The sequence below is a fragment of the Ammospiza caudacuta genome, chromosome 3 (genome assembly GCF_027887145.1).
Source record: "Ammospiza caudacuta isolate bAmmCau1 chromosome 3, bAmmCau1.pri, whole genome shotgun sequence".
Classification (NCBI taxonomy): domain Eukaryota; kingdom Metazoa; phylum Chordata; class Aves; order Passeriformes; family Passerellidae; genus Ammospiza; species Ammospiza caudacuta.
Genome location: NC_080595.1, coordinates 63,318,582 through 63,390,670, shown reverse-complemented (window position 1 = coordinate 63,390,670; position 72,089 = coordinate 63,318,582). Strand labels below are relative to the sequence as shown.

At 38.9% G+C, this 72,089-nt stretch overlaps 1 protein-coding gene across 1 annotated transcript; it reads left to right on the top strand.

The window, feature by feature from the left end:
• The first annotated feature begins 18,476 nt into the window (after positions 1-18,476).
• TMEM200A (transmembrane protein 200A) lies at positions 18,477-70,571 on the top strand. The gene is made up of 2 exons (XM_058802315.1): positions 18,477-18,693; positions 67,290-70,571. The coding sequence occupies exon 2, from the start codon at positions 67,306-67,308 to the stop codon at positions 68,779-68,781; it is 1,476 nt and encodes a 491-aa protein (XP_058658298.1). The 5' UTR covers positions 18,477-18,693; positions 67,290-67,305; the 3' UTR covers positions 68,782-70,571.
• Positions 70,572-72,089: the final 1,518 nt, after the last annotated feature.

Here is a 72,089-nt window from a genome sequence, read left to right as displayed (position 1 = left end):
GATAAGGCACTGAACATCTCTTACTCATATAAGTTTTGTTAACCACAGAGCCTCCTACCCACAATTTTCACTTAGATAATGCCACATTCTGAGCTGCTGCACCAACACTGATTTCTGCCATTTCTCAAGTGTAATCAGGAGAAGACTTGCAATAACACCTTCCTGAGCAGTATGGCATAAAGACCTTCTCCATCTTTTCCCCTCAGAATAGGAGCATTGGGCATTACCAGTAGCATTACCAGGCAGTCCTGGCAAAGGCAGCTTTGAGGGACCCTGGCAGAACTAGTAGTAATAGTAATATTGCTTAGATTCACTTGCAAAGCAGTAGCCTTCTTTCTACCTCAGTTTACCTGACCTTCAGTGTCCTCTGGGCATTTTCAGCGTAGAACTGACTCTGTGAGGTCTGACTGGTTCTGTGTTCTCACACGACTGGCCATTCTATCTCTCCATTTCTTTAGAGGAATCTGCAGAAATATCACCCAAATTCAACCATTTGGTAATTATAGGACTGGAAACTTCAGGGTAACAAGCACATCACTGTACTGCACAAGAATCTACACCCAATCCTTACTGAAAATTTACCACTGCCAATCCAAACATCTCACCCAGGAAAGACTCAGATATCCCACAGACACAAGAATCACCTGCTCCTGCCAAATGTTGCCCAAATGTTGTTGTTGATTCTGAAAGTGCTCTTGATCCTCTTTTTGGAAGGTTAGAAATGACACCAGCTGTATGCAGCAGTGTGGCTGGATACTGTTAGAAGGAAATCAATATATATAACACTGTATTTCAGGGAAACAGTAGTAATGTGGCCAAGTGCACACTATCCTTAGGAGATAAGCACCTTCAGAACTGCCACTCAGAGATAATATCCGTGTAAGACATTACTGTTAATAATATTATTGTGGATACATTATGAAGCAAAGAATAGTCAGCTGAGATATTGGTGAATGTTGGGTATCTTGCTTGGCTACTGCTGCTAATTAGTAACTTTTCAAAAGAAAAAACAAGTAGTTATAAAGTCTCTCTCTCTAAAGTGAATGTCATACTGTATGAAATTATTATAAACCATGTCTTTGGTTCACAGGATGTCACATAATCTTGCATTTAGCATTACATCCTGCATTCTGTACTGACTTACCAGAAATAAAAGCAGATAACTGCCTATTGGAAAGTGGCAGATCTAGAATAGCTAAAACTAGAAGAGCATTATGTATTGAACGTTCCCAAGTGTTTGACAAACTACAAAAGAATTCTTCACTCTCCTATTTCTATTTTTAGCTATCTTGAATAGAAAAGAGCAACCTTTGCTCACAAGAGCAAGTGTGTGCGGCAGGCTGTGGGGGTGTTTGTTTAAGGGGATCCCAGGTGCCACCAGCTGGGGAGACTGAGTATCCAAGGCTGTGTACCTGGTGGAATGTGTTTAAGTCCAGCAACCTGAGGGATTCCCACTGCATATATAGATACACATTTCCCACGAGGAGAACTACTTAGAGCTGAGCCAGAGAGGGGAACAGGGTTCTGTGCTGCTCTGTGTGGCTGGCAGTGTGTCTGTCCATCTGTGTTGAGTATGTGTGTGCTCACTGCTGGGCCACATGTACTCCTGCCCCTACTGCAGACATGCTGCTGGTCAGCCCTGGGGACAGGGAGCTGCAGCAGCCTTGCTGCTGTCAGGCTGCTGGGTTTGAACACGTGCTTTTGCAGCTTAGGACACTTTTCACTGACCTGCACAACTGCAAAGGTCAACCCAAAGCAAGGCTGACCATTTAGGTTGATTCCTGCTATGACTGCTACAAACCAAATATTCCAGAAACTTCAGCACTCAAAATAGTCTGCTTCACTCAAATCTGTCCCTAGAGAAAGTGTTAAGCACTCAGAGTTGGATCCATTAGGATCCATATACTGCAGCCCTAAGACTTAACAAACTTCTCTGCTTGTCTGCACGTACATTAGTATGAAGATAACTTAGGAAATGAAACACAAGGGTTGAAAAGCATGGGTTCTGCTCCTCTCAATCTAAATTTCACATGAACTCCAATCTTACTCAAGATTCAGACTGTTAAATCTCATGCTGGCTTACACTCCCTGGTTCCTAAATGCTAACTTACTGTAGACATGTTTAAAATCAGCCTTAAAATCATTATAGATGATAAATTTATCTCAAATAAGAAGTGGTTTTATTGTGAGCCACAGATATGTCTGTACTGATGCACACTTTAATGAAACTTAAATCTCTGGGGAGCTACAGAAGTATTATATATACTTAAATCCTCCATACAGTAAAGGATTATGAAACGAATTGATGATATCCAAATTTGGATTGACCTCCTAGCATTCTAAAATGTTAAAACTCCCAGCATTCTAAATCTGCTCAGCCTATTCCTTAATTATTCTGATTGTCCTTTACTGAATGAAAACCACAGACTGATAGTGCACAGTGACTCAGTTAGGAAAGAGATTACTTGGATTTAAAGCATCTTTAACCTCAGGGTGGTGGGACTACCCTCACATCAGGCAGAACAGCCTGATGTGAGACTCAGGACACATCAACTCCAGCTTCAGCAGCCAGAGCAGACTCCCCTTTGAGAAAGCAGAACAAAATGTTATGGAGACAAAGAACAAACAAGAGGCAACCCTAATTGCAGGCTGCAAACAAGAAAATTTACCCTGAGAGAAATATACATTATACAGTGCTATGATCAACTGTCTTTATTTTTCTAGGCTTATTTTTATATATTATAGGGATAATAAGTGTATAGGATAAGGATTTTCAGGACATATTTCGAGGATTTGAACAGAGCATTAAGATTGCACAAACATTATATAATCATCCACTTACATGAAAAGATTCTAAATGTTAGATGACAAAGTTTATGTTATTGTTGTTCTCATAGAATGCTAACTACTGTTTGTAAGAATTGATTTAATTGTGGATCATCTATTGTTGGTTTCCAGAAATAATCAGTTACTCAACATTTTCCTGCACTAAGATGCACAACAGACAAAAAAAACAAAAAAGGAAGCCCACTGAGTTTGTGATTTTCTTAGATGAAATCTAAGCAGTCTTTCTTCCTTAAAAGTATTTGCAAACAGGGAGTGATATGCTTTTTGGGCATACTTGGTGATTTTTAGATAAACAGTTTAGCAAACATATGGATTCAGTCTTGCAGCTACAGAAGCACGCATGTTGATTAAGGAAAATGGCAAGTGCCTTGATTTCATTAGAGAAGGAACAAACCCAGGATGGCTGGTAAAATGGTGATGTTTTAACCATTAGAGAGAACACAAAGATTAGAAACAGATACTTACACATACAGTGGCCTTATGGTTATGACTTTTTTTTCAATTCTGTAGGACAATCCTACAGGAAAAAGATATTTAATGATTAACCATAGTCAAACAAAATTTTAAACAAAACTGTAATGCATTTTATACATTTCTAGCCTGTTATTTTATTGAAAACGTTCTTTTGTTAAAAAAAAAAAGATTTTTCTGTCTTCAAGAAAAAGGAGCTAAATCTCTTAATGAACAAAAGTATTGTCAGAGATGATACAGATTCACTAGGTGGCAGCATAGCTAGCAATCTTCTGAAAAATCTCTCTCATACTCTGTGTATGTTTTAGATGGTTTTTGGCCAAGCGGGATATAAAAACCAGACAGAAAAACAGCCTACTAGGAAGCCAATATTAATAAAATGAACTTATTATAATAGGTCATTATTTCAGAACATGTATTAATTTAAGGCTATGTTGTGTATCTGATAAATGACGTGCATATAGTATGGTGTGGTAAAAATCTAGAATAAAACGGGAAAAAAAGAAATCCCTAAAAAAGAGTTCAACCATAGCTTATAGTCAAGTCTACAGCAGATTAACTATGAATTCTAGCTTCAAAACGCAAACAAGAAAAAGAAATGTAATATGCAGCTGTTAAAAAGTATTAGAAGTAATTTAAGTTGGTCCTAAGCAAGGGAGAAATTTAGTAAAAAATTGCAGAGGTATAACCATGATATAAGCACTGCCTGTACTCTCCAGAACCAATTGGTATAGGGCAAACAGTGTGGTGCCAAATGGGAGAACAAATTAAGCAGAGAAAGAAGATTGCCCGTGTCTGACTGCTTTCCAAGCTATAATGATGCTATGGATTCAAAACCAAAGTCTTCTGGTTTCATATGAGACTGAAAATGGATCTTACCAGTTTGCAGGATTCTCTCTGATTTTATGGCTAGATTGTAAACGACAGCTTTCCCCCTTCTTTTTAGAGGAAAAAAATGGTTTAAAACATTCTCAGCAGGGAAAATGAACATCAAAATACATTTTTAATCGGACTGAAATAACTCAGTCTTCTCAGCTTCAAGGATTCAGATGAACCAATTGATCCTTCTCACCTCTGTGCACACCTTACAGTCAACATTCATAAAATCAGAATGGGTAATGATGATTTACTGAAATATTCTGTAAGGAAGCTCTTTCCTGATACAGATCACCATAATTATCCAATAATCTCAGTTCTGCAATGTGCCCTCAGCCACTTATGCTTAACGCATGGCTATGGTGCTGCTGCTGCTTTGAGCTCATGGTCAAGCCAGCCATGCAGTACTTAGTCAGGAAACCTTTTCTTTGTCTAATTTCCCCTCATTAATGACTGTGAGACTGGTTACATTATATCCCAACCTTCAGGACTCATCCTTGTCCTGCTAAGTCGAGAATCTTTTCTTACCAGCTTCTCCAAAGTACCTTTGCAGTGCAGTTTGAGGCTGTTTCTTGTGCCTTTGACAATTTACTTTCTCCTAGGGAAGGGACAAAACTGGTGGATGACAGATAGTGACACAGTCCTGAGCTAAATCCCAGTTCTGGTATTTAATCAAAAGGATTGGTTGCCATTCACAAACTGCTTGAGCTGTGCACTTGTAGTTTAGAATCCCAGCATCATGCCTGATGGAATTTCAGTTGTGGTCAATCTGGACTGCAGCATGCTTTTAGACTGGCAAGCAGAAGACCTACATCTCTGAAATTGCATATAATATGTTGGAGATATGCTGGAGATGTTGCTGTTCATGATTAAATGGAACAGATTTTGCATTTTTATAGTGCTTGCATATATTTCAGGGAAAAGGAATAATAAAAAAAATGTATTTGGCAAAACTCTGTAATTTAAGGTCAAATTAACCACAACACAGCCAACTAACTAAAATCATTATTTCTGAGGACCAGTAGAACAAAGATAAAATAAAACACTTAAATATATTTATCTATTTTTAGAAACTGTACCTATTGGTGTGTAAAATATCAACCTCTGTTTATTTGTTCAAATCAATTTTCTTGAGGAAAATTGATACTATTTTCAACCTTTCTTTTTCTGAGTATGAGCTAAAGGACCAGCTGTAAAAATTTCAAGCCTTGATGATAATCTCACTGAAGAGCATTAAAATCTTGCTGCTGTTGCTGCTGCTGCATGAAGCATGAAGTTTCTCCAGTTTCTTTGAGTTTCTTCAAAGTCACCAGGACGTAGACACAGCCTTGCCTTCTGCATCTCACAAGCCACTGGCTGGATCTTTGGCTTTGAAGAAGGGAGAGGAAAGGAAGCTTGATTCCTCTATCAGCTGTTGGGAAAGCAGATAAACCCCACCTTGCAAAAGGCTTGCAAAAGGAACAGCTCTAAAGCTGTATAAACAATTTGGATTAAGCAACATTAAACACATTCACACCTGCTCTCAGGTTCTGAATCTGTAGCTCTGAAAAATGTCATCCATCTGAAGAAAAGCAGATTTTTTTCTTTCAGTAAACATCTGCTAGGAAATTAAAAACTTATTTTTGTGCTCTTAATTTTCCTGTTGCCTTTACCCATTTATTGCCCTGTTGTTTGAAATATACATCATTGATTACCACTGCAAAACAGCCACAAATAATATTAAGTTATTCCCTTCTTTGCCTTCTCTTTTTGGCCTATAAGCTTAAGGTTTTTAAAATAATTCTACATGCAATCACTGAGCTTTAAAATACAAACAAACTGGAAATCAGGAACAATCTGCTTCCAAGTACTGAAAGCTGGAAAATGTATTATTCTGTTTTATTGTTAAATGCATGAAACTTTGAATTTCATTGGAAAGCAGTCAAACTCAAAATGTGAATGACAGAAAAATCCTTGTTTGAATTATTTACATTATTTAGACACAAATGAAGAGCAATCACTGAACAAGAATATTTGAAGTGAGATTTGATTTTACAAGATATTTAATTGCAGGTAAAGTATTACAGGCTTGATTTGAATCAATCTGTAATTTAAAAGTCCTGAAGATTGGGAAAAACAGAGTAATGAATTCAGACATTTAGATGAGGAAACTATCAGGTGTATCTCTGGAAAACAATGAACAGGGTAGGAAATCAATGAGCCATTTAACCGTATAAACACATGTTAATATTTGATGTGTACTTCACACACAGCATTGGGATCCTGGCAACATGACCCAATTCCAGTAATACTTCTGAAGTCAAGGGAATTGCCTGCATAAATAAAGGTCCTTGAAAATGGGTAAGGTTCCCTGTTGTTATATGCAAAGTTGTTGAGATTGTGTGCTGTATTTAAATATTTGAAAGGTATATTTAGAGGAATGTAGAATTTTCCTGAAGAAGTTTCTGCAAAATTATCAGTGGTGTGGAAGGCATTAAGCAGTATTTCAATAAGCCTGGCTACCACACAGTGGTACCACTGTAGTGAAACTGGTGTTTGGGTTTTGAAAGAACCTGAGAAAAAAATAAGGGCAGAGATAATAGGAGTATGACATTTAAGTTTACAACCCAATGGAACGGCAAATGGGTGTATTAATAAGGTGGCTGAAGCTGTATTGTTGCAATTGCATGATATATTGATAAATTTCACTTAGGGAACATGGTGGATCCATGCTAAGCAAATGCAATTACCTTCAACTGGTATAAAAATGTGTGTTCGAGAACAGATCAAGATTAAATTCAATTTACCATTACTTTTTTTTGGAGTTATTGCAAAGGATAAACCCTGGCTTGCTAACTTGAGATGAAAGGTGTTAATATCTAAGACCAGAAAAGCATCAGACTTATTATGTAATGTGGACAAAATTCAATTATATCCTTCCTCATATGATAAATCTTCTTGGAATGAGTAAACCTAAATTTTCTATAAGTCATAGCTGTAGACTCACAGAATAGTTGAGGTTTGAAGTGACCTCCAGAATCATTTGCTCCTTGCTGAAGCAGGGCTACCTGGTGCCATTTGCCCAAGGCTATGGCTTTTGCGCTTCTCCAAGGATGGAGACTCCACAGCCTCCCTGGGCATCCTGTGGCAGTACTCACAGTAAAACAGTGTTTCCTGATGTCCAGAGGGACTCTGCTGGGTTGCACTTTGTGCCCATTGCCTCCTGTCCTGTCACTGAACACCACTGAGATCAATATATGGCACATTGTCAAGAGGTGATAGAATCAATAAGGGACACTGCAATCAATAGATATTTTGCAGTGGCTCTGCATGTTGACACACTCCGGTGAAGTCAGAATATCCTTCCTTTAGAAGAGGACTAAGCAGAATGCTGTAGAGGACCTAAATTCAAATGAATTATCTATGTGGAGACTATGCAAAACAGCAATGAAGTTTAAATTTATGTCCAACCTTGCCTCACACCAGCCTCTTTATGCACATGTGACGTGAGACTGGATTCTTGCAACTTACTTTCATGTTATGGAAATAAGATTCCAGATTTCTGCATGGGTCAACAAACTAGAGCCATTTGAATGGAGTCCAGTGCTTTAAAAGTATTTCTGAATGTTTTTCACTGCAAGGCTTTCCCATTTCCAGAATTCACATTATCTGTAGACTTCATAGGCATCATCATAAGACTAAAGGTAGGTACTTTGCTAGTATTTCTAACATCCCATTTTGACTCATCATGACCTGAAAAATCCACCCGTAAAGAATAGTTATGACATTTTCTCTACGATTTTTTTGGTCAGAAAGGTGCTATAAAAGCAGGGTTAAATCAGAATGGCACAGGTGTTAGAGAATAAGGCTGAGGGTCATGGCACATCAAACTTCTGTTGCCTGGGAAATTCATTATTTTTATTCCAGAAAGATAATTTTCAACCCAAACCCCTCTAATTACTAGTATGTGTGAAGAACTTACACTTGGACTAACATCTCCCACACTTTAATAATGAAAGTTCATTACTCCACATGGTCCTGAGCCAGCACTCTTGAACCTTTCCTCTGTCATGAGTCTGCATGTGCTAGAGTAGGGAAACAAAGGCTCTGGCAATAAACATGAAAGCATGCTCATGAAATCATACTCTGTCATGTTCTTCCATCCATGACAATCTCTGACTCCAGAGAGAAAAACACTGTAGTAGGAAAAAATATGAGATCTGCCTGGTCAGCATGCCTGGCATTAATCTCAGCTTGTCAAGTGCTTCTAAAGGCATCAACATCACAGATAAATCACAGGATTTTAGCTGAATTAAACTGGTTAGCAGTAAAGTTCAAATAAAACAAACGAACTTTTAAATGTATTACAAATCAGAAGTGTTTTTTCCCCCTAAAGATATGGATTTATGGATTTATGGATTTAAGATGCTTCAGGTCCCATGGTAAATAACTGGTAGAGTTGAAACAGAGCTGATGACTGAAGGAAAAATGGAAGCTCCTATGTTTCAGTCAGTCAGTGTAGACCTGCTGTCTAATAGCTCTGGTGAGAACAGGAGTGCTGTGACAATTGGAAACTGTAGAGGAAAATTTACTTAAAATACAAAAAAAGGTAAATATTCACATTAGAATACAACTGTGAGGCCAAGGTTAACATCATTACCCTGTCATCTACATGATGCCTTTCATTAAAGGATAAAATGGTAGTAAGAATTAGGCAGTACCTTCCTCTGCCATATCCAGGTCACTAATTTCACATTAAAGTCAATGACATTTTGAGAGCAGATGGGTACATAACAAACTGTCTGCTTATGTATAAATAACTGTACTAGAACTGCTCTCCTGAGGAAGACATTATCCAGCTTTGGTCAAGCTGTGAAGTAAAAGATATTTTCAGAAGAGACATTAAAATAAACAAAGTAGACTGACAAAATTCCATGTGCTTCATTTCAACACAAAGAAAGAATTGATATTTTGGAAAACTTCATTAACAGAGGCTCCAGCCAGCCTGCTATGTGCTCATCAGCAGATGTGCTGAAATAATTAGCAGTATGCTCAGGTAGTCAAGTAGAGCTTTTTGTTCCAGAGTATCTCCTTTAATTTAAATACAGCTGGAAAATTGCTTAAAAATATCTTTAAAACATTTTAAAAATGAAGTTCTTCTGTCATAAGGTTAATATGTTTTGACATGATCCCTTTCCATCTTTTGTACTTCAGTGAAGATGTCACTATTTCTCTGAAGAAAATAGTGTTGTACTTAGGATTTTGATATAATAAATCTTGGGAGATGTATGGAAATAATGAATTACAGACTTCCCTTCCTCAAGCTCCTATGTTAATTACCATTTAAACAGACCTAATTTTTGCAAATAACCATTCAGTTATAACCCATTCATAAATGAGATTTGAGACAGCATTGTGATAAAACAGGCTGAATGGTAGATTGATATGATTGTCATAGAATTATTAATAATGGATATTTAACACAATAATGAATGACTCCACTGTTCATTTTCTTGTTCTCTTAAGCATTTTATGTCAATAATTTACTGGAAATAGGCAGCAGATTACATGTTCATATCTAAATCATCCCTTACAGTCATTTAGAATCCTTTAAGGCAGTACAGAGAACATTAAAAACATAAATAAAAGCCTTCAATGGTGTCTTTGCACAGAGGTTTTCCCTATCCCCTAATTTTTGCTTTTACATTTTAACATAGTAGGTCCCTCCACAGTCTCTTCTAAGACAATTTCCTGACATAAACTATGCTGAGAATCTGCTGTATTCTGGGTTACTGGTTCATGAATAAAAATGTTGTTTACAGGTTTCTAACTCATGTCTACATAAATGACAGACAGCAGAATGCCCTTTTAAACTGGGCTAAAAATGTCAAGGATTTCTTTCTGGGTTTTTTTTCACTTATTGTAGCTGGGACATGTCTTTCAGTTTCATTGCTTACAATCGTCTAAAAGTAATGTACCTTCCTGTATATCTTGCTTGATTCTTGTGGGAACGCTTAAATCCCTATGCAGTGCAATATTTCTGAGGAAGGAGGGAAATATGTATTTTTTCAAACAGTAATTATAATAGTTTTTGTATGTACGTATTAATAATCCACTATTTATAAGCACAAATTCCTTGCCAGAAAAAAAACACCCAAAATATTTTCTAAGGTGATAGGAAAAAATGTAAGTTATTGCAACAGATTATCATGCACATGGGGATGGGGCATATGACTACAGAAATAGCTCTCATGCAGACCCAAATCAAAAAGGCATGAGGTCACTCTGTCTTCTTTCCTTCAGGGCTCAGAACAATTCTCCACTGTTTCAGAACACCTCCTGAGGAGGAGGAGCAGAGTATCTGAAGACCTTACTGCTGGGCTAAACTACACTCTGAAAACTACAAAACAGTAAGTTTTATCAAATACTCATATTTTAGAAAAACTCTAATAAGAATTAAGACTCTAATCTTATTATTTTTATAGCGCAAAACCCCCAAATCATCACTGAGTCAGTTTAGCAGAAAAGTCAGAACACTGTCCAAACCCACGGGATTTTCAGTTGTTTAAACATGTTTATTCATGTTTAAAGTTAAGTACATCTTGAAATATTTATTTTATGGTGTCTGCATCTTGAGGAGGCTCAAGCTACACTTCATTAAGGGAAATATTTTGGGTACTGAATTTAAAGGAATTCATGTCAGCAAAAACTGGATATTCCCTTAATTCTACTGCATTTACTTTTAGTTTTACTCTCTTCCCTCAGTTTAAGTCAGACAACACTGCTCCCTGAGTCCATAGTCTAGCTTCTAACACCACTGAAATGTAAAAAGCAAAACCAGAGCAATCCTTCTTCTCCAAAAATCTGCCTGAGCATTTAAACAGTAAACTGTCTGTCCCTGCTGAAATCTTCTCCAGATTAAAAAAAACAAGTGGAAGTGGTGGACTAGCGAGAAAAAAAAAAAAAAAAAAAAAACAGGGACTGATATTTTACACAGGGTAAAGTCCTTGAAATAACAAGTAACATAGACTATAGATTTGTGTTTTGTTGGAACCAAAATGTTAGATAGGACATAAATACCATTTTCATAATTATCCTCATAGGAAATGTTAATTTCCTGGTGTTATTAAGCAGTCTGCTTTAATTGCCATATTTGGTTGTCTTTGTTACAGAGTTATTCAGCATTTGTCTCTTAGAAATAAGCATGAAAAGTATCAGGACAACAACCTACCATTTCTTTTTCATAAAGCTTGGAAATGATGACTGATATTTTATACTACATTTCCAAGAAGATCTGATGGCTTTGTGCACCTTCTCAGACTTTCAAAATAAAAGCCAACTTCTGTCTAGATTCTCAATGGAACTCATTTTTTTGGGAGACTTGCATAATCATGTCACACAGGAAGACCCTCACAACAGAAAGGACCCTCATGCTTTCTTAACAAAGCTGTTGTTCAGTTCCAGTTTCTATTTTGTCTAGAAGCAATAATATTTAGGAACTGCACTGGCAGCAATTGTAGGTAATTATTTACACATTTTACATAATAAGACTGAATTTATTTACATAGATATGGCTTTTTCTTTATGGATGTATGAGACAGGAATAATTGATCCTTTAATGATGCATTTTGGAAGGGATATATGTTTTCAAATGAGTCATCCATTCATTTCTCCTAGTGCTTCGTAGTTTTCTCCACCCCAACAATAGTGAGAAAAATTTGGGATGGCATGGAATGGCATGAAAACTGAACTCACTATCACCACAACTGAAATGATCACAAATAATTACTATTTGACGTATAAAATACTTCAGTGACACCATTCAAAACTGTGAAGCAATTATACTTTCTCCATTACTTATATTTTCATTCAGAAGAGCAACAATACTTTTCTCAAAGATGGTCCTGCTTCACCTGTTTCTAACTTCCTCTAAGTCCCCAGTGGATTTTTATCTGGAGATAGTATGACTGATGCTCATTACAGCACTTGCATGGGAAGTTTCTTATGAAATTAGCAAGTTAAGTCACACAGTATGTTGCTTTTTGTTAACTTCCCAGAAAGAAATGATGAAAAGATGGCAATCCTGTAAGTCATCTTCTATTTTGCTAGCACTATTTCTGGCATTTCAAATGCAGAGAAAATCCTTATGCCAACAAAGGAATACTCTACCGGCTGTCCCAGCATCCCACCTTCTTGCCTTGACTGGAATGCTCAAACAGAAGAACTGTGTTTTTTTCGATTCAGTACAAAGAAACCTTACATGCAGGGAAGAAACAGTGTCTGCTTCAAACAATTCAGTAATCTGAGAAAATACTATATATTCTGTATATTTTTTCTTCAAAAATCTATTCCACTAGTACTTTATTTACCAAGTGCTTCTGATATGATGGACATAAAAGCTGTATGTTACTTTCCAACTTTCTTTCAAGATAGTGCTGCTATTTAAGGATGCGAACTAGAGAAAGTCTTGCAGACCCAGGTCAATCTTAAGCTACATGGACTTTAATAAAAAAGAAAGAACATCTTTTGTGAAAGAAAAACCAAAACAACAAACTCACTATCCTTTGCATTAGAGTTCCACTTCACAGGTATTTTACTTCCTTTATTCTGTGTATAGTTCAGAGCCTATTCACTTACATGTGCATAATAAATAATGGTTCTATTTCTGTGATTTCTATTAGACGCCAACACTGCGCATTCTAACATATCCAGGTATTCATAAAATATAATAATGCATTATTCAGATGAACATTTAAAATAAAGCCAAAATAAAATTTTGTTATATAGAACATGTTTAAGAAAATCTGATTTCTTAAATCACTTCAAGACATATTATAACCTACTCAATTCAAGCACTTGTTTAATACTTCAGCTGTTAATAAGAGAATAGATATTCCAGAAATTTTCTTTTGTATACAAAAAGGCATATACTCTCAATGGTAGAGAAGCTTGAAAAGCATTTCTCATGGAGAAAATCTTGAGTTTCTACTTAAAGAAATTACCAACATGATTTCCAAAGCTTTGTTTTATATATATAGGCTTTCATCATACTTGGAGTGCTAAGTTTCTATCCTTTTTTAAAAAGTTAGACTGTTGTAAAGTATGAAAGGATTAAGTTAAATCAGCATTTTAAGTGCTGTTGACAGCTCACAAATAATTTCAAAGCAGACATTTCTGTCTGTATTCTCACTAGTTTCAGAAACTGGTTGAGGTGAAGCGCAAGCCAATAAATGGCAAATTACATAGTATTGCATGCTGTGTAGCTATTGTTAAGATAAATGGTGACACGTGCCAAGATTCTCTGTATGATTCTGACATTTTCTTGGCCCTGTGTCTCTTGGCTTTCCTTGCTGTTAACAAATATCCGCACCATACTTCTGCTAAACAGGATCTCACTGATTTCCCTCGGCGGCATACAGCTGCAAAGGGAGGAGATGCTCTCTGCCCCGAAAAGCTTCCAGCTGAGTAAAGACAGTGCATAACAGACAAGTACCAGGAACTGAACTGGTCAGCTTCAGAATCAGTGGCATCAGCATTGCAGCAGCTGAGTTGTTTTCAAGATTTTTCTAGGTAATAGAAAATGAGTTTCACACTGGTGTTACACAGACACCAGTGAAGGAGCTCCGCTAGTATTGATGATGAGCTCCTGGTAGGCCTAGTAGCACCAGAAGAAAAAAAAATAATTAATTACCTGTTAACCATCTTGTTGTTTGGTAATAGACACTGGCCTAAGGGGCAAGGAGCTAGCCTGTCAGTATAGCATGTACAAGCCAGTATATAGCATGTACATAATGTACATGTACACGATAAGTAAAAGCAGTAAGGACACCTCTTCTAGACTTCTCATGGTGAGGAAAAGTGGGTTTTGTTTGAAGAGAGACAGTGGGATCATTCAGATCATTTATGACTGAATTTTGGTTACTAGCTTCTATGTCCTGAGTACATGGAGCAGGCTTGATATTTAATACTTAAGAAACTGTTTCAGGCTTTGATTGCTTAAGCATTTTCTCATATACAGATTAAAGAATTTAGATTTTGTACTTTTAGAGGCAGAAATCAGTCATTAAGGCAGAGTTCTCTTTGCAGTTGTTTATTATTTATTGACTAACAAATAATTTATTACCACAAATAAATTCTTGACACTCATTCACTGCTTATAAAGACCATATTCTTGTCAATTACACTAAAAAAACTGAGTATGAACAAATCTATTAGAAAAATGATGATTTGAAGATTTCTTCTATGTCTTAATAAGAATTAAAGAGATAACAGATGTAGACTTTCTTTTTACATATATATGGAAGAAAAGGTATGTAAGATAACAGTATCACAGTACAATCCACAGTAAGTCTTAGCAAAAATAAAATCTTATGGTGTCATTTATTCTCACTATATTGGTCTGGACATGACCACAGCTCTTTACCTCTAGTGGGGATCCTTTCAATCTTCAGTTTCTTTCATGTTCCCAATTCAGGATTCAGGATATTTCACACAGGGCAGTTAAGTGTCACAATTTCTTGCAAAATTCAAAAGAGAAATGGATCTGGATCTTAGAAAAATATTCTCTCCCAAGCTAAAAAATGCCAGCTTTCTCTTTAATTGGATTAAGTTTATGGAAGACACACAGTTTAATCCACCCACTGCCTTGCTTATTACAGTACATTAATGGATTTTCATGGCATGAACCAAAAGGTGTAGGTTGGAAGGGAAATTAGTATAATACTGTTGACATCCCAAATTTAAAATAAAAATATTCCATGCCTTTCAAAGGGAGAATCTCACTCATAAAATTACTGATTCTTGCTATAATCCCAGAAGTTACCACTTTCATAATTAATGTACTAAAATGTTTGTTTTACTGACTGCTAGCAATATCAGTGTTGACATTTAATGCCTGAAATATTGGTCTTAACATTGTTTGACTCTCCAGAGATGTGCAGATGACTGAGATGTGGAGAGCCTCGGAGCCTTATTCTCTCCTTTCCTTTCTACTGCAGAACAGGTGCAAATTCCTTAAATCAATAGCTTTAAGGTCAGTATAAAACTGTTGTATTTAGGAGAAGGAGCAGATACTACCCATCTTTAAGAATGCACTGGTAGAATTTTAGAAGGCTCCAGGCAACACAGGCAAGTAGCAAATCTGAACTTCATCCGCTTGCAAAACACATCTTCCAAATGTCTGTCACTAGGGTGGGCAGCTCCTGTACTATAATCCACAGAATCTCCCACAAAATGTGTTGCTCACACTAATATAAATTAATACATTTTTCTACATGTAACTTATGGATCATGTAAAAACCCAACAATTATGTGGTTCACTGTCAGTGAGTTTTACAAATACAGCAAAGGCAAGGGGACATCTACCCTAGAGATGCTTCTCACCTAGTAACAGTACTGAAGTTAGTCCTCCAACCGATTCCTTCTGTCCCCAAAAACCACATTCTGTCACTTGCACTGTTTGAGACAGTGCCCATCCATAAATTATCTGAGGATTTATGAGGATGGTTTCTTCATTGCAACTAGTATGAGGCTAGCTGTTGGGAACTGTGCTGTTGATAAAATGGGGATGCATTAATAAGCCAAGCAGTGCTTATCTAAGAGCCAAGGCCTTTTCTGCTTCTCACTCCAATCCACCAGTGGGGAGCTTGGGGGTGCACAAGAAGTTGGGAGGGGACTGGATAGCTGGAGTAGATGACCCCAACTGATCACATGGATATCCCATAGTGTATGAAATCATGCTCAGCATATAGAGCTGGAGGAAAGAGAAAGAGGGGCATGTTTGGAGTGATGCCATTTGTCTTTCCAAGTCACTGCTATGTGTGATGGAGCCCTGCTCTCCTGGAGATGGCTGAACACCTGCCTGTCCATGGGAAGTGGAGAACGAATTCCTTGTTTTGCTTTGCTTGCATAGGTGGCTTTCGCTTTACCTATTAAATGTCTTTATTTCAGCCCATGAGTTTCCTCACTTTTGCTCTTCTGATTCTCTCTGCCATCCCACCAGGGGAGAACAAGTGAGTGGCTGTGTTGCGTTTAGTTGCCAGCTGGGGTTAAACCACATCAAGGAGAAAGGTACAGTGATACTCGACCAAGTTCACTATTGCAGGGAAAAGAAAGGTCAGTAGCAAGAACTGAACAATATTTTTGCCTTTTAGATTTAAAAGCTCTGGCCCTTCCAGAGACAGTACAAGAGCAGTGGCGAAACCAGCAGTGGTTCATGTCACATTCCTGGTCAACGTTTCATCATCTACTGACAGCACAGGAGTGTAAAGTTTCCCTATGTATTCCATATTGACATTTTCCATAAATTCCAAAGAAAACTTCTGGTTTTTCTACTAGTAGAAATATTACATCTACTTGGGATTTGGTGGACATCCTTTCATCCATTGCCTCTGTGACACACAGCTGGGTCTTTCAAAATTTGACATCTCTGAAATACACAACTGCCTGCAGACCTGTCCTCTCAGTAGTTGATGTGAAATACACTACATCACAGACAAACCAAATTACAGATCCAGCAATAGTTGAATGAACAGAGAGAAATCTGACACTTGAAAGTGATTCTTCACTTGTTGAAACAAAACATGCCAAACAGCTGAAATGCAATGTTTCAAACTTCGGAGGAATAGTACCCGTCTCTTTGCTAGTCTGGAATAGCTGGTGTGTGTGCGTTTCCTTGCTACAATAAGGCGATGATGGAGGATGTACTTAATGCAGAAACCACTGCAGCCATCAAGATTATAATCTGTATAAAGCATACACTGAGAATAGACAACACACTGTACAACCACAAAGCAACTGTAGTCACTTATAATTGGAAGTATTATTTCAGGATGGATGGCAGTTCCTAAGTGTTTTCCTTGAGGAAAACACTTCCTGATAAAAAATTAGATATGATTACACCAAGTTCAGTATTTTTCTTTTTTGGGGAGATGCATTAGGTAGAATTCTGGTAAATTGAATAAAAGGAAACAGCAACACTTAAGTCCAATCAACTTTACAAAATGAAATAAAACCTGCTATCAATGCAAACCAAGTGCAGAGTTGTTTTTACTTTCCCCCCCAAAAGACATGTTTGACTTATAAATGTGGAGCTCCCATGCAGTCTGGAGTCCTTTCTGCTCCCAAGCGCTTCTGCTGGATTACCTCACCCGACTGGAAGGTGCGAGCACCAGGTAGATCACCTTTGCAGTCCCTGGCTGTACACGAGGGGTGGGCGGTCGGCACCAAAAGAAACTCCCCAAAATAAGCATAAAAATGAAAAGCTGAATCACAAAATGTAATTGCACCCGAGGTAAAGAGCCCCCACATTGCGGTGAATCACTCTGCGCTCCCACGGTTTCCGTCCGGCTCTCACACGGGGTCAGGGAAGGCGAGCACCCGGCCCCACACTCGGAGGGTCCCCGCTGCGCTCTGCACCCTCAGGACAGACGGACCCCGCCGGGAAAGGCCGATTCCCGCCCCAGACGACGCCGTGACCGGCACCCTCGCGCTCTCCTCCCGCGCCGCCGCCCCCGGTGACTCCTCCCTCCTCCCTCACGGCCGCGGCCCCGGAGCCCGGCGGGGCGGAACCGGGCGCGATACAAATTCGCCGCTCCGGCGGGGCTGCGGGCAGAGCAGCGCGGGAGGTCCCGCAGAGGAGGCGCTCCGGCCGGCTGGTCCCGGCAGGAGCGGGGCGCGGCTGCCTGCGCTCTCCCTCGGGGAGCCGGCAAACTTCCCCGGGGACGGGCGGGAGAGAAGGAGCCGCGTACCGGTCCAGCGGCTCAGTCCGCCCCTTTCCGCGGCTGCCGTCCTGTCCCGGCGCTGCTTGCGGTCAGACTTGCCTAGCGCCCGCGGGGCTGGTCCCGGCTGCCTCCCATCGCCGCGACCGGCGAGCGGGCTGCCCGCCTCCGCCTCGTCCCGTGGGGAGCGGAGAGAAACCAGGGGGCCGTTTCCATAGAGATGGGGCCAGAGTGAAACTTTGCTGCGGGCGGCAGGAGAGGGCCGAGCCCGGGCGGCGCTGAGCGGGGCGGCTGAGAGCGGGGTCCGTCCCCTTCCACCTCCCCCGCAGCGCCGCCGGGGGCGAGCACCGCCCGGGCACCCTGCAGAGGAGCCGGGAAAGTTTTGCTCCGCGGAGCCGCCACCCGCCCACGCCCCCCTGGGCGGCTGCTTGGCGGCCGTTCCCCCGCGGCGGCTCCCGCGGAGCGCTGCTATGGCACCCGCCCGTCGCCGCGGGGCGAGCAGGGGGAGGCCGCCTCCGGCTGGCCCTGCGCTGGCGGCGGGGGGGTGCCCAGCCCCCGGGCGGCGGGCGTCCTCCTCCGGCCGGCAGTGACCGCCCCGGCCCCGCTCCTGCCTGCTCGCCATGCCTGCCCCCGCCCGCCTCTCGCCGAGCACGGTGCCGGGGAAGGGCGAGGGGAGCCGCCGCCCTGTCACTCCCTGAGCCAGCCGCCGCCTCACCGGAGAAGCCCCGTGTCTGACGGGCTCGGCGCAGCTCCGCTGCTCGCTGCGCCGGGAGGGCTGCGGGCACCTCGCACCTCCCCACAGGTAAGCGGCGAGGCGAGGGGGGTGTGAGTCTGGTCGGGGTCTGTCTCCGAACTTCAGCCCGCCCGCAGCCGCCACCTCTCCTCGGGAGTGCAGGGGCTGCGCTCTGCGCCTTCCTGCCGGCGGTGCGGGGGGACGCGCCCCTGCCCTCGGCGGTGAGGGGCAGAGGGAGCGGTGCCGGTGGGTGGTTCGGTGGGTTTTTCCCTGCCAGAAATGGACTTTCTGCCTCCCGAACGGAGCGGGCTGGCGTGCCGGCGGCCGCCGCGCTCCGCGCAGCTGCTACACACCCTCTTTTGTCTGAGCTGGGTCCGAAATACTTTAGTGCTGCCGTCGCCTGCCCCGCCGGTCGGGATCCCGGCTCGGCGCTGCCCCGCCGGGGGCTGCCCCCGGGCTGAGCCCCCCGTGCCCCTCCCCACCCGGCGAGTTGCCCCACTGCCTTTATTTTCACGGGAGCTGGGCTTTCCTTAACCTTTGTTTGTGGGGAAAATGGTGGTGTGCTGGTTATCTGAATGGATGAGACAGATGGGGATGACAAGGGGGTTGCCTTATTCCCTTGCGTGCGAATGTAACTCAGTGCTAAATAAATCGCGCACCGGGTAGACATAATCTTACTGGTGAGGTAGACTTTGAAACAAAAGTGCTGCGAACAGCTCGGGTACATGGCAGATACTCCTGATATCCTACTAATATAAACATTAGTTAGTGTTTGCGCTTGAATTCAATACATGAGCAGCTGTTGCGCCGATCTGGAATTGCAGTAGCTGTATCTACTTGACGCTTAATAGTCTTTTGTACGCAGTAGTTGTGAAAAATAATACGGGTTTTATTGTTCAAAGGCGAAAGTACCCAGACAAAAGTATTCCTTTAGTGTTGCATTCTGTGTAACGTGAACTATAAAATAACCTGTAGGGATGTAGTGGACTCGCACTTCATAATGCTCTTAGGACATGAGGACTATATTGCTCAATAAAATTCTGTCAGCAAAGGTTTCTCTGGCTTTTCTTGATGCTAGATGAATACACTAGCAACTATTCTGTTATTTTTCTCTAAGTAGGTGGTGCATACAATCCGTGTGATGGAGACCCAGTGTCCAGATAGGAAGAAGCAATGATTTTTTCTTCCCCTCCCTTTCTTTTAGTAGTTTTGGTGCTGCCTTGTAGAAAGTGTGAAAAAACCCTCCAACATTTAAACTGGAAAAATGTTATTTCTATTGTATGTAACTGAAGTTCCGTAATGATGAAGCTAAAGGGTCATTCAGGTTTGGAATGGTTTAGTGTACTTTTGTTGCCAGGAAATGTACTTCTAGATAAATACTTGTTAGAAGACAATTGTAAGATAATTTTTGGTTATTCAAAACATGAGTTGCAATTAGGTGTTTTGTCCTGAAAACAGAAAAACTCATGGATAAAGATATGAGGTACTTAACTAGTAATTTGGGAAGTAAAATCATATATAATTTATATTTTGTTGGCATAGAAACATTTTATTTGTTGCTCCTTGGTTGGATAGCAACAATGATCCAGATGAAAATTTGACTACTGATGGAGTCGTTCAGCACAGTAGAATTGTTTGATGTACAAAAAGGTTTTGCTCAATATAACCTCACTGGAATTCATTTTTATTGAAGCTTTGTAATCAGATTATAAAAAGTGGGCTGTTGGAATCTAATCCTGTGAAGTATGGACTAAGCAAGCCCTGGTCTGACAAAGCACTGAAAAGTTTGCTCACTCTCAAGCGGGTATGCAGTTCCAGCTTCATCCCTAATGATCACCCCAAGGTCTGAATTTGTTGCATGTGGCAGCAGGTCCTGGTAACTTCAGTGAAACTCTTCATTGTCCTAACTGCACTGCTGGACCTTCCCTGGACCAAGCCCTCTCTGTGTGTTCTGCCTCTACTTCCCTGAATGCTGGATCTACAACACAAAATACCTGTGCTGTGTGCAGGTGCTCACCTCAGCCACATCTCATGGGTTGTTTATTCTCTGTTGGCTATCATCTCTCAGGGGCGAAAGGGGAAAATACAAAGTGAAAATTGGTTAAGGAGTGAAGTACATCAATGCAACAGCAGGAGGAGACTGCTACTTCTTGTGTTTTGTTCAGTAGATTTTAGGAACCAGAAGTCTGAAATGCTGAAAAATCAGTGAAAACTCCCACTAAAATTACTGAAACCAGACAAAGTTATGATATAAAATGTATTAAGCTTGTTGTCATGAATAGTTACCCATTTTTAAAAAATTAACGATAGAATCCTCAGTCTTGTCTGTAATAGTGATAGAGATTGTAGTAGAAGGGGAACTTTGTGTCCTAGCTAGTGATGATGCCTCAGTTTGATTTGGTGCCACTGCTCTTTAGAACAGATCACTTACTTGTAATCTCCATGTTTGATCTCATGATACTGGAACAAAGAGGCAGCTGCAAATAATTTTCTAGTTGCAAATTAGAGTTGGAGAGTTATGTAGGAAGATGTGAAGCATAAAGACATAGGTGTCTTATGCCAGTTTAGACATCTTAAGGTGTTTCAGACCTCTGTATGAGGCTGGTAAACAGAGTCTAAAAAGAGCACCTCTTGAAAGGCAGCTGACAACCCTGTAGAATGCTATTATTTGTATTGCAGGTCCATGGTAAAAGCCTTTAAGAAGAACAATCTATTCTCAGAAATCTTGTGGAAAAATTCTGATGCTGCCTTATGATGGATACGGGAAGAAATCCCTTGCTGTCAGGATTTAGGGAGGTCCATTCTCAGGTGTCCATTTATCAGTAGAATCTTTTTATTGCTTCCTGTGCTTCTCTCTGTCTGAGTAACTCAAAGGTGCTAATAAATAGTTGAGGAGTAAAAAATCTTTTTAGAGGAGTTGCATATACTCTCCAAACCTACTAGAAGCAAATGGAAATTGCAGGTAGTGCTTGAGTTTGTGCTGTAGTTTTAGTTAGCACATTAGTTGTACAACAAAAACACTGTAAGGAAAAGTTTCTGGTTTTCTTCTTTAGTGCGTGAAGCATAAGAACCTACTTACCCAGGGATTGTGTGGGTTAAGTGGACTGTTGACTGCATGGAAGGGTGAAATGCTGACAACATAATTGAATTAAACTACTGAGCAGATGTTTTAAACTGCTGTTGCTCTGCCCACTAGTTTTATTAGCTCCTCAGTGTCCACTGTTTGTGGGGTGTGAGAATAAGCACTGTTCTAAATTTTCATGCCGAGGCTTCAGTCTAGCTCTAAAGCAAGATGTTACTCTATTCCATCATTACCTATTTCCACATCAGACAATTCAGTACGAGGTGCATATATATATATGTAACTGCTCTTCAAATAGGTGAATCTTGCCAGAGGAAGCCCAAGTGACCTGATGACAGAACTTAGTACTGAAATACTGATATTATATTGATCTCTTAGTGTAAATGAAATGACATTTTCTTTACTGAACTTTCCTACATGATCAGGGATTTTAAACTACATGATTCATAGATGCCTTTTAAAAATCAAGTTTTTCCTTTTTTTGCACAGCTAGCCAAATGGGATGGATAACCTGTAGTACAGAGCTACTTGAAGCCTTTTATCTGCAGCAGGAGCAGAACATTCTTGTGGTGGTTTTAAAATTATTCTATGTCCTGAAGACCTGAGAAGGAAGGATGTTTATCCTCAGTCATTTCCTATATCCATCAGTGTTTCTAGTTGGGGAAAGTTATTATTCCTTTTTCTGCATGTTTTAGTACCTAAAAAAGTGTGACAGCGAGGTGCAAAGCCACCTAACCAAAACTAGGCATCTGAGGAGCATTGCAAAGAGATGTAATGATACAGCAGAGATTTTCAGGAAAAACAGACTTGTGGAAAATAAAGCAATAAACTACCTTTTTGTGTATAAAGATTCTGAAAGGTCTTATGGGAAATGTAAATGGTTTTCAGTTTACTATCTTGTCTTACTATATCAACATCTTATCATTTATATACTACTGGAATTGCTCCTTCTGTTGGAAGTCTGGCCATTTTCCTCCAATTGAAATAAGTAGAAATGAAGGAGATATTTCTCTAAATTGTCTTCTGATTTTTCCTCATTGAGCTGAATGATGAAGCTCTTACTGAATCAGGAAAAACAAGATTTTGTCACTTTAATGGAGAATGCTTTAGATGCACTCAATAATAATCTAAAGAGATGTAAAATACAGCATAGGTGACTTTTCATAGGAACTAAAGACAAAGAAGCAAAGAGGGCGACTCCCTTTTTATATGAATTTGTTTTTTCTAGTTGGTGTTTCACAGATACAGTTGGGCTGAGCATCCCAGTGTTGTGGTTTTAAAACGCATTGATGAAAAGTGATGAAATTTGAGTCACTTGAAACTACATTCATGCTGACTGTGAAATGGGAAGGACATTTTTGACAAAGCATTGGTACAGTTGGATGCTAATAGCCTACCATTTCTGACAATTGGTTAGTTTCACTAAATTCTTTAAGTAGTAGAGGTTTGGGCTTTGATACGTATAAATCTGTAGCATTAGCTCAGAGAGTGAATGTGATATCAAACCAAGTTTTTTAGAGCTTTTCAATAGTAGTCATACTTCTTTTTTCTAATAAAGGGAAAATTCCAAAAGTAATTTTCTGTCGATTTAAACTACCATAAAAGCACATTAATTAGAAAGCTGTTATAAATGTCACTTAGATTGTTGAATTTGGTGTCATAGTGGTCACAGTAATAGAGTTTTTTCACATTCTCCATCTGAATGTGTCTGAATAAATCGCTCTGCTTATCTGTAATCAGTTGCACATTGTTGAAGAATGTGTTTCTATCTAGTCAATCTTATCACTTCCATTTTGTTATGTATTAAATGAGGAAAAAGTGCTATTGTATGTCCATCCATCTGGTGTAAAATTGTTGCTCAAAATCCTGACGTTTTCTTTCCTTTGGGTAATTCAAAGTAACAAAGGCATATCACATTTTATGTGACGTACGTGTGAGATGTGCAACTTTATTCCTTCATAAGGAGGGATGGAAGCAGCCTTGTGTGTTGGGACAGCATTTCACTGCAGCAAACAAGCCTTCCCAAGGGCTGTTCCTTGGATCACACAGGGTGTACATAACAGCTGCTCTAGTTGCTGTCTTTTGCATGATCTTGTGCCAGACAGACTTGGTGCCTAAGGTGTGAGGCAGCCCTTTGATTGGAAAAAGGGACACACTCTGCAAGTGTGCTTTCTTGACATGGATGTCGTGGTGGGATCAACAGAATAAACCTGATACAGCTTGAGATTTGGCAGAGGTCTGCGTGTATTTAACAGTTGGCCTGTTTCACCTGAGGTGCGACTTCTTTTTGTAGGAAGAAGTTACATGACAGAAAACAGACTAAAAAAACCCAAAGCTAACCCAAGGAAGAAAGCAGGAGCAGGAGAATGGAAGCGGGAGCAAAGAGCAAAACACAAAATGGAAATATTGAAGATAGGAAAAATATGAAGGAAGACAAAAGATGAGATACAGTAAATTTCTAAAGAGAAATTATGCCACATCCAGTGTTATAAATGGAAAGAAACTCAAATAATGGAGATTAGAATAAAAGTAAGAATAAAAAATGTGGTGGTATTTCTCTTTTGAAGCATCTCATGGAAAATCAGACTGGAAAATGGAGAAATTAATTCTTGTCTCACTGAGATGCATTTTAAATGAACTGTCTTTGTTGGGTAGTAGGTAAACTGTTCTGCAGAAATGATGTTAGACACTTCTTCCAGAAGATACACTGTAAGTACATCAGTTCAGACATAGGAAGGGAAAGGGAGCTAAGAAGGATAGTTTGCTTACAAAGATAGAAACTGCATTTTAAAGTGCTTGGAAGTTAGGTGAACTGTTGTTTTCATTTCCAAGCAGACTGATACTCTAAACTCCAAAGTTATCACCATGTTGATCTAGGTAATTTGTCATTATCTCTCAGAAGACCAGTGACCACAATAAGCACAATGAGAACATCCTTCAAATGCTGGATAATTAACTGGTATTTATTGTGAATACTTAGCTACCCTACTTGCACAGATTTTTCTTTTTGATATGTTTTGGCTGTATCTGTGTCAAGAAACTGATTAGACCAAGACATGTTTTGAGGTCAGCTACAGTGGTCTGGCTCAGTGTGGGTGTTAAACTGTCTTTCAGATGGTCATATCCAAATTAACTGTTTAGAAAGAGCTTCTGGCCTGAACCAGTTCCTGAGAGTGTGCTAGCTGACCTTGACCACAAACGTCCCTGGCATCCTTGTGGTAGTGTGAAAGAGACAGGGTAAGTCCCTGAGCCCATGCCTAGGGACACCAGCCAGTACTGAGCATGAGATCCACTACTTGACAGAATGTTTTTCCATCTCAGCCGGAACTATCTTACTACAATGATCCTAATGTACACAGATTTTAAATAGAAGTAGTGTGCTGAAAGCTATATTTGGAAGACACTGTCTGCTTTAATTATGTTAAAAGAAATCTGATGTCACTTTGCTATCACACTAGTAACTTCAGTAATATGGAGGATGGAATTTGGAACACTGCTTGGATACGCAGAATTTGTGGACGTAGTGGAACAACATACTGGGACACCAAGAGGGTGGCCACCTTGTGGCAAAGAAGGCCAACAGAATCCTGGGGTGCATTAGGAAGAGCACTGCCAGCAGGACAAGGGCGGCCACAAGGGGGAATGAAACTAGGATGATCGTGAAGTACGTGAATGAGGCTAGTTGGCCAGTGATGATGAATAGGTGTTCTAGTGGCTGGCTGCCTACTCAGGTTACAATGAGGATGCTAGCAGCTGCTCAACTCCCCGCTTTCCTAGTGGGGAGTTCTGGGCTCCTCAGTACCGGAGAGACATGGAGCCCCTGGAGCATGTCCAGCTGTGAGGATGGCTGAGGGATGGAGCATCTCTCTTTTGAAAAAAGGCTGAGGTCGCTGGTCCTGTTCAGCCTTGAGAAGAGGTGACTGGGAGGGGTCCTCATCAATGTGTATGAATATCTGAAGGGTGGTGGCAAGAGGATGGAACCAGGCTCTGCTTGGTGCTGCAAACCGCTAGGATGAGAGGCAGTGGACAGAAACTGATGCACAGGAAATTCCAGCTGAATACGAGAAAGAATTGCTTTACTGTGTGCTGGGGTGGATTGCCTGGAGAGGGTGTGGAGTCTCCCTCACTAGAGATACTGCAGAACTGTCTGGACACGATCCTATGCCATGTTCTCCTGCTTGAGAAAGGAGGTTGTACCAGATGACCTACTGTGGTCACTTCCAACTTGATGATACTGTGACCATATTCCCAAATGGATTACAAGAGATTGCCAAACAAGCACAAAACTTAGAAAATAAACATCTTGCTGACAGTTTCTTAATGTCACATTTATTTACCTGGTAATAATAGTCTGTACAAAACTGGCTAGCAGATATTAATAATAAACATCCAGAGGCCTAACATACTCTTCTTGGAAAGTCCTGTCTTGCCTATTAATACAGTTTATAGACTTTAGAGCAGTAGAATCACTTTGCATTAATTCAGTGCCAAAGTGCTTTCCCCAAACCCTTCCTATGACCCCTACAAAGTATTTGCTTTGCTCTTTGCCAGGAAGACATTTCTTCTCAAATTACTTTGCAGACGCCTATTCTGAATTTATTGCCATTCTTTTGCTAATTCAATATTGTTCTCCTAGGACGTGGCCTCATTAACTGGTGCCCACGGTGGAATATCTGCATACATTGCTGGAACATAGTTCAATAGACTATATTATATTAGAAAGACACGGGTCCAATCCAAGCCTGCTACCAGTATGCATACCAATTAAATTACACGCAGAAGCGTTTACTGATCAAGGACAAGCAGTGCTGTGATTTGTAGAGTGCCAGTTTGTAATTTTTTTTATTGTTATACTGGCTGTACAGTTGAAATGGTAATGAAAAGAGGTTATCGCTGAGACCATAGTTCTTTTTTATTTAGTTCTTAATCTTGTGAACTTTTAAATTCAGGTAGATTGTTGGTTGGTTGGTTGGTTGGTTGGTTGGTTGGTTTTAACCTGTGAAATTCGGAGATTATGACTAGATGGCATTACATATATTACATAATTTCTATAAAAAATGTACTATTATCAGAGAATCAGATTTCGTCTATGAGAGGCTGGGCCCAGATGAAGTAGAATAGCTTTCTGGTAATGTTTTGTTGTGCAGCTTTTATAGCATGCTGTGTGATTATAGCTTAGTAAAAAATTCTCCACTGAAAGAGTTGTCATGCCTTGGAACAGGCTGCCAGGGGAAGTGGTTGAGTCACCATTCCTGGAGGTACTTAAAAAGCATGTTAATGTGTCATGTAGAAACATGGTCTAGTGGTGGACTTGGAAATCAGCGCTAAGGTAATGGCTGGACTCACAATCTCTGCAGTCTTCTCCAGTCTAAATGATTCTATGACTTCATGACATGTGACCATCGTAGCTTTTCCTACTTTCTCCAAAGAATTTTGGGAGTACCTAATCTTTGCTTTTACAACCATTTTTATCAGTGTGCATGTTACCAAGTATTTACCTCATTTTAAGCAAGGCAAACTCCAAAGGAGAACATGGAGCTGAAAGTAATCTGTGAGCTTTAGTCTCTGCAGTCCTTCCTTCCAGAGTTTAGATCTGGACTCGGGAAAACTCTTTATCTGTTTTATAAAATATTCTAATTGTTACTAGCCAAAGTGTTATTGTGAATAGGATTTGTCATCTTAGTTTTCAGGTTTGTGCTTAGGAGGTAATTTTCAGCTGAGAATATTGGGTGCTTGGGAAATGGTCTAACACATTGCTTAAAACTCCTTGAAAAGCCAAGATCAGTGTCACCCTCAGGTTAAATATGGCTTTGTTAAATCTTGTGACTGAAGAGATGAGCTTCAGAATTCAATTTTGAGCTTTTTTCCTAATGTAGTTATTCTCACAGTTGAAGAAGCATTTACTGGGGAAATGAGGAGGAAAAAGAAGAAGGAAAATACAAAAGTTCTGCTACAGCAGACTATGAATTCAGATGGGGAAAGTGAGAGAGTCTGGTTAAACCAGTCTGAAATTCAGAAGGCCCCTGGAGAGGGTGTGATGTTATGGAAATTTGGATTGGAAGACTTTCCTGATGACTCATGTGCTCTGAAATTAGTTGAGAATGTTGCCCTTCCAACAATAAGGCTGTGCTTGGGAATACCCATATTTCCAAAAGCATATGGCTGAAAGTCTTCTAGAGCTCAGAGGCTTGTGGTTTCTAAGGTTAGACCTAAAGCTTGGATGTCTGAGTAATGTTCATTATGTGGGTTCTTTGATTGCTGTGTATTAGTAGTCTCATTGTTGTGCTTAATCACCTACATTTGATTCACTTACAGGCATTCAGTGTGCTGTGTGCTGTAGCAGAAAACTCAAATAAACTGGCACAGTTTATTATACTTTGGTAAAAAATTGTAGGTAAACAACTGTAGGTGAATTTTACTCCTTTACAATTGCAGGACTGTGAATATAATGGTACTAGGAAGGCAGAATATAGATGGATAGGTCAGTAGTACAGCAACAACCACAAGCATCAATTATTCTGTAGCGACAAGACTATAATTTTTGCAAATAATATACTTAGTCAGGTAGTAGGGAGGCTCTTATTTGAGTGACTGGAAGAGGTGGGTCTTATGTAGTGTGGCTAGAAGTATGTGTGGCATTAATATCATAACACTGCTTTCCTTCATGTCTTTCAGTAAATCCACAAGGAATTATGAGGCCAGGTGTTTGCATTTACCAAGACTGGCAATTTAGAAGAGAAAAAACATGGTAGGAATAATGCTTAGGTCTTCAGCAGTGTCAGCAGAGGCTTTGTCAGAGCAGAAGGGCCTTAGAAAGGGGTCTGATCTGTTATGCCTGCCGTTCTCCAGAGGTTTGTAGCTTTAGAACTCTTTGCAAACACTCAACTTAAAACTTCTTTTCAACAACTGCATTGCTCTGAAAGATTGTCCTTAGCATGGTCATATATGGTCATATGCATGTTTGTACTGCTTCTTATCTTCCTTTTCACCTTGTTTCTGCCTTTTAGACTGTAATGTACTGTGGCTGATGTGCTGTGGGTAGTGCATCCTGGGATGGTGTTCCAGCCATGCTCCAGCGTACATACGCTGATTCACAATATGGAAGGTAGACAGAGGGTCTGCAGGATCAGAGGTTGCTAAGACAAGCATGAGGTTTTCAAGATTTTTTATCTAGATCTTGAGGCACTTTGCTTTTTCAAAAGCTGAGATTTTGAGCACGTAATCACGTGGAGGTACTGGGCAGGTTTCTACAATTCCTGTGCCTAAAATTTCATCTTGATAGGAAATCACCTTCTCAGACAGCACCATCAATGAGAGGATGAGACAGAAAATGTCTGCTGATCTTACTGTACACATTTCTTACTGTTTTAGATACTGTGAGGTTTTCCTTAAAAATGGAGGTCAAAACAATAGAAATGGCTAAAAAAGTGTTTAAAATTACTTTCACGTATGTCACATGTAAAACCATGTGGCTGTGATTTAACAAGCTCATTGTGTGCAAAAGCTAGGGGATGACTGTTGCTGAGCATAACTTGCTTTAAACAGATTTTTCAGAAGGATTATCAGTCATTATGATCAGACTGTAAAAACAGAAAATATGAGCTGCAGCAGAGATCTGAAAAACAGACAGAAAAATGATCCTGGATTCCATCAAAACCCAAAAGATTATACAACTTCATGTTACAGCTTTGGGAGAATGATAAAATTGAAGTTGATGAATGGCTTCTGTTAATAATTTTGTATTTGGCTTGTGTTTCAGTTTTCAGGATACTTTATTGTCAAACTTTTTTATTGCTCATTCTTGATATGGATTTTGTTTGTTTTTACAGAGACAGACTGCATATTTATAGTGCAGTAACTCTCCACATTCTGTCTGGATAGCTCTTGAAGAAGGAGCATGGAAAAAGCATGGCTGTGTAGACAAGATAGTATTGCATTATTTGAATGATTGTCTGAATCTAATATGGCTCTTCTGGCTGATATGATAGTAATTTCTGTTTTCCTCAAGCAAACCTGCCTTTTCTATGTATGAGTGTGTATGTATGTTTGTGTGTGGGTGTGTGTATATATATCTATCTATATCTACATATCTATCTATATCTGTATCTTGGGAGAAGACTGGGGAATTTCTGCAAGTATTGCTTCTCTCTTCATTAAAAAAAATAAAAACAGGTAGTGGATTTGCTTCATATGGAGCCCTATAGGCCCTACTTTTTTTTGCTTGCTTCAAAGAATAATTGAAGAAGCTCCTTAATGCTGTAGCCCTACTTTATGATGTGAACACAAGCCACTCCTTTATTGTATTGATGTAAACAAGATAACCGGAGTGTGGTAAAACATGTAACAATCTTGTGGACATGGTGTTAGGTGTAAGGTGTGTGAAACAGTACTTTAAATCCTTCAGATTTTTTTTTGTGTCCATGCAAAGCTTTCTCCTCTCTTTGTAGTGTAAGAGATCCATCCTATTCTAATTTGCTTCACATCTCCTCTTTTGCTTTTTCCTACTTCCGAGCAGCAAATGCTTCAGGAATCAAATGGTAATTCAGCTTTGCTTATATCTAAGGTGCATATATGTAGGAGCTGCATACTGAACTACTGAATTACTCCTTCAAAGCTAATTTTTAGAGTTGTATAAATTAAACAGGTCAGCAAAGATGCAAGAATCTGGATTCCCTGCTATTGTTATATTTTGCATCAGCATAAATCCTCAATTTTAATGAAAGTTTTAATATATATCATAAAACTGGTGGAGAGTTAGATATTAGTGATTGAGTATTGGATATTGACAGTCAAAAATGGTCTTTTCCTGCTGTGAGCTCAGGAACACTGTAAAAAGATTGAATTATTCTTGTTTGGTTACTGTTGCTCTGGTAGTGTCTTGAGATCCTGGCTATGTGAAGTCATAGGCAGATTTCTTATGTATTTCAAAAAGGTTAGGATGTCATTCACTATGTTAGGTAGTCTTGAGTCTAGTGCTGGTTCCTACATGGCCCAAAAATGTCAAAAATATTTTCTGTGAATTATGCCTTTATTACACGAGCGAGCCAAAACAGCTCTCAGCAGCTAGAAGTGTTTTAGTTCAAAGCCATGACAATCAATTTTTGCTAATAAGCTGCCATCCTGGGAAACCCCTAAAGCCTTCCAGAATGTGCTTTCTGCAAAGATGACACTCTTGTTTATCTAAGCCATGTTAAGGTGATATTTTGGTGTTGTTATTGTCTTAATGTCCCTGAACAAATGCTTTTATCAGCTGGATTTTAAAATGTCTCTGTTTGAAATTTCTAAATGATATGAGTAACATGCCTGAAGTAGAATGAACTTTGGAAGTTCAGATATGGAAGGAGAGATTTTTTTTCATCTAATTTCTTTTATTATAATAGAATATTATGAACCACATGATAGGTTAATTAAGTTAATCAAGATATTAAGAAGATGTGTAGTTTTCTTATTAGTGATATTCAAACTCTTAATGGCAACATAATGGGGAAGATGTCTCTTCTAGTGCAGAAGAAACAGTTTCTAGAAAACTTTCAGAAATGCCTTAACACAGGAAAGGAATACTTTCTGTGGCCAGTAAATTTCAGGACATCACATTTTCATTCCCCCCCCCCAAAAAAAAGACCACTCATGAAAACCCATATATCTCATTTCAAAAATAGTAGTAAAATTCAGTAACCTTTACATATCTATGTGCTTTAGCAGTTAAGATTTGCATTATAGGAAGGGTTATATAGATGGGTTGAGAACTTGCTTTCTTCCTTAGGATTCTGCAACCCCATTTCCTGGGGTTGGAAATGCTAATTTTCTGTGATCTCACTTGCTGCTTTGTATGACATAAGGTTGTGGGAGTAAGAGGTCTATGCCTAATAAAGCTCCTCTCAGAATACACTCTGATAGCTATTGGCTGCATTTTGGGGAAAAGCTATTAAGTTCTTTCATCTACTCAGCAGTATTCATTGATCCAGAAAAAAACCCTTCCTCCGAGGTTCAGATGTGAAAAGAAGCGACTGAGTGTGCACGCTTCCATTGACACACAGTCACTGGGGACTGAACTGCCAGGCTGAGATCTTCATTTGCTCTGCCACAGGTCAGAGTTCCAGCAGCTGCCAAGGCAAATTTGTGCTTGCTGTGAATATTGGTGTTTGTGATTCATTAGGCTTAAAGTGTCTTGTATGGGAAGGGGTAAGAGCAGCCAGTTGCTAAAGTGGTGTAAAAGCTGTCGCATTCCTGTGCTGGACAGTTTGTACTGCTGCTGTAATTGAAATATCAGTATTCAGAATAGTCTGTAGTGTATTTCTGAGCTGTTCCACACACAGAGTTGTACACCTGAAATTTATGCAACAGTATCTACAAATAATGTATTCAGATTGCAGTTGTGACAGGCAAATCTTGTCAATGAGGGGTTTGTTCCTGGCTTTGCCAGAGTTGGTCTGTGACATTGGACAGCTTGTCTGACCCTGCCTTCCCAGAAATGCACAGGAACCTTGTTCCCATGTTATTTTCATCCCTTTGGAGAATATGATCTTTAATGTCTTTTCCTTCAGTTTGCCTGGCTGCAAAATAGAGATATTTCTGTAGGAAGTATGCCATTCTTACACACCCATGAGGATTTTTTGAGACATTTGAATGACAGGTGGTATGCAATATCAAATCAGTATTACATACCGTGAGTGGAAGGAGCCCTGTGAATGTTGGTACCTGAGCAGAGTCATTAATCCAAAAAGACATCATGCACCAAAATGTATTGGAAATCAAAATATTGAAACTGCAAATAAAATAACAATTGAAATTGGAAACATTTCTAACAGTGAAAAGAATGAATTTAAGTATCTTCTAAGAGCCAAGTTGTGTCTATTAAAATCAAGACTATCTTTCTGAAATAAGTAAATTGTGGAGGAGTTACAGACTTGATACAGAAATCAGAACTGAATATCCTTGCTTATGTATGCAGAAGAAAATGATCTTTTCTGGCCTAAAATATCCATGCATATACATTTTTTTTGGCTGAACAATCAGTCATAAGTTTATGGCTAAACAGTGCTTTTCTCTAGAGGGATTTAAATTCCATCAAACATATTATTATGAACTGTTTAATGTAAGCTTGTTATATAGACAAACATTATGGCTCAGCTGTTTACTCTAGGCAGCTCTCTCCAACTGTATGGATAAACACATGTTGGAGATACTGCAGTTCTCCAGCATGCACTTCCTATAAAGTTTATTTTGCACACGCTCAACATAGTGAATGAAAACAAATGTCTAAGTAGAAGCAAATTTCTGCAGACACTTCATGCCTCTAATGCATTTTTTGTGTTTGGCAGAAGTAGGATTAGTGTTGGTAAGCTTGTCAAACAAAATTCAGTACCTTTGGTGATGCCTGAGCTAATATGGCATGGGACATGATGTCTACTGGATGTATGATTCAGATATTTCCATACAGGATGGGATAATTGACACAAACCTTGTAAGTACAGGGGCAGCTGTCATACCATGAGTTGTAAGGAGCAAGGTTTATTGTACAATGTGGCATACAAGCAGTTTGGTAATATTCTTCATCATTTGACTTGAATTGTGTGTCTTACATGACATACATGGCCAAATAATTTCAGCCTTTTCAGAACTCTTCTCAGTTGAAATAGCAGTCTTTCTTTTGTCTTCCTTTGCAGTTTATAGGAAAATCAATGTGAATTGCATATGTGATCTAACTTTGGAGCTAGTGGTGGAGGTATTTTCAGCCTACATTATTCCATAGTTCTGTGGTTTAAGAATATGTGATTTTGGTTTATATGCATGTAAGAATGAGTCTGAATGCTTTGGGGCCAGGTAGTTGGACAGGCATAGATAGATAGATAGATAGATAGATAGATAGATAGATGGATGGATGATGGAGTTTGAGCCATTCTAGATGTGAAGCAGTCTGTAGACACCTTTACTGACTGTGGAGGTGAGGTTCACTGTCTGTCTTAACACTTCTGTGAAGGTTGTGACTTCTGCCCTGTTAAATTCCCTGCCTGAGTTCTTGGTTGTGCATTGGCTCAGCAGTTCATCAGGAAAGCATAAGCCTTACTTCTGGGAATTGAAGGAAAAATAGCTGAAAGTTTGACATTCCTTTTTTTTTTGTCTTAAAATATCTTGTTTGTGGAATATAATTTTTTTCATTACCAGTGTTGCATAATATTGCAGGAAGTTAATCTGGGCTACCTTTCGAATATATTTTTGACAGATGGAACATTATGTGTGACCTTGGTATTAATTCTGTGACCTGGCTCGACTTCTGACTGTCTGGAGACATCTGCCAGTAAGAGGCAATAATTAACTGCTTGTGTTGTTTAGAAAATGGTACTGGTCAGAAAAACAGTTGGTTGCTAGTGCTGGAGCCGTTGTGTGACTAATTGCCAGACTAACTTAGAATGGAATAAATCTGTGATTAAATATTTAAGGATATATTTTATCATCACAGTATTTAGTGACAAAGCTTTTGGGTGGCAAGTCCTGTATTTCCATGAGATTCTGGGGACAAGTCTGACTGGGAAGACAGGGAGACCACTCTCTTTGCTATGGGGCTAAATGAGAAGTTTGCCCTGGAGGGGAGGGTGGCACATGCAGGACAGTCAGCAAGGATGCTCTTCCTTTCCCTGGGAATATTGCCCTTTTTGCTGGCTAGCACCTTTGATATCTCCATTGCTGGAAGGACACCCAGAAGGAAGAAGTTTCACTGTAAAACTGCCTTTTCTCTTTCTTTACAGGCAACTCCTGTTGGTTGAGTCTCAGTTACTCTTGTCTACTCTTAAACCACCAGTGTCGGATTTGGAGATTCTGGCCAAGGAACTGATGAGACTAGATCATTAGGACATTGTGACATTTGTGTTTTGTTCTTGGTGAGGTGTTGGACTGTGCCCCACTGGTGGACCTGAAAGAAGGAAGGTTGGACATGCCAGTTTTTCCCAAACAGAAATAAAATAGATGACAACACGGTCTAGCTAACTGTGAATGAAATATGATTTTTAAACACACTTAATCCCTCTAGTATGTCATGCAAATGCTATCTCAAATTAACAGTGTAAGGAGAGAATCTATATTTTATAAGCAAAATAATGCTTTGGCTGTTTTAACAAAGAAGGTAAAAATTACCAAACACAGTGTTGGTGAAGAAATTGGTTTAACTTGTTTACAGGATAAATAACAAATTGGAAAAGTTTGCACTAGCACCTACTGAGAATACTATGGAGAATTACTGTGTTGCTTGTGTATTTGCAAGGTTAGACCAAATTGTGGGTAAGATTTCTGACTTTATTCGCATGTTAAAGCAACCCATGATGTGGTGGTCTCAAAGAATCATTGAGAGTTTGACTGTTAATTTCAGTGGAACCAGAATTTCATATGCATAATTTAATAACATAAATATCTTGTTTGTTTTAAAATTCTCATTTGCTAGCCAAAACTCTTGAACTTCAACAAATCCTTTGTGTTTGCAGAGTCTAGAACTAGGCTCAAAAGTCTGATTTTCGTTATGTAATATGAGTAAACTTTGTTATTGCCCAGATTTTTAGCTTAATATGATTGTGCAGTTCTTCCTGACTTACTATTTTTTACAAGAAAAATAATTTATATGAGAAGGATTGATGGAATATTATGCGAAACATTCAGAATTATCCCCATTCCTAAATATGGTATCTTGGTTAATAATGGAGGACTGAGGTGTTAATCTGCAAAATCTGTGTTGCATAAAAAAAGTTTTTGTGATATATTTTTCTTTAAATGGTATTTTACAATTTTACACAGAATAGATCATTATTCTGTATGTGTGTATCCTGTTCTTTCATGTTACTGTAGAGCCTGATCAGGTCACAGAACTCATGTCCCAGTTATACCAACAATCAGCCTAGAATTTATATGCATGTAAGAAGTTTCAGATTTTCAAATAAGCAGTTAAAAATATGAATGTCACTGTTGCTATATATTTTCCCTTAATCTCATTTAGCAGTCAAGCTAAATGCAGTCAGTTTTTGGTGAAGTTTTCACAAAAACATCAGATGCAGTTTCATAAAAGACCTAAGCTATTGAATTCTGGCAATATTACAAAGAAGAATTTACAAAAAAATAACCAAGTAACTGGGTAACTTGGCATTTCAAATGGACTTTGGAAGAGGAACCTATTTTCTTGCAATGGTGCAGAATACAGTGTATCACCAGAAAGAAGAGAGGCCGGGCCATTTAGAATTCTTGTGGTAGGTGACAGAATCAGCTGGAACTGCTGGACTAGGTTCTGTCAAGCCATTCATTCTTGTATGCAGTTTTATGCATTATAAATTGCAGACTCAGATAATTTTTTTACAGCAAAATATTTGGAAATAATGTCGGTGTACAGCTACCTAGTTAGTTCTAAATTTCATCTTTCCTGCAAACCAAAGGTGTCCGTGCAGAGTGAGGTACAAGGAAAATACTGAAGAAGCTCAGTATCTTTGGTGGATATCTTGAAAAATTTTAGTAGGGAAAATACAAGAATTACCAAAGAATGACAGATTTTCATAACTGTTTCTTCATTATAATGCTTATGGAAAGAGAGGTGAGTCATACTCTGGATCCATTTTTTTTTTTCAGTGAGAAATGGGAGGTTTCATTAGGCTCAGTTTGACTTTTAACTGCAAAAGCCCTTCATCTGGAGTGTATCTGACTGCAGTGATCATTAGCAATGATTGCATTTTAAATTGAGATGCTAATGGCAGAGGAAGTGGGAGATTTTACAGAAAGGACATCAAGCAGCCTTAATGTTGAAAGCAGACATGAAAGTTTTTCATTGTGATTTAAGGATTTATATTACAGCACATAATTTAAATATTTTGACAGTTGTATACTCTAGTCCATCATTTGTCTGTTAGTGAATGACAAGTCTTTGCAGTCAGAAATATTTTGACTCCATACACTTCTCCAAAATCTAATGGAAATTATTTGTTGTCAAATCATTACAAAATAGTAAGTGGTCTGCAGTGGACCTTTCATAAAGATCTTCCCCTAGAACTGTGCATCTCATGTTCCAGTTAATCATGTGTTCATTAGAAATTGGTCTCTGTCAGCTACACACACAAAGTTATGCTAGAAGATAACTCTGGATGAATGTGGGGAAAAAGAAGCACTGGCTCTCAAAATGTGAGGACAGGCATGAGGACTAATTTTCTCTTGTACTTTCTCTAGGATGCAGGATCCTCAGACAAACGACAGTCCTTGGTACCAGTGCCTGGAGGGCAGGCTGTTGGTTTGCGTGAGAGCCCTTCAGCTAATAAGGAGCTGTTCAACACAAAGCTGATTGTATCTGCACATTGCAGTGTCAGAGATATTGTTGGCTGCTTAACCAGCACCATGCCATCTGGGAAAAACAGCACCTCTGCAAAAAGAAATAGAAAAGTGCTGCTGCATCCAAGGCAGCAGGATGTGCTTCTCTGCTTTCACGGCCCAAGCAAGCACCATTGCACGGTGCTTTGTTTTGGATTTTGTTGGCTGTAGCTCAGAGTTCAGTTTACTGCACTTGTTTGCATGGTCTTAGTATGCCCAGTAGCTGCAATTCTGGCTGATCATAAAAGGGAAAGACTCTTTATGGTCTGCACAAAAGTTCCTGAGTGTCTGTTCAAAGGCTGGACAACAGAGAATATCCAGTGATTGTTGTAAAAGTGCTGTTAATGTTGTAAAAGCAAATACTTAATAATACATGCTGGATTTATCTGTAAACGGCTTTGTTTTATCTGAAAGTAATAATTTAGTCACTTTTTATTTGCTGAAGGCTCCGCATGCACTGAACAGGTACAAGTGCACTATCCATTAGTACACGTATACTGAACAATACATTTTATTTCTTTCTACTTCTGTAAAACCTATACACTGTACATTTACATAATACATTAATGAACTTTAAAAGAAGTTCAGCTTCTAGACCAAAAATCTGTCCAGTGCTGTGCTGAGTAAAGCTCCTATGGCCTTGGAACAAATGAATGACTTAGAAAATAAAAGATGAAGGGAAGTATAGAGGGCTAAGGAAATCAGTGAGAATCTAAAGTGAGTTAGTATTTTCATACAATCCTTATTCTCCCTGTAATGTAGTCTTGTCTTAGTTGGTTCCATTTTTTTTTTCATGTGGTGTGCTTTATGCTGAACGCACATGGTGGACTTCAGTCCTTGCTGTGTCATAAGGTTGTTTTGGATAAAGCCTTTATTGTCACTCTGGAACTGTTTTTGAAGGAAGATCAGGGAATGGTAGGCATTATCTATATATGTCAGAATATCATTCTGATAGTCAGCATCTTACAGTGACTTAGATAAAACATTGAGTTTTCCTGAATCCTCTAGGGAAATGAGGAAGTAACCACCCCTGTTTCTCTGATGTGAACACGTATGGTAACATACTGAAAAGTTATCTACCACTGAGACAGCAGGCTTTGTTTCAAGAGAACACTGGGAGCAAGCCAAAATAAGGCTTTTAGAGTACAGAAGCATATGACAGGCCTAGATTAAAAGATACTCAGAGAAAATATTTTTCTCTGGTCATACCATACTTAACTGCACTCAGCTTGCTGAGCATGAAAATACGCTGCTGAATGCACCTTTCAATTAATTTTAATATGAAAAACTCCTCAGGATAGTTGATGCATCGTAATAGAAAATTAAAATCTAGGGGAAATTCAGGGGAGTGAGGGTAATATTGCATTTGCTGGAAGCATATACACAGATGTGCCTGCAGGAAAGGAGAGGCAACATCTGTGTTCTCTACAGTCACCAGTTAGGCGAGGCAAAGGCAATTTTCTAATTGAATTTACTAGGAAAATAAGAAGTATATACAGGCAAGGAAAATCAGTACACTGAAGGTATAACAGGGGCAGGCACTGATCTCTTCTCTCTGGTGTCCAGTGACAGGACCTGAGGGAATGGCCTGAACTTGTGTCAGGAGAGGTTTAGGTTGGATATCAGGAAAAGGTTCTTCACCCTGAGGATGATTTGGGATGATAGCAGGCTGCCTGGGGAAGTGGTCACAGCACCAGCCTGTCAGAGCTCAAGAAGCATTTGGACAATGCTCTCAGGCACACGGTGTGACTGTTGGGGATGGTCCTCTGCAGGGCCAGGAGCTGGACTCAGTGATCCTTGTGGGTGCCTTCCAGCTCAGGGTATTCTGTGATTCTGTGGTTCTCTTTTGAGATGTGGATTACTGTGTTTTATTTTTATAGTCTTTGATACTGGAAGGAGCTCATAGGTGCTGTGTTTGCTGTGTATGTTGCTGCTGCTAAAAGCTTAAGAGCTGAACTATTTTCATAAACTAAAAATGGAAGAAATTTTACACAGCAGGACTACTTATAAAAATAATTTTTCCACTTTTTGGCCACGTGTCTCCTATTAGTTCCTTATGGTTAGTCAAAGTGTCAATCCTACAAATAAACTAAAATATAAGCTTAGAAAATCATACAGCTTGCATGTTTCTTTCATAAGCAAAACCATATGAAATTACACATATTATTAGATCTGCCAGTTTCTGTGGAATGACAATTTTTCCCTAACTGCCAAGCAGCAGAATGAAAAGCTATGGTACTCTGGCCTCAGGTCTGCAAATTTTTGCCAGTTTAAGCAGCCGTTTGTCACATGAAAAATCACACTGATTTTAATGGACAGAATTCCAAGATTTAGGTGCATTAAAAGCATTTTATTTCTGAACAAATTCTTCATCCAGCTTGTAAGATTATGGTGTTATTTTGCATACAAGATGCAATAACTCTGATGAATTTGCTGTAAAATTGCTGTGATTCTAAAATTAAGAAGAAAGTGCATATAAGCAGATGTTTACAAATCAGGCTGTCTGTAGAAGTTTATGCTAAATTTATAAACATAAAGCATACTTCTATCACTAAAGAAATAACAAATTAAGTTCCCATAATTCCTGTGGGTAAATTAAAATGGAACTTTTACTTTTTAAGGTTATAAAAAGATCAGTGTTTTCAAGTTTCACAATAATGATGATCACATTGTTTAATAAGGCAATTTAATGCTGAAGCATGAATGCTTAAGAATAAAAAACAAGATCTGACCTCTTAAGATTTAAGAACACCTCCAAAGACTCCTAAGCATATAAATAGCAGCAATCATCTTGAAAATCAGCAAGGCACAAATCAAGAATTACTGAGAATAAAAAAATATAGTTCTGACTTCCATATAACATTCTGATCCTGTTTAAACTGATGAGAACCTCCTGTTGCTTGAACTTAAGATTTAACCTTTTGTCTTTTTGTGTGCTTTCGAAGCACATACAGGCATTCAGATGTCTAATTTATAAAACAAATTACTTGAAAATTATGCAGAGCATGGGGAAATGAAGGTGAAGCATAGGCAGAAAACCTGGAGAAGAAAGTTAATGCTAGAATTTTATGGCTTCCATACCTCTTCCTTTCCAACATTTTTTCTCAACTAAAGATTAGTTCATGTAACACTCCTGTAATTAGGTAACTAAACAAAGTATGGGCTTATCTTAATTTTTATGGCATGCTTTTACTTATAAAAACTTTACCACTTTATTTACTTTACCACTTTCTGCTAGGAGGGATAAGATGGATTCCTTTTGTATTTTATTTCAAAATTCTCAGCAGTCTTCCAGGAGCAGTGAGCTAAGACTATGAACGTAAATTAAATTTTTTCTTAGTGGGAAGCTGGTAGTATGGGTCATGTAAAGAAGGTCTGTTACTTAAGAAGTGTTCATTTGAGTGTAGTATTGCAGGCAATCTACACAGCAGCCTTCAGCAAACAGTTATGGGATGTTATGAGCAGCCATTCCATCCAGCAGCTCCAGAGCCTGACAGTTTTTCCTGGCTGCTGGATCCCAGCCTGAGGTGTCCTAAAACCTAGAGGTCTTCTTCCCAGGTGATGGACATGGCAGCTGCTTTCCTGTTTGGAGGTTTGACCAGTAGGAGGGCTAAACAGGTACCCCAGACACTCACACACACAGACAGAGGACATGGCTGCTCTGGCTGCCAGAGACAGGGTGCTGCCTTCAACAGCATCCACACACAGCGCTTTAAGAATGATGTTACAGCCAAGTTCCCTTCCTCCTCTTCCACTGGTAAGGGTTGGCATTCAGTAGTGAATGTACATGCACTTTTGTGCATCCCCCAAGCACTGGTGTGGCCCCTCTGCCCACCCACCCTCCTGCCTGGATCCCCTTACCCACCCCATGGCTCTCTGCTCACCAGCTGGTCCCGCTAGGTGCTTGTTGCAAACAGTCCCGCACGTGTGGATCTCCAAAAATACCAACATGAACTCTGCCCACCTCATACCCCTGCGAGGTCCCAGAGCCACTCAGTGGCTGGTTCAGCTTGGGAATTGTGAGTGAATGCACACCCCACATACCTCATGCACACCCCTCAGTTTCTTCGTGGCACATCAGTTAGCATCTGGAGGTTTTTGGCATTGTCTCTGTTTATCCCTTGTCTAACAGTTTGTGTCCCTGTGCTTTTATTTATCACTTCCCCTCTCAGATTACTATCCCCTTGAAGAGGTCCTTGATTGGATAAAGTTAATGAGGTTGATACTTTCCACATGCCGTACACAGACAGGCTGTGGCATTGGTGACAGTGACAGCTTGAGCTCTGTAATCTGTTTTCAACCTACCCAAAGGCTGGGCAGGCATCTGGCTAGTTAGACAGTGTTCCTGGTCCCTGACCCCAGTTCAGTGGCAGGTTTTGCAGTGGTGGTGTAAGATGTTAGTCCTGCAGCTGTCCATCCCTGTGCTTGCCAAAGGCTTCCCTCCATTTCGGAACAGCAGGTGTGACTACGTGACCTTGGTTGCTGTAGGTCATATTTTAGCATATAAACAAATCACTGATTTGAAGATTAACAAAGTGTTTGCATGTTCCATTGCAGCTTGCAGTAACTTTGGCCCTGGCACATCTGATTCTGCTGCTCCACAAGGGTACTGCAAGACTGAACTGAGAAGTTTTGGGCTTGGAAGCAGCACGGCAAAATGCACTTCCCTTGGTGGCAGCACTCAGCCCTACTGAGCTGAGACATCTTAATTGATATAAACTCCAGTCACTGTTTTAATAGCTTTGTAAACATAACTTATCTGTGTGTTTCTTAATCTTTATTAGTGTTCTATCTTGCTAAATTTTGGTGAGTTTTTTTTTAATGTTTTTGTTCTGCTTCCTGGATTTTCAGTTGCCTATTGCACAGAGTTCAGTGTGAGAAACATTGCACTAAATTGAAGAGCTGGTTGGTGCCAGCTCCTAGAATTTTTGGCATAACAGATCTCTATCTCAGATTTTACAATCCTTCCAGTAAAACTGAAATCCAGAATTTCTTCCTAAATAGGAAAAAAGTGAGAAAGATTGAGGAAAGTGTATGAAGAAAGCATGTAGTGCAGATAAGATGCAGAAGAGCTAGAGGCACAAAGACCCAAGTGAACAGAGTTAGTGGGATTTGGAATAGTGTATGACTTGTTCTCAAACCTCCTCAAGGATTTTATAATCTGCAGTGTACTATGTGTTGGAAATTGCATTTTTTAAGAGATGCTAAGACTCTCTTCCATGTGTACTAACAGTATATAAAATCTTACTCAAATGAGTAGCTCCAGTCTATTCCACTTGAACTGTTTGTAATAGAAGTAATGCATCTTGGCATCTGTAAGTACCCCAGAACAATTTCTGTGAGCTACTGTAATACTCCTACATTGAACAGACATAGTTCACAGCAGGATTTCTTCTGCAGCGTGGTGATATCCCAGATGAGTCACAGCAACAGCATCTAGTCCAGCCAGCAAAATACTGATTATGGCAAGAATGGCTGCAACTACAGGCAGCAAATCTCTGTCCTCAGTTCAAGAACATATCTGCATTTCAGCTCGAGGTTGATGCTATGTCTGTTTTAATTCCCTTATTACAGGGGAAGATTCTTTAACCTGTCTTCCTTTGTTGGGCTGGCTGGGTTCTTTTTCCCCAGCTCAGCCGATATCCTGAGAGAATGTAGACCACAGATCTGTAATGCAGCTGTGAATTTTTATGACAGCACAGTAACAGATGTTCTGTATTTGAATTCATTTTCAGATGCTACTGTTTTGATAAACAGCATTCAGGGACTTTTTACTTTGTTGCCTAAGTGTTTTCTAATTTGGCATAATGGAGTGGAATGTTGAATTCTGAGACTAGAGAAAATGATAAGTTATGATTGCTTTATCATCAACACAGATGAATTGAATAAGTGAACAGTATGAACATTTGTGCAAAAGTAACTGTATATTTCAAAAATATAATGAGCACCAGAAAAACAAATGTTTTCAGGAACAAACGTCTTGTTAATTTCTAGGTTTTAGGGCTAATCCAAGGTTATTGTATGGATGCTTTCTTCCTATGAGTAAAAGCTTCATACTGGGCTTTTTGTTTCTTCTGATATCTTTATTTTTTTCTGATCAGGTATACTTATTGTTGCACTGCAGAGATCTTACTTTATTTCTAATAGGACTTCCACAGTTACATGTGAACGAAACAGCTTCTGATTGGGAACTGCTGAAGGTTTCCTAGCAGGGAGTGTAGGGAGTGCAGGGTTCAGTCAAAGTCAGCGTGAAGGACCTGGACCCATCTATGGAAGATCTGCTTCATAGCTTGAGTGTGCCTGTTTAAGACATCTGGCTGTTAACATAGCAGTTAGACATGGAAATTTAAGGAGTTACTTGATGGAGACATAATGGTGATGGGAGAGAGATTTGATCCCTCCCAGTTCTGCCTTCTGGAGTTGACTTGTGGAGTGAGACTTGCCATTACCTTCAAGCAGCAGTCCATTACGGCCATAAGAGATGTGGAGATCTGACCTTACTGTGGGATGAGGACAATTGGATTTGGCCTTGAGAAGTTAAGAAGTTTGCTGCAATGTCTGGACACCACTATGAAATCATTCTGACATGCAGCAAAGAAATTTCAAGTATGCATTTTTTATTTTGGTTTCTTTCCCTGCCCATATTTTTTCCCGCCATAATTTTTCCTCACAAACTTGTCTTCTAAAACTAATTATTTTCAGCTTTAAAAGATGGTTCATTTGGCTGCTGAATTTCTAATTGTGGCTTTTGGCATGTGGTCTTTGGAATTCATGGAAAGTTAATGGAGCTGGGTCTGTGAACAACTTCTAAGACACTTATGGAAGATGACGAAAAAGGTTCATATAAAAATGAAAGGAGGTTGCGTTGAAAATATTTAGGTGTCTACAAACATCAGAAGTTGTAAAATCCACGATGTGGGATATGAATATTTGACTAGGTGAACTATGGCTGCTAAGGCTTGCCCTCGTCTTTGCTTTTAGTCTTTCCTTGGCATTTTGACTGGAAACTGGAATTTGGTATTTGTCTTTTGGCGGGTGGCATCATGCAGTAATCATGAAGTCTCTTCCCAGGAGACATAAATATTTTATTTTTCATTGTCACTTTTAAGGCTGGCTGTTAGGACAGTGCAAATAGTTCTGAAGTACTTTTAGCTTCAATCTATATTAAAGAGTAGTAAGGGAGACAATGTACAGTAGAAATCAGTGCCTAATGTTAGTTTCAAATGCTAGACTTCTGAGTGCTCCCAAATATGTTAACACATTTATCTTATTTTCTATATTGCTGTATAATAAATCCCTTACAAAAAACAGTCTAAATGACCACATTAAAAAGAGAACCTGCTGTACAAAAATATTGGCAGATACACAAAGTTAAGAAAAAATAAAATGTGTCCTTTGGCTAGCTGCTCTCAGTTGTTCCTGAAACAAGTAAAACGAGGAATAGAAAATACTTGAAAGTTTGGTTTTATTTTAATTAGCTATGTTTAAATTCTAAGCATGGATTCAGAGCTTCGTCAAGGTGCTGGCCTTGCTGTGAGTTGGAAGACTCATGAGTAGGCCTGAGGATGCAGTGTAACCAACTTCCTCTCCTGATGGTGTATTTGTAACAGTATGTGAGGTGGGGGGACTGAGGGAAACCTGGGAGTTGTGGGATCCTGAGTTTAGCCATGGCCTTTCACCTGTGATGAGCAATGGCATCTGTTGCCACCATCTGTTCTGTTTCTCTGCTTATCTTGCCATGTGTGATACCAGGCAGGGAGCCCTAAAAAGGGGAAAAAGGGGTCGCTTAGTGAAAGTAAAATGAATGCTGCTCGTAAGTCCCCAGGCAACACTTGGAAGGATATGTGTGGTCTTTTGCCTGGCAGAGAGCAAGATGCAACAGGATACTAAAAACGTGATTAATATCTTGCAAGGAAGTTTTCCTCACTGAGCTTCTATCCAGGATAAGTGCTATGTTGTCTGACAAATACTGTAGAGGAAGGAAAGTTCAGAAACTCCATCACCCGTAGAGAATATCCATTTGGTGGAGCTTCCTGATTTAAAATAGCTTTGCAGCTACTGTTTAAAAATCCGTTCTTCATAAAACCAGCAAGTAGGAATATGTACAAGTTTTGGCAAGCAAGAGTAGATTTCAGTGAGAGAACAATGGGATACATTAGGGAAAATAACTGGTCGCTGCAATAAACATCTTCAGCTTTTCTAATAAATCTGCTTGATTTGGGCAGCAGCTTTTTAGCTCTTGGCAGGCTTGTAGGATGCTCTGTAGCAAAGACAAGAATTTGGAATACCTCAGGGGGCAAGCCTGGCTGCAGTCTGTGACAGCTGGTAATGTATGAATCTAAAAATGGTGTGAGTATTGTTTAAAAGTGTCTTATGAGCAGCATAATTTGTGGAGATCAGAATCACATTTTATAAATAGATTTTTTTTAATAAGATGAATTTCAGTTCTAGATGATGTGTGTCTTTCTTTTGACAGAAGTTGTGTGATTTATGACTCATTCTGTACCTGAAATGTTTTGGTTAAAGAAATCACTTTTGCGTGTGAAACATTTCATTCCGACTCATATTATTGACAGTAATATGAAAGAAGAGTTGCTGTAAAGATTCTTTTCATCATGTCTTTATTTAATTATTGTTGGAAATTACAAAGAGGATGGAGCCAAAATACAGGTAGACCAGAACAGCAGTTTTGCTGTTACAAACTGTTTGCAGAGGATGCAGTAGAAATTAAAAAACTCACGATCCCTCTATGGGCATCCATACCACATTCAGCAGACAGGTTTGGCTAAAATAAGAAAAACTGAACACAAAAGTTAAAACAACCAAAATATTTTTTGAGTGTTTGGAAAGTGAAACTTTTTTTTCCCCTCACAAAAGGATGTATTTAGTCAAAATTTGCTCTGAAAGGTAACTTTTTAAACTGGTAATGACACACAGGAAAAAAAAAAGTTATTTGACCCAGAACTAGTTTTGCTTGCTTAAGACTTTGCTAAGAAAGATAAAAGCTGTTTATATTCACATCTAAACAATTTTCCATATTGTTCCATTTTTGCAATCACTCCTGGGCTACCAGGCCTGGGCAACTAAAAATTCAGAATGCTGAGTTGGTGCATAGGTTGCTGCATATCCTCTAGAAATCATAATATTTTATTTTAGGAAACTAGCACTGTTAGAAAAGATTTTCTTCTTGCATGCTACATTTTCTCATTTTCTATATGGTATTTCTCACATTTGTGTAGCTTCCAAAATATGGTAGTGTGTGTGAAAGGAGTGTGTCAGAATATCTACACAATAATCTTTTAATTGACAAGTGCAAGTCTCTCCTTTTATAAGTCAGTGCAAATTTTGCAATTCATGTCAGTAATTAGGATTTCATGAAGTGCTGTCACAGCCATCTTGATTTTTGTGACTCAGCCATCATACCTGATTTACTGTTTATCAGTGATGTATCAGAATTTGAGATAACATTCCATAATGTGGAATGAAAAAATGTTTTGACAATGATGTGAGAAGGCTTGGAAAGCTGAAACAATTAGAAATTGAATGAAAAGACCTACCTTTGCTCCACACTGAGAGGATGCATCTGTAAATTTGTGTTCTCAAAATTCAAGATCTCCTCACAGTATAGTTCTTTGGTATTCATAATACTATTTTTTGGGAGAGGAGCAACTTAAAATCACAGATTCACAAATTAACAGAATATCCTAAGTTGGAAGGGACCCACAAGGATAATTGAGTCAAACTCTTTAATAAGTAAATGGCCCTTATCCTTTAACATAATTTTGTATTCCTTGCACATCTAAAACTTCCACAGAAGCCAATCATAGTTTTATATGCAGTTTAAAAAAGTAGGACCAGAACTATAAATGTAGGTGATTTTTTTTTTTCTAATTTAGTTTAAATAAATTATGTAAAATAAATGTAATCCCAAAAGATGTTTCCAGAAAGAATTTTACTTGCCTTACAAATGACAACAAAAGTTTTTGTTGAGAATTGGGCACCAATAAGAGTTGCATTTGCTTAGCAATAAGTCTTTGAAAAATCTTCTGATACACAGCAGGTAATTTCAGAGATAAAGAAAAGAGAAGAGAGAAAAATTGTCTCCATTTCTCCGCCTTCTATTTGGAGATAATTAAGTTCAGAGGTTCTGAAGGAACATTGACTGTGTTCCAGGATGGCCTCCACACCAGAAAATGAAATTAATCAGTCATTGCCATATTAAGTGAAAATGAATTAGTTGAAGACAAAACACTGTACTTTCATTAGTCATGTCAGGATGCAAATGTGAAGATGTATATCTTTGCATAAATGTTCACAGATAAACAACATAATTAAATTCACTATTGAAACAAACTAATTAAATTCACTGTTGTTATGCAACAGATATTCTCTTAAGCAAATGATATTTGGTTTACAAGAGTAAGCAGTAGGTTCTGTGTCTCTGTTTTGTCTTTGATGATAGGAGAATTTAATTTTTGTTAATCTGGGGTGCCTGGATTCAGGCAGTGACTCAGGAAGACATCTGTGTTTATGCTTAGCACAAACAGTCCATCTAAATCTCACTGGCTGCAAGTTTTTCTTTTGTTTTAATAATGTTTCCCTGAGGAGTACAGTATGCAATCTGATCTCACAGTTTTAGAACTGTCCCTCGAGATGGTTCCAATAAGACCACTTTTGTCCAATGGCTAGAAGTGAAACAAAAAGTTTTGCTTTACATATTTTCATGGAATTTTACAAATTAGTGTCAAAGCAACCTTCACTGAGCATTTCTTTTAATTTCTGAAATGTGTCTGGTAACAGAAAACACTTAAAAATCACCTGTTAACTAAAAATTATTCAGAATTGAGAATATTTGAATGGAGAGAATGCAAAGTAGGTGAGTGGCAGTGATGCATACAACCTGTTGGGCAAGACTTGTGGACTCTGCACAGCTTGGAAAAGAACAGCGGATCACAGCGTGTCTGCCCCACAGAAAGCACAGTCTAACGTATACATCTTCAGATTTCCTTCAGTCATGGAATTATTTAGGTTCAAAAACACTTTTAAGATCATCAAGCCAAGAGTCCAGAGTTAATCTGAGTCTGCCAAGTGCACCACTAAACCTTAACTGCCATGTCTTCACGTATTTTAAATACCTCCAGAGTTGGTGACTCAGCCACTTCCCTGAGTAGTCTTGTTCTAATGTCTGACAACCCTCTTGGTGAAGAAGTTTTTCCTAATATCCAATGTAAACCTTTCCTGTGCAGCTTGAGGCCTCTCCCTCTCATTCTGCCACTTGTTACATGGCAGAAGTGGCCGACCCCCAGCCCCCTACAACCTCCTTTCAGGCAGTTGTAGAGAATGATGAGGTCACCCTGAGATTCCTTTTCTCCAGGCTAAAATCCCCAACTCCCTAAGCTGCTCCACATAGGACTGACTTGTGCTCTTTAGGACTCCGTTTATGCTGTTTGACAGCAGCTGGGAGTAGAAGGCTCTGAGAAACAGGATTTAGAATGGCAGTAAGAGAATTTCATAAGAATGGGAGTAATCCCTAGATTTTATATTTGCTTTAAGAACAGCTTTAAAGAGAGAATATTTTAAAAATAATCAAAGAAACATTTTCACTCAGTTGGGGAGGCCTTATGAGGAGTGGCTGAGGTCACTTTGTTTGTTCAGCCTGGAGGAGACTGAAGGGAGATCTCATTGTAAGCTTCAAAATCCTCGTATGAGGGGAAGCAGAGGGACAGGCACCAAACTTTTCACTCTCATGACCAGTGACAGGACCTGAGGGAATGGCCTGAAGTTGTGCCAGAGGGGGTTTAGGTTGGATATTAGGAAAAGATTCTTCACCCAGAGAGTGGCTGGGCACTGGAACAGGCTCCCCAGGAAAGTGGTCACAGCACCAGCCTGACAGAGTTCACAAAGAGCTTGGACAATGCTCTCAGGCACAGGGTATGACTCTGTGCAGGGCCAAGAGTTGGACTCAGTGATTCTTGGGTCTCTTCCAAATCAAGATGTGCTATGATTCTCTATTTGTAGAAGTTATACTGAATATTGACATTATTCAAAACAAAGGTTTCTTTTAAATTTCGTATAAAGAACAAAATGCTTTCTGAGCAGTTGAATGTGAAATGTAACGTGTGAAGTGATTCCTATGAAGAGGACTGTGTTGAGGGGCCAGCCTCAGTGTTTCAATATGGCAGACTGTTTAGGCAAAAAAAATCTTATATAATTTGTTTACACTATTAATATGTTTAGTTTCTGTTTGTATAAGCAAATCAGTCTTGAATGCATGGTTATGTTCAGTAATGTGGTACTTGTGTAATCACTTGATGATCATTTGATGCTAAGTCCACAAATTACATACACTGCTGACAAGAGAGAGCTTTTGAATAAACTATTGCTGCTGCCTATATATGATGGCAATGCATGGTAATAAATACTGTTTTCTGTGTACATTTATAATATATTATTATTTTTCCCCCTCCACTGTAATTTTCTACAGGAAACTTCTTCAGAAGTTCACAGGTGGGCTGTGAACTACAAGGAAGCATTTTTTCAAAGAGCAAAATTGAAAGACTTTGATCCTTTCAGCAAATCTGGTAAATCTTTGGTAGTAATTTTGTTAACACCTTATGTATTAATATGCTTGTTTTTTATACACACGAACACACCTCCCTGCTGTATAAAGCCTACTGTAATTTAAAGGGGGAACTACTGAATTTATGCGTCATTTAACATATTTTAAATCTGCTTTTTATGTATAACTCAAGAACTCAAGCAGACATGGACTGCTGAAATAAAGAGTGAAAAAAAGCAAAGATTTTGTCCCAAAATAATGACAGGATGATTCCTATAAACACATTCGGGAAGTGTGAATAGTATGACCTCTGTAGTCTTGTTTGATACAGCTTTTCTTCTTTTTGCATTGACAAAGACTGTTAGGCAGTAAAGCCCCATTGATCTACAGACAAGAAAGGTGGTAATTCATCAGTTAAAAGCTTGTCTGAAAATCTAAAATCCAAGTCTTTATAAGGCTAACATATGGGGAGAATAAGGCAGAAAAAAGGTAGGAACAGCTGCCCTAGGGAAACAGTTAGAACTTAATTTCTTGGTGATTAATAAATAGGAATTTGAAGACTGTGTTGTAGGGTCAGAGAAGAAGAGCCATGGCCCAGGTAACGGATTGAATCTAGGAAGATCTAATGCTCAGATGCTTAAAGAGGAACCTTTTATAATTGTAGGTTCAGACCTTAAAGGTAAAACTCTCAAAACCTCATAAGTAATTTGGGAACTCAGTTTCTATTTTGAATGAAGATTCTCAGGTAATTTCTGAGAAAAGGTTCTGAATCACTTGTCAAAATTTTGCCCTCAGCTTTTTAGGCTTTAATTGCTCCATAAAGAGGAAATGAATATTCATCTTAAGAAGTGGTTAAATTCTACTGGTGATAATCTGATGAGGGTGTCATTTTTATAGCTATATTCCTGAACATGACTTTGTTGTGATATTGACTAAGAGTAGGTTTTGGTATGATGGGATTTGGTTATGATTTTAAAGTAAGAGGCATGAGTCAGTACTTTTTAGCTCAGAATAGCATCTCTTTCTTACCCCTTCCATGAGCCAGTAGAGTTGGCACTGAATGGATTAAATCTACTTACTTTATCCATGAAATAAAGGTTCTTAACCATTGAGCTGTAATACAACCACATGTGCTGTCAAGAGAAAAGGATAAGAATAAAAATGTTGTGAAGAATATATTCCTTTTGCAGCCCATACAAATCTTAATCTGTAAATCCTTCCTCAAAAACACAGGTTGCCCTCCCTTTGCCTTGTTCTTACTGCCCCTGTTCCTTTTACAGCAACAGGTTTGTGTGATAACAGTTTCAGTGAAGTACGCAAAGCTGATGTGGGGCATATGGTTAATCAGTGGTAAATCAGGGATGCAAATTGTGAGCAGCACTCATTGTGAAGGAATGGGAATGGATAAACATATCCTGAACTGCAGAAAATCAGAACAGGATTGGATTAATCAGCACAGCATGTATTAGGAGGAGGCCAGGGCAAGCCCTATTCATTTGAATTTCAGCTTGTCACAGCTTTTCAAGCCAGAGTGTCTGTAATTAAATCAAAAAATCAATGTTAATGCTCAGCTGGGTCACATAGCTCAAATCAGAAGATAATCAGGAAGTGCTGGAAAATTGAAGGTTTCATACAAATATTCTGTGGGCTGTGCTGCACTTCACTAATGTTCTTCAGTACTGTTTTTTCAGAACAAGTGTTAGGTGGTGGTGTGATGCAATTAGAGCTGTTTGACGCTTAGCAAGGACAAGTGTCACTATGCTTATTTGTGAGTGTAACAACAGTAGAATAGAGAGGAGAGGAGCTGTAGCATGCATGAATTGTTGCATCATGTATGGATTACACATTTTCAAGCTAGGAAAAAAGGCACATTGGCATCTCAATTTCTGGCCAACTCTGAGAGCTTGCAGGACTTGTGGCTTTTAGAGTGACATGGATGTCCCAGCAACTCACATAAACTGCTTTCTGCTCCCAGAAAGCAGTGTATGTGACACCATGGTCCTGCTTTAGGAGTTGCATGACCTGCATCATACCTCAGATGGAAAGAAAATTGGAATCTCCTTACAGATACTGATCCTCTGTGAGCAGGATCACATGGGGTATTTATGGCACCAGGGGATGATGATGATGTCATTAACATCTGTTAATGATTAATGACTTGTTGAAATGAGTCCAGAGGAGGCTGCAAAGATGGTCAGAAGGTTGAAGCACCCCTCCAATAAATGCAGGCTGAGAGAAGAGAAGGCTCTGGGGAGACCTTACAGCACCTTCAGTACCTAAACAGAGCCTACAGGAGAGCAGGAGAAGGACTTTACATGTAAAGGCATAGGGCAAGGGGAAATCACTTTAAATTGAAAGAGGATGGGTTTAAATTAGATATAAGGAAGAAATAATTTACTATGAGCATGGTGAGGTTCTGGAACTCATTATTCAGAGAAGTTGTAGATTCGCCCTCCCTGGAAGTGTTCAAAGTTGGATTGGATGAAGCTTTGAGCACCATAATCTACTGGAAGATGTCCCTGTCCATACCAGGGTGGTTGGAACTAGAAGATCTTGAAGGTCACTTCAACCCAAACTGTTCTGTCAATCTTTGATGATAACAAAAATACTCTTTACTCACATTTCTATAATGATTTCAATAAAAGTGAGAATATTTTATCAGGAAAGGGTTTTCATGCAAGGGAGTCCTCTTTGGGAAGACCTATGAGCTGGAGAAGCAGTAATTTCTTCCAGGCTAGTTTAGAGATCTGTCTCACTAGTCCCAAAGCAGGCAGACACATCTGGGTTTGTCTTCTAAGGTCCTGCCTCCATATAATGTGCACACACAAACTTCCTGCAAAGTGGGTACATTATTTTGCTGCTCAGATGAGGATTTTTCAGGCTAGATTTTTGGATCTACATGTTAATTATGAACTGAAAAGTTAGGAAGAGTGCACAGCAGTTGGGTTTGTGTTTGGGTATTTAAGTCAGCTTAAATAAAGCAGTTCCTAGTATTGTCTCCCTCCTTTCAGCACGTCTGGCAGTGATGAGCTGAGTGTTGTGCTCCTGTTATGGCAAAGGCATGTAGTAACAGCCCTTGGGAAACCATCAGGGTCAGTATTGTCACTGTCTGTTCCTAGGATGGGGAAGGCTCCTTCTGTCTGAGTGGCACAAGGCTGCCATGTGTTATCAGTAAGCATGTAATAGAGGTCTACTATACAAGCATCTTTCTGTAGCTTGGAAACTATATGGAGGTGGACTGTCCATGTGAAAAATCTAGACACAACTTTTAACCAGTCTGAGGTGCTCAGGGTGTTTGTTCATGGTTGCAGTTTGCAGCAGGATCCTTCAAAGATCCTGAATAAAACATTGCAACAAATAGACATTTGCCAATATTAACAACAACAAAAATACTAAATTGTCTATCCTGTTTTCTGACAGTACAGAAACTATATTTCAAATTATGTAGTAGGCAATTTCTGAATTTAGCTTTCAGTGGCTACAGCAGAAATGTTGAGTGCCCTCTGTTCTGACCCATTCTTTCACCCACTCATCAACTCAGCTGTGAAAAATTGCCAAAGGCTTGTGTTGAACCTTTTCTCAAATTCACAGTTATTTGAAAGGCAGAAGCATCAGAGTTTGCAGGAACCTGGAATGCTCTCAGTTGGGATGTGCCTCTCTTAGAACCACACCCTGGCATGTCAAGGCAGCCTGAGAAGCCACATGAATGTGTTTCAGGGCAGCCCAGTGGTGTAAAGTGTCTGAGGCTGGGGGGTTATGATCCACTCTGTCTGATGGTGGCTGTGCTAGCTGGCTATACTGAACAAGTATAGAGCAGTCCATGTCTTCTGAGAGGACTGCAGCAAGCCTTCTTGCTTCTTGCTGGTGTCCCTAGGATAAGGAAAATGAAAGAGTAAATGAGAAGCCTAAATTAGAAGTCTAAATAAAGCACCACTGAAGTGATTATTTTGGCCTCTGGGCAGGTGATGGTAGATCCTTTCTATAGAGAAAGAACAGTGAAGTGATGTGAAAGGAAAAGGAGAATCTTGTTCTGTAAAATCTTGTCCTCCAGCTGAACCTGGAGGATGTGATCAGCTGCCAAATCTGCCAGAAGCTACAAGTGTATCTGACTAGTTAACTCCCACAGACCTTACATATTTCCTACAAATCAAAGAGTTCTCTAACCAGATGCTTTTTTTACTTTCCCTTTTGATTTTATTATCATCTGTCATGTTTTTTCATTGCTTGCATAGGTATCTTTGTTAGTTTGATTTTTTTCCTTGCTTTCTAGCATGTTTGCATTTGTTACCTTAATTTTTTTGGCATTTGCCTTGGTTAAATTACATTCTATCTCTGACATTCCAGGCTGTTTGTGCATAGTTGCATGATCTGGTTCATCTTTCTGCATGCTCCTCTATCTCTTTATTCACTTTGTGTGGTCCTCAATGTTTGCAGCTCTATCAGCCACTATTTCAAATGTCAAGCTCAGTTCATGAGCTCAGTTTTACAGAACTTTTTTATTTTGATATTTACTCTGCTAATTCTTGGGCACAGCTTTAGGAAAAAACAGTCAGATGAAAGTCGTCCTTTTACTTTATCAGGTATCTGGTTTACTATACTGCTACTGCACTTCTTTCATTGCTGTTAAAGTAGTAATTACTTTATTCACATTTTAGTCATATAATGAACTTGAACTCTTGTATAAATAAATAGATATGCGCACTAATCTATCTGTCTAACCCATTTACTTTACCCATGTTTTTCTAGGAAGGGCCTTTTCTGCAGACTCAAGCTCTTGAGGTTTTCATAAGGAAGTGAAAGAGCTCAGTGCCTGTGTTCAGAATCAGCACATTATGACAATATCTCACAAAATTGGAGACGGGTTGCACTTCAGGCATGCTCTGGTTGGAATAATCTGGACAGTCCCAACTGTTCCGTAATGTCTGCTATATTTTAAAGCTGCCTCTTACTCCATACTTACATTAGCACTGCCGCCGTATTTCCTCTAGGAGGAACATGTGTTGAATTGTGACCTTTGAACAGAACTGTGAGAAAAGAGGAATCATAAATAAAGATTTGTTTAAAAGTGTTCTGTCTATTTTCTGTGAGTTTTAGTGAATGCCTTCAAATCTGCATAGATAATTTTAGTGTTGCTTTTACTTGTTGCTTCAACTGCTTAAATAAATCTATTTGAAGTAATTTGGCAATGTGTTGCTAGCCTTCTACTGAAAAAGTAATTAACTGGTGTCATTGTATTTCACTCTTTCCCCTACACTCTGAACTGAAAACTTTATGGTGAGCTGCTGACAGCTTCCTGTAGCTACACTTTCAGCTTAATCTTCTCCCAATTTCTTCATCCTATTTTTTTACACAGAGTTGGCAGTTTTGCAGTAGTTTCCTAAAAGAAAAAAGAGTAACCCATACTGTATCTGTTATCATTCAGTAGTCTGCTAAGTTTTACTGACCCTGCTTTCTTTTCTCTTCAGCAATGTGTTCAAAAATTTGACTAAATGTTTAGACATACCAGACTGACTGATAGCTACAAATGCTCTGTGATTTTCTGAGAAGATCCTAAAGCCAGAAATTTAAATTTTACACTAACTGGAAAAATCTGACTATATTTTCTGTCTTTTGGACTTCTAACTTCTTGTTGGAATCATCTCTTAATTGTTTATGCTGTCTATATTTGTATCACAGATCAACAGTTTTTAGCGGTGCCTCAAACAATCAGGGTTATGCATTCACTTTAGTTTAAGTGTGCCTAATTTCTAAGTGCTTGATTCTGAATATTATACTGGCTTTGTGTAAGTCAGGAGAACATTAAGTTAAACTGATATTTATCTCTTTAATTAACAATGACTATATCCAGGCTAAAGCAAAGTAAGTAAAATATTAATGGCATGAGGTGATGTAACAATAAAGTAAATGAGGACCTCAAAGAGTGAAAAATTACTACAAGTCTTTGTGAAGAAATTGCAGCCTATAATACATGCTAATAATAGTTTGCATCTCCTCCTAAATTAAAATGTCAGCTAGCATCAGTCAATGTTGACATCTGTCATTTTCACACGAGTCAACTGAGATAATGTTTTAAATTACATAGGCAATTACAGGGTAGGTCAAATATGTTAAAACACAGATATATAGACTTTACAAATGGAGGGCACTGAAAATGCACAACACACCAGATAAGCCAGCATGTTATCAGCATTGCATCCATTAATAGGTCCTTAACTAGGGCACCATGCCTTAGCTAGCATTGCTGTTGATCAGTCCTCATGTGCTAGAATTATTCTAATTTTCCTAAGGCCTGGCAGTCTGCTGTTCCACAGGCTCTCTATTAGGAACTCAGTCTTACTGGAAAACTGAAGGGAGGTGGTTTTCTGCAAAATATCAGGACAGTAATATGCTGATTTATAGAGATAAAATGAAAAGCAATTTAGCTGTATATCAGAGGACTCGGTCCCATGGATGAGCTGTGTATGTTTAAAATGTAGGGCAGCAGTATGGAGTGTAGGTGTCTGAGGTGAGGGAGGCAGACCTTTTAGGGTTCCCAAGTTATGTGCTTTATGTCAAGTCCCCTGTGCTTACAACACTCAGAGATTCTGGAAGCAAGTAGAAGTGAGGAGGTAGCAGTTATTCTGTTCTGTTTAGCTGACCTTTCTTCATGTACTACCAAGGAATTGTTTGGCTTTAACTCCCAATAATGTTCACAGATTTTTGATGGTAAAAAAAAAGAGGGAGTTGTTATGCAAGTTATGTATCCTGTGTAAGTGAATTCTGCTACCAGAGCTTAAGGTTCAGTTCATAAATTTGGCCCACAGTGTTTCAGCATGTCTTTCTCTTAGTGTCTCACTGCACACAGGTTACTTTGGTCCCAGTGGGTTCCTTCTGTTCATAGTACCTTTAGTTTTGGGTTCTACAAAGAGAGTGGTTATTATAATACTAGTGACAATGGAGCTGTTTACAATTATGGAAGAAATTGTTTGTGATGGATAATTTGCATAGCAGAAGTGGCTTCATATTTCAACATTTCTGTTGTTTTGCACATGTAAAATAGTAATCTGTGTCTTGAAACTGCTGCTGTTGTGTGTACTTTGTAACTTGTGTTTACCCATCAATATGCTACGTAGTAGTGTGGATGCTTACAGGTTCTACTGATGCCCCCATGTGGATGTCTGGCAGGATCATTCTGGTCTGCAGTTGAAGACATAATTGAGGTTTACTGTTAACTTACTAATAGTTTATTTCTCTGTCATCCATAAATGGACAAAAATGTTTGACTGTGTGGTATACCAGAATTATTTTTGAACTATGCTTTCCATTCTCTGTGAAATAGTGTGACTATCTGTTTTTGTATCTGGTATTTGAAACTATTGTTGACATACTGGAAATAGCATCATGCTAACCAGTTTGCTTATTTTTGTGGGATTCTTGAGATCCAAGAAAATTTTCACTCTGTTATTAATAATAACTAATAATGTCCTAATAATAGCTGTGATATAATGATAGCCTAATTGATTTGTTAACATAGGATGACCTAAATCTCATACACTGATTTTTCTGCCCCTGTGAACTAATACAATGGCATTGTAATTGAGAGCCCACCTGTACCTCTGAATCACCAAAAATTAGTGTTGAGATGCTGGAACTGTCTTTAGATGTGACAGCTCAGGTACTGTGACCTTGTTAGTGATAACAACAGAGACCTTAGGAGGAGCTGATCTGTGTTGCTACCTGGCAGAGCAGATTAACTTGCATAAAGGCCTGCAGTGTAAGGAACATCCTAACCCATGTTTTCAGAAGAGATTTCAGAAGGAAATGATAGACAAGGTGAGTGTAATGATAGCTTAGGGCCACAGTTGTGCCTTGGCAAATGTTTCTCTTGGCCATACAAGCACTCACACCTTGTGGCTGGGGTGCTCAGGGATCCCAAATTCCAGTTCTTCTAAAGACTCCTTGCATGGACTTTACTAATGATGTAGGAAGAAGTTTCCTGCTGGTGGAAGGGCCTGGCACTCGGGACACTGCAATTCCCAGACAAGTATCTCAGCCACTTATTTACAATTACATTGCCAGGGTTAATGGACAAATAAGGCTAGGTCTGTGGCTTTCCCAGTTACTTTTTGGTCCTAGATCTTTAAGTTCTGTTGAGCACTTAAAATAATTTTTGTACCTCTGTTATTCACTGAGATCTTCTAATACAACTGCGCAGTATAGATAACTAAATATTCTTCAGAATTAGAGTCTTGCATTATATATGTTTAAAAAATTGGTGCTATGTCTTTGAGAGTAAATACAGCATGCTTACTCCTGCTCCTTTGAGTTTGTGTGTTTTAGAGAACAGGAAGTATTTTCTAGGTCAAGGTGTAAGTGCTGCTCAGACATCTTAGTTGTGGAGCAAATAGATTTGATTTCATATCTAATATGGGTATTACTTAAGCCTTCTGTGAAATACCTACTCCATTTTGTTCCTGGTACTGTTTGATCTTAGAGTCATTGGACATGTATGCAGTGGGAAATTACTGTTGCTAGAACCTGTGAATTAACTTGATTAACTGAGCATGTAGTGCAGATAAGGACATTTGTTTGGTGTTTGGTCTTGAGAGCTGCTTGCTGACACGTGTTAGGTGTGTGTCCAGGCTGGAGATTTTGTCTCTGACTAAATCAAGTAACATATTGCTTAAGTTAAGCTGGATGATATGTGAGTGTAAAACGGTAGCCAGAGCACCCCAACATAGCTGCGCTTTTACCTCCACACCAAGTGTCAGTCAGTGTCTTACTCAAAATTTTTTGTGTAAGAATTGAAGAACCAGCAATTCTAGGGCTTGAAAATTAAGGTATTTCCTAACATTTCCAATCTAGTTTCATGTTTTGTTTTTTTTTTTTTTAATTAGGAAACTGAACCTTTCTGGAGTGCTGAACCCTGGAGTGTTTAGTCATGCTTTTCCGTTGCAGTAGACGACAGAGAACAAATCCTTTACTCTGCTTTTACACATTCAGTCTTTCAGAAACATCTAGAGACCATTATAAAATTTATTTCATGACTTGTGGTTGATAACTGGTCTCTGATCTGCATTGTGTGAACTTGCTTCACGATTTAGATTAGTCCTGTGCATTTTGGATTTCAGTTTTGGGGTTGATAGGCTATAGTATTACCTCAAAATTTTCACTTTCTTCTAAAATGAGCTCCTTTTTTTTATTGGTGATGTCTAAAAGATAAAAACTAAAAAAACTTCAAATTAAAACAAATACATAAATATCCATCTGCTTCTTTAACACATTTTAAATTAGTTTGTGCTTATAAAGTGATCATGTTTGATGAAATGCTTTACTTTCTCTTGATACTGAAAGCAACAGATTGCATGGCATAAAAGTTTTAAAATAGTTTACTTCTCTCACCTGTATACCTATATAAACCAGGATTTCTATGTACTGAATATGAACACTAATAATTTGAATGGACGAAAGTATCTAAAATAATTATGAATATTTGGCTAAATAGCCAATATCTGCTTCCATTTGATTTTCACTAGAAAATGGTTTTACACAAACTAAAGTGCTAAAATAGCTTGGAAACAGATTTTGTCACTTCAGTCATTAAGGGCAGTTGTCACCTTGTTCAGTTTAGGCTAAAAAAATCCTAGCTGTTTTTTAGTAGAAAAACTCTGACAAACTGGATAATGAAAGAAAATAAAAGCAACAGTGAAACCTTGTTATCCAGTTTTTATTTTTCTGTGTGCATATTCTGAGGATTTTTTTTTTTCTTCCAGGAAGAAAATTTAAAAACTTTATTAATCAATTGCATTTTAAACCACTTTTCTTCAAATAGTATAAAGCTACTTGCCATTTTTGTTTCCTCAGACTTTTTTTAGCTCCTTGCTTTTTGCTGTTGGTCTGTAATAGATTTTGGTACAAGATGTGATGTATATGTGCATAGGAAGTGGAAATTTTTATGCATAACTAAAGGAGTTTTAGGTGCACACTTCCTAAAACAAGTTACAGCTCTGAATTTACTGATAATTTAATACAGTGGATACAGAGGTTATGTAAGCATTCCACAAATAGGTACATGCAGTGCCTGAGATCTTGTGTTTCTTTAGTTTATCATCTAGGACTTTAAAATGTTACAGCTAGAGAGAGACGGACAGCTGGGAATTCAGGACATCCCACATGACAGTGGTGGGACAGGTGGGTGTATGCTGTGTGAGACGGGTGTTTTGTGACCTGAGAACATGTTTGGTTCACTGTGTAATGACTGCAAAGCTGTTCTAGACATAGGAGACCTTGGCAGCCACCTCGTTTTTCTTGAGTTTTACCTTGGTAAAATCCATGACTTCCCTAGACTGACACCTGCTCTACTGCAGTGTGCCAGTAGACATAGTTGTGGATGGAACAAATTTTAAAATGAGTTCAACTGGGCCAGGCAAAAGCTGGCAGACCAAATCTAGGCCAAGTCATAGAGCAGCGTCTTGAAAACAAAATATAGAAACTCAGGTTCCTTCTTTCCCTCTTTGATGTGTGTTCTGTGCTTTTGTGAGTAGCTAACGAGCTCTGTGTAATGCTGCCAGTATTGAATGTTGCTGATTTTGCACAGAATTACAGTATATGACCCACTGAAAGGATCAGGCTGAGGGAGAAATAATAGCAAAGAGGATAAGCAGCTCAGGCATTCATCTTTATGCAGTACTGCTGGCTGTTCACCTTACATTTGACCTTGGCATAATAGTTGGAATAATTAATGTATATGGCAGATACTGTAAGTGATGAAGTAATTCAAAAGGGATTTTTTTTTGCTGTGATTTAAAGTATGGAGTCACAGCACTCCCCAAATCTGAGTAACAGGCACTCTCTCTTACCCTACAATTATATTTATCAGTATTTCTAAGTTTGCAAATTTTAGTTCAAATTCCCTAGTTATTACTTTATTATTATTTCATGTTAGTAGTTTAGAGCCAAATAAAAGCCCAGGTGGTTTCAAGAAAAGGAGTTTCATATTAATAACGTGTGAAGAAAGATGCTTGCAGACTGCAGCAAGTTCAGCATGGAGCTCCAGGGAGGCCAGGACCCAAAGCTGTCTTCGGAGAACAGACTGAGCTGGGAGGCTGAATCCTTCTTCAGGGATTCAGCCCTGAGAAAGAGGAGGCTTTAGGAGGACAAACCCCCAGTACCTACAGAGGGGTGATCAAGAAGCCAGAACCAAGCAGATGGTTTTAGGACATGAGATAATGACACACAGAAGAGGTGCAAACTGGATAAAGGAAGGAACTTTCTCCGTGTGAAGGAGAGAAAAAGATTTGTAAAGGAAATAGTGGGTTGTCTTACTGCCAACAGAAATGGAATCCTTGTGATGACTTGAATATTGATCAGCTGTGTCTCTGTAAGAAAGGTCTGGTCCCTGTCCAGTTGAGAGAATTACTTAATATTAATTAAGTATAACCTTGTTAGACTAGTTTGGTGCTTTGGTATGAGTTTCATTTTCCCCTCCTCCAAATAACAGTGAAGGGCCAAGGCTTTCTTATCATAATTGCTGGGGTTTGGTGTAATTTTATACTCTCTCCACTGAGTTGTAATGCAGACACTTATTGTAAGAGCTTGAGGAAAGCTAGGTTAGGAAGTTAGGTTACTCACAGGCACACCTGTACTTTCCTTGCTGTGCTTTAGTACAAGGCAGTGGACTGTCAAAATTATCACAATTAAGAGTGCCATGGTCCAGGTTTACTAATGAAATATAATGAATTTGAGTGCAAATAGGTATTTGATATATCCACTGTGGATTCAGTTTGTCTCCTTCAAATACCTGCCACAACTGAAATTTGCATCCAGGGTGCTTTGATAGAAAGGAACTCTGACCCTGTGTACAATGCAAAGGTACCCTTTGTGTGTGCTTCAAAATGACACAGTATAGTTATAAAAATACGTATAAAAATGAGATCTTGTAACTCTCATTAAAGCCTGAACTTGTTTTTTAAAAATTCATTTTCCCTTCTTTGTTTGAGTTCCCAAATTTGTATAGTAGGACATTGAAAAAGTTCTGATGTGCCATGGCTAGTTGTCTTTCACAGATTATGCAGAGGTAACTGCTGGGCCCCTGTGGTCTTGCTTCAACCAGTACAGTGCAGATTTGAAAACCACTGCCGGATACAGATTTTAAAAATAACTGGATCAGATTTCAGATTTCCCAACAGATGTGTCCTTAATAGTAAACTTTTATTTTTCAGTTATGATTGCAAAGATTTGACTGTTTAACATGGTACTATTATAAAGCAGATACAAACTGATGGATACAGCTGCATGGTCTACCAACATCTAGGGAACCTTCTCTTTCAATGTCTGCTTACTGCTGCCACTTGGACACCCTGGTGCTCTTGCCTTGCCTGGCCTGTGGGCAGCTTGCCTTTCCTTCTTTGTGCTGTGAAACTGCTTGCACAATTTGGCCTGCTTCCACAGGCAAATTGGCAACCAGGACGTTAAAAGGGTGTGATTGGTCCCTAAGCTTATTCCTTTACAGCCTAGAAGAGACACCATTAAAGGGAATTTGAATCCAAATGGGTTGGATTCACCTGGAGATTTCAAAGCTTTAATGTTTTAAATGTTACATCCTTGGCTTTTGCTAGCATGACTTTGAAATATCAGCTGAAGTTATGAAGATTTTCATTGCCACATTCCACATGCTTTCTTCTCAGCTATCATCAATTAAAGTGAAATTAAAATACCCCATAATCATGAATGCAAAAGACAGTTTTTGCATGCTTGCTTTGTTTTTTAATCTGTTCAGCCAGGCCATGTTTTGATAAATGGATAGAAGAAGGGGGAATCATTGTAAGGTGGTCCTGTTGGTGTGGTGGGCTGTTGGAGGGGCTGCTTGTTAAGCTCTGCTAAATAAAAAATTGCTGCTAAATAAAATTGTAATTTGAGATGATTTTCTCTGCTTCTTGTGGAACTACTCTCTGTTTGGCTATTGCAGTATAGTCTCTACCAGAATGATTAATCCCTTTGGGCCTATAAAGATGGATATTTTTACCCTTGGAATAGAACAGATTGTACCAGATGACAACTTCTGTGCAGAGATAGCATATTGTTTTGTATACATTGTTCATCAGTAGAAACTATAGATGTGTTAAATACAGCTTAATATTAATTTGTTTACTCAGTTGCCTCTTATGATTTTGTCATTTGCATTCTTGATTATGAGAAACATATTATGAGTAAACAGTCTGTCACCTCCATAATTTCTGGGATTCTAGGTTTATCAAATATGAAAGAAACTTTCACTGATATTAAAATTTGTGTTCTTGTTAAAATTCAAAATTTAGTAAAATTACAACAAATCAAATACTGTTGGGAAATAAATTTCCCAATAAGCTGAAATAGTCAGATAGGAAATGCTGTAGTAATAGAAATCAGGTTCTGATTTCACATGGTACTTCTTACTGCAGTAATGTTTGATTTTTTTGCTAACACACAAGAATTGAACTTTTCAGAAAACTTTACATCAAGTTAAACTACAAGGAAATAGCATGTACAGTTCTGATAATTTCACATAATTCTCAGTCATTTTTTAAAGAATAAATGAGTGAAAAAAAAAGTTTGCTTCCCATCTTTGCTGGGAAGAATTTAAAATTAAGTGAAAGATCTCTGTGTAATTCCAACTATTTTGCATGTATTCAAAAGACTAAGTTGTAGGTAGAAGTAAGAACTTACATAATACCAAAATAGTTGAACAAATTAGATAAGGCATTAGTTTTCAGGCATTTAAAGTAGAAGCCTCAAGCTTTAAAGCTTACTGCAAGTTGAGAGTTGGTAATAGTTACTGAGAGAAAAATTAGATGTTTAATAGTTAGGCCATCTCTGAAAAACAATTACTTGGAAGCAGTACAGTTGTGGTCATTAGGCAGGAAAGATGGGTATTAAGGTGGTGGTCTCGTAGGTCAAAGAGAGAAATAAATAGCAGTGGAATGAGAAGTTAGTTGGAGCTACTAGAACATCCTGTGCAACCCATTCCTTCCAGCTGCTTTTGCTCTGCAGCCACCAAAGGGACTGAGCAGAACACCACCTGTGCTCCTGCCCTATCAACCACTTGATGCAGTGCCCTAAAGTCCCTTTCAATTGCCCTGACACTCCTTTTTTCACTCTCATCACTGCCAGCCTGGAGTATCAGCAGGGGACAATAATCAGAGGGCTGAGTCAGCCCAGGCAGTCTCTCAGTGGGATGAGGGGCCCATATGTTGGGGCCCCTGTGGGATGGGTCCAGTCGACATATGGGGCCCTCTGTTCCCTCAGAAGGGAATCACCCACTAGGATTCCCCTTCGTTTCTTCTTGATGTTAGAGGTGCTGATCCTTCTGACAGATGAAGCATAATTGGGAGGCTCCCTGGGCAGATCATTTTCTTCTACGTCCTCTGACTGACCCTCTAGATCCAGGGTCTCATACCTGTTCTGAAGTGGCACCTAGGTAGTGATGGGGGTCTGGAGGAATTTTTATTACCTCCTCAAATAGGGACCCCTTTCCACTTCCCTTCATCCACCAGCTGTCCTATTGCCTGACAGTGGGAGGCATGGGAGTCCTGAGTCCTGGTGGGCCTCCCTCAAGGGTGGAAAGGTGGAACTGCACCAATCTATTTCTATTTTAAGCAGCATTTAATGAGCAGCACTCATATTGTGCCTCATATGTGACAAAACTAAACAGATTTGCAGAATAAATTATATGTATCTTCAACATCTATTATAAATACAGTATTTTCTAAAATACAGTTTTCTTATTAATATGCACTTCATTGTAATTGGTTTGGTAAAGCTTCTAGGATGAAGTGAAACCATCTCATACCAATATGTATTTTAACACTATTGATTTTATTAGATGCAGGAAATATCAAAATTGGCTTATTGCAAATTATTATTTACAAACCCGATTGTGATTTTTTCTGTGAAAGAAAGTACAATAACATTCATGTAAACTCAAGAAATAGGAAAGGGACTCTTTCTAAGTACAAAATAAGCTTATGTCTTTTGGCAGACAGACTTTTTTCTCCCCTGAGCCCAATTTCTGATGCAGTAAAAAGGAAGAGAGGAATATGTTCCCCTGAAATCACAGAATCATAGAATAGTTTGGAACCCAGCTGTGTGCCTTGAGAGATCTTGCTTTCTTTCTCACTTTCAGAAATCTCAATTTCTGTCCTTCAAGTAATAGATAATAATGAATTTGAGATATTGCTTCCCAGTTTCTGCAAAACTTGCAAATAAGAACTTTCTACAGAAAGATACCCCCAGATGTAATTCTTAAGCATGTTTTTATTTGCTCTGCTTTTTGGAGTTAGAGAGGACATCTTGCTAGAGGTATGTTTAAAATATTTAGCAAGCAGATGTAAGCTTGTTCTGTTCACCCTTGGTGCAATTCAGGTAGCTGTGATGAGCAGAGAACAGTACATAAAATAACAAACCCTGCCAACAGGCACAGTGTGAATTTAGCACTAAACTGCTGTGCCTGTGCCCTTCCTTGGCAGCCCTGAGAAGGAGCAGAGTGGGTTCGTGTGTGCCTGTAAAATACCATGTGAATATGGAAACTCCTTGTTCACCACAAAGGTCTGGCAATTGTAAAAGATTAATGGAACAAACTAGATTAGAGCTAAATGATTTTACATTTCAGTAAAGATGTGCTGTAATTATCTTAAGTTATTTAATAGAGAAAACAAATTATATTTAATTGAGTCATAACAAAATATAACATCTTTTGTAATGACTAAGTCCTGTTTATTTCTGTCCAGACATTCAAAACATTGTTTTACAAAATAAGGAACTTTTGCTTTGGCTGAAACCCATAAACATGTAAGCACACAAGAAAGTTTGAAAGATTATCAATGTCAAATAACTTTCTTTGGGGTATTTAAACATTTTTATCTTTAAAAAAAATTAACAAAGCATTCAAGACATTAACTTGCACTGAAATATGGAAATTGTCAAGGGAGCATCAAAAAGGAAATTAATTACAAAGTCTGAAAATTCCCAGAGAGATTATGAACATGAAACCTGAGAGTACAAGTGAAATTTCTGAGATTTTTGTAATAATGTTATGATTTCTCTTGCAAAAATTCAGAAAATGCAGTATACTTATCAGCCTAGACTTTTTCAAGTCTTTTCTTCATATAGGAAAGGTTTCCGAGAAAGAGAGGAAGCCCTCTGTCCTCTAATAGTGAGGGTGCAAGGAGGGAGTTCAGGGTTGTTAGTCTTTCTGTCATCTGAATTGCTGTTTTCAATTTCCTTCCACTTAGTCACCTTTTTCAAATGCCTTATTAATTTCCTAATCCAGTTCATATTTGGTGGGTTGGGCCGATTGCTGCTTGTAGATGTGCTTATGTGGCACCTGTTTGCAGTGCTGGAAATCTGTGACAGCGTCATATCATAACAGTCTGTCTGCTTCTCCTAACACAAGAGATCCAATGTCTTTTGGTTTTTCTTACCAGAGGTGCACTGCTAAAATTTAACACAAAATTACAAGTTCGAGGGATCTGATGAAAATCGCTGCCTGTAAATTGGAAGCAGTCACCGATTTGCTTTACCTCTGCTTTTCAGCACCTCTCTTTGTTCACTCAGTTCCACTTTGGTTTTGCTTTTTAAACCACCCCCAGGTTTGACACAGAGCCTTTTCCTCTGCAACAGGCTGTCAGCCTTTCTTTATCTCTGAGCATAATAACACTGCCAAAGAGGACATAATTTTTTCATTCCTAACTTATGGTATCTTAATTTTACTCTATAATGTCATCTCTCATTAATTCTAATACTAGTTAATTAAACACAGAATGATTTTTGAGTCAAAATGCCTTGTAAAATAGAATTATCCTGAACTGTGTTGTTTCATTTTTTACTTTTGCTCATAAAAAGCGATCAAATATGACTTTCTCTTTTAAACCCTTGCTGGTTAATATTTCTCATGTAACAGGCAACCAGGTACCAAAGTAAGGCTAAAATGAAATAAAATCTCCTCATAAAACTAAGAAAATTTAGAATTATTAATTTGAAATTTATGAAAATTTCTTGTCTGATAAAACTTAACGGAGGTTTTTGAGCAATAGTCCAAGAGGAACAAACAAAGGGGGAAAATATCTATATATGTGAGGATCAACATTATTAAGAAAGGCAGAAGTGATTCTTCAGCTGAGACTCAGGATATCTGAATAGACTTGATAAGAGCTTATTTAAAGGCTGTAATAAATATGTGTGATTATATGCTGAAATCTATCAGGAAAGATCTCTTGAAGGGGAAATGTAGAATGAACTTTAGTCACAGACATTGTGTCTCAGAAGTTTTAAAAATAACTAGTAGCTAAAGTGCTGAAATTATCCACAAGGTAATAATATATTATTGACTTTGCTGCAGACCAGTCCAGAGATAACTTACCTGGTAAGACTTCTGGCTATTTTATCTTTATTCCTGATATATCACCACTAAGAACACTAGCTTTACTGTCTGTATCACTGATGGAAGCTTTATTATCTATATTTACAGTGAAAAAGGACTTTGGGAAAATAATTTTTTTTAGGATACCATATGAATCTCAAAACTGCAACTATGTCACAACTGGAGCTATAGTAGTAGCTTTTTTATAGTCAAGAGTGTTTTAATTATCAAGAAATATTTTCATATTAACAAAAAACTATTTAGTTTTGTAGAGACAGCCTTTGCTTGCCTCAACATTTTTGCTTCTTTTTTTTCTCCAGGGCACAATATAGAGCTATGATAGCAACTGGAGGAGTCATAACAGGACTGGCTGCCTTAAAAAGGCAAGACTCTGCCAGATCTCAGCAGCATGTAAATCTAGCTGGAGTACCAGTTCCTGAGGAGAAGAAACCAGTTCGACGGCGGCCCAGGACAGATGTAGTAATTGTCAGGGGCAAAATACGTCTCTATTCTCCATCGGGATTCTTTCTTGTCTTGGGAGTGCTTATCGCATTCTTTGGAATTGCAATGGCCATCCTTGGATACTGGCCCCAGAAGGAACAGCTGTTAGGCTCTGAAGATAATCCATCTGTAAATGAAACCCGGACCCCAAGAAGCCAAGGAAGCATTTTGCTTCGCTTCTTTGAACAGCACGTGCACTCGGATAAGATGAAAATGCTGGGACCTTTCACAATGGGCATTGGAATCTTCATTTTTATTTGTGCAAATGCCATTCTCCATGAAAACCGTGACAAGGAAACAAAAATAATACACATGAGAGACATATACTCCACTGTAATAGACATCCACACCCTGAGGATCAGGGAACAGAAGCAGCTGAGTGGTGCCTTCACTGGCTTGTTGGGGGAAGCAGAGCTCCGGCACAGCGGGAACTCCTGTGCATCACGGCTGGCTGCAAACACAGTTGCGCCTTTCTCTGGCTTCAAGAGCAATCTTAGAATGGATAGTTCTGCTGAAGAAGATGAGATTACCCTAAATGAAGATAGGACCACTAGTAGCCTCCTGCCACCTCTGCTGGCTGAGCAATCTGGTTCAGTGTTTGGACTTTATCCTCACTCCAGCAAGGCTTCAGATGACAAAAACACTAACTCCATAAAGTGTGAAACAAAATCCATTGTGTCTTCTTCCATTAGTGCTTTCACACTGCCAGTAATTAAACTGAATAACTGTGTTATTGATGAACCCAGTATAGACAACATAACTGAGGACTCAGAGATCTCCAGGAGTCAGTCTAGAAATCTGTCAATGGATTCTCTTGCAATTCCACTAACTGATACCAATGAATCCTACAGACCAGCTGCTTCCATGCTGCCACGACACAATTCATTTGTGGACACTCCATCTGATCCCTTCAAGTCTTCTATGACCCTTGGACCAAGCACAGGAAAGCTTTTATCTCCTGGTGCTGCCAGGAAGCAGTTTGGTTCCAACACATCTTTGCATCTTCTGTCTTCACATTCTAAGTCCCTGGATTTGGACAGGGGTCCGTCTACGCTCACTGTCCAAGCTGAACAAAGGAAACACCCCAGCTGGCCCAGGCTGGATCGGAGCAACAGTAAAGGCTATATGAAACTAGAAAACAAGGAGGACCCCATGGATAGGTTACTTGTGCCACAAGCAGCAGTCAAGAAAGACTTCACTAATAAGGAAAAGCTTCTTATGATATCAAGATCTCATAATAATTTGAGTTTTGAACATGATGAGTTTTTGAGTAACAACCTGAAGCGAGGAACTTCTGAAACAAGATTTTAATATTTAAATTGCAATTTAGAAGATATCATATGGTATTTTTTAAAAGCATTTTGACAAGTGTTTCCTTTTCAGTGAGACTGTACAAGCCTGTTCTTAACCAAATTCTTAATAGCCCATTAAAATTGGCTTGTGCGAACAGAGATCTTCATCATTGTAAAACCAAGGGTTTCTTGTCTTAGTAACATTCAGCTGCAATACTGTACATTGTCATTGCTTGGACAGTTTTGTTACGACTGATTCCAATTATTCCCAAGTCACTATCTCTTTTGTTCTATATACGCATGTTACTTTTCACCAAAAGAGACTGCAGTAGGAAAAAAAAGCTCAATTTGCCTGTAAGTTCTCTTGATTTAAAGTCTGCAAGAGACTGAAAGCAGTGGTCTTGTGGTCTAGAATCGGAAGTGAACAGGAGCACATACTAGAATTGTGAAATCCAGAGCTTTATTCCTAGGTGTTGTCTTTCACTTGCAATACATCTCAGAAGCTGCAGTCCTGCCATTGTCATAGTGAGAAACTTGTTTACATACTGGGGTGGGTGGATAGAAAAGAGTGGATATAATAAAACCATTTTTGTGAATTCACTGTAATTGATCAAGTGAATACCAGTGTTGTGAATTATTAACTATGCTTTCTATAATAATCTTTCTACATCCATTGTAATTTAATCCTGTAATTTTGGAAGAGCATACATAAAGTAAGAAATCTGAAATTTTTTTCTGGGATTAAGTCTCTAAACCACTTTGATTGGCAGCACTTTTAAAATCAAAATAGAAAGATTCAATTAAAATCTTAGGAAAATGATGAATGCCAACAGGATTTTAGAAACATGGTGTATAATAAGGCAATATTGTAACTTGCATCTGAAGGCAATAATGGAGAATGAATATATTGTCTCTCATTACAATAACAAGATGTAACAAGATGCTAAGTAACTAGATCTCTGTGTTCAAAATACTTCTACAAAGCATACAATTCAATACCTATACTAACATAGTATGAAAGCCCCTTGCCTAAACTTTGATTTATATATTTCACGTAATTATTGGTATGATGGTTTACCGAAGGCTTAGCTGTGTCAATTTGCATTACAAGATTTTGCAGAAGGAATTGACATTTAAAACAATGTTTTTCTCAGCAAAGCAAGCTTCACAGTTGACAGTTGTAGGCTATTGCTAAAGAAAAGGAGAATTGGAATGTGTGTATCAGAGGGTTTTCATGTACTTCATTGCTGTTTAGGCCATGATTCTGCCATTACAGCCACGTTAGAGAATGTCCCTTCAAAGCTGCAAGGCTCACCCAACAGGGTGTTGGTCTTAATTGGTTGGATTTGATATATTCACTTACCCTAAGTACTCAGGAATTATTTTTAATGGCTTTTCCCAAAAAGAATCAAGCTTGTTAAAGTGTTGTAATTTCTCAACTAATTAGATTATGAAAGATCAAGGATAAAATACCTTCTCTTTTTTTTAATTTAATGAAATATTCAGCTCCGTATTTCAACTGCTCAATGTTTATGTATCAGGAGCATTACTTGCTCAGTGAGTTGAGGCATAGTGTTAACTGTTAGAACCTCAAGCCTATATATTGTAACAGAGTTGGCTAAATATTTTGCTATGAAGCTTTTAATAACTCACTGGTTAGTGTTCTTAAGACATTTGCTATTTTTTGCAATAAAATGTCTCTCTACACATGTCCATTGTAAGACCTGGTTTTTCCTCCATGATCTCTAATCTTGCATACCAAAGTATAATTGGGTATTATGACACTGTATACAACATTGTGCCTAAATCACTAGCCTGCCACAAGATATTTCTTCCAGAGTAATCGATTTCAGTGACATGTCTACACATGGAAAGGCTGAATGCTTTTTTTACCGATGAAATGTGAAATGTATTCAAAGTGGTTTTGCTATGAGAAACTTTGTATAAAAAGAACATCATGTTCTTTTTAGTTTGGCAGTAAGTATTATTTTAAAAATGGGAAACACCATTAAAGATTTAAATGATGTAAGCTTTTTATTTCCTTAACAGCTGCATTAAATCACAGCTTAAAAGACTTTTCACGTATTATCATATGTGGGAATGGTAGTTCCTTTGTAAGTATAGTAGGGGATGAACTTTTAATTTTAACACAGGTAGTAGGTACTGAAAAATGTACTCACTTGGGAAAAATTTACCAAGGTAAAGCTATCAAAATAGCACCATATAAAGAAGCTTCATGCCTGACAGACCTACTACAAAAACGTTCCCGTATTAACATAAGATGAAGTATTTCATTCAGATAATCACAGGACTGTTGGGGTTGAAAGTGACTTGTGGAGGTCATCTTGTCCACCTCCCTTCCTGCTCAGGCAGGGCTGTCTCACAGTGTAGAGCTGGTTGCCCAAAACTATGTCAAAGTGGTTTTTGCATAACCTCAAGGAAAGTGGCCTCACAACATCCCTTTGTGACCTGTGCCAGTGCTTGGTCACCCTCATAGTAAAAGAGATTACCTAATGGTCATAGGCACCCTCCTGTGTTTCATTTTGTGCCCATTGTCCCTTGTCCTGACTCTTTCCAGAGCCTGGCTCCTTCTTTTTTGTACCTCCTTTAGGTATTTGTACAAGATCCTCCTGAGCCCTCTCTAGGCTGAGCAGTCCCAGCTGGTTCAGCCATTCTCTGTAGGTCCCTTCATCATCTTTGTGGCCTGTCACACAATCAGCTCCAGTATGTCCATCGTCTCTTGTTCTGAGGAGACCAGAACTGGACCCCACACTCCAGACGTGGCCTCACCAGTGCTGTTTTGAGGGGAAGGCTCACCTTCCTTCAGGGTTCATGGAGGACACTGCATAGTTTCATATTCCTTAGGTAGTTCCAACTCAAGCTCAGGTTGGGAAAACTTGTAAAAGTTCAAGAGGCCTGAACATAGACATCAGAAACTGCAGTAGGGCAAAGATGTCTGGACCCTTTGCAATACACAGGGGTATACAGGAACCTTACAGTGGCCAAAAGGGGAGCCATGTGCTGTTGGCGGGTAAGGAACTGATAAAGACAAAAGCATGTCTTAAATTGTATCTTTAGTCTATAAATACCCTATTCAGTTTCTGATACTGTTCACAGAATTTTAAAATTTGATTTCCATTATTGATGTGTAGCCCCACAAAGAGTTTCTCAGTTTCACTGCAGGGTGAAAAAGAAGGCAAAGTCAGCACAGTTTTGTCATCAGAGGAAATAATTGTGGAGCTACACCACCAACTTTTTCCTAGAATAAGCTAAATCTTACATCTATTCAGAGGACGTGTTATGGTTCTGCATCCTTTATATGTAGTA

Bases quoted from the DNA above. Each gene is read 5' to 3' on its own strand.
- TMEM200A (XM_058802315.1), top strand. From the start codon at position 67,306: ATGATAGCAACTGGAGGAGTCATAACAGGACTGGCTGCCTTAAAAAGG.